The sequence below is a fragment of the Grampus griseus genome, assembly GCF_964374135.1.
Source record: "Grampus griseus genome assembly, chromosome: 1".
Lineage (NCBI taxonomy): Eukaryota > Metazoa > Chordata > Mammalia > Artiodactyla > Delphinidae > Grampus > Grampus griseus.
The window spans coordinates 144,470,702-144,536,631 of NC_139017.1; the positions used below are offsets into that span (position 1 = coordinate 144,470,702).

Sequence of the window (65,930 nt, forward strand, 5' to 3'; positions counted from 1 at the left end):
CTATTGCTTACAATATATGATAATTATATCAAGTTGTTCTGAATAAAAACAAACATCTCCAAGGGTATATATAGTTCAGAGCGTGCTCAGAAACCAGTGCAACTGATGCAATAATTCCACTCTCCCAAAATTAAAACAGGATCTCAGAAAAAGTAGAGGATAGATGAAGCAAAATCTTGATAATTATTGAAACTAAATGATGGGTATATATAAGAGGTTCATTGTACTGTTCTCTCTGAAAATGTTCATAAAAAATTTTTTTAACAAGTATTCTCAAAAATTCAGAGGCCTGTGACTACTACTGCTCCTACCTTTTAAACACTGTTGAAGTCTTTGTGGTTTAGGTGACTGTTGATTCTTAGAACTACCCTCTTTTGTAGTACATGCAAAATAAAGATTCTTATGTAATTGCAGAAAAAAAAGAAGGAAGAGAGGGAGGGGAAAGGGGGGAGAAGGGAGGAGGGATGGGAAGGGCAGGACAAAGCAGGGGAGGGCATGGCAGAAAGAGTGTGAGCTTTGCACAGGAGCTGGACCCAGTTCCCATCGCACCTTTAGCTGTGTGACCATGGGTAGGTTTGTGATACTCTCTATGCGTCTATTTCTTCTTCCCGAAAATTAGGATATTGTCCTCCACAGGAGGAGGCTATATTTAAGTAATAGATGTTGAGGCTATAATTAATAGGTGTTGAGTATTCAGCACATAGTAGGCACTCAAGAAATCCTGACTACTGCTACTTTATAACTCTCTGTGCTTTACAAAATAGGTACATTCAGGAGATGCTATGCTTTACAAAAGAATTCACCCCAGGGTCCCTTTAAGCTCTCAGCCCTGCTAGCGCATTTTAAACGGGATTGAGTTTGCAGAAAACCATTTACACGGGACTTTTCAAGAACGCGGCAGCCAAGGCACTAATAAAGGCAGGCAGATCTACAGAGAGAGCTCCCTGGGCAGACTCTCTCAGATCCTGTCCAGCAGGATTCTCTGAAAGACTGGAAACTAAAAAACATCTTCTGAAAACCCACAAAGACCCATGGGCTGCCCTCTGAGAAGCCTTTTTTCCATGCATATTTGGAAGGGCTGTGGTACCTCCAGTTATGGGTCCAGGCTTATGAAGACGATAGTACTAGGCTAACAGCATTGGCTAATGTTTATTGAGAGTTTCCTATGGGAGGGGCACTGTGTTCATTCCCATGCATTATCCTGCACAAGGCAGTAAAAGCTAATGTCTGTATAGCTTCAAGTGCTTTCAGATGAAAGAAGTTCCTATAATTCCTCACAAAGATCTCTATTGGTTGGTTTTTTTTTTTCAGGTAGAGAAACCGAGGCACAGAGTAGGTAAGTCATTTGCCCAAGGTTACTCGGCTGTAAATGACAGATTATCAGAACCAGTCTAGCTCTGAAGTCCACCCCGTTACAGACCCACTGCTCTGTGCCCCGAACCCCCTCCCCACCAGCACTCGATCCAGCAGAGGCAGGACTGTAAGGCAGAGGATCCCTGCAGGAGGCACTGTCCCTCCCTCGGTCCCCTCTCTATCTCCCTTAGCCCTCCACAAGCTGTTGTCAATTGCACTGAAGTATTTACAGCAACCAGCGACCGCTGACACCTCTGTCCACGTGGGCTATAATTTGACGCTCAAGCTCTTAGACAGCCGCTTTTGAGCGCCGAGCTCTTCACACACGAGTGTCTCTCCCAAGAGCCAGGATGGCTGCCTCTCAGCTTCTCCTGATGCTTGCACAACTCTCCTGCTGGCCCCAGGCGTACACACACGTGCACGCATACCAAATAAGCCATCACACACAGACACCCCTCACACACACAATTACCATCACAAACTGATCCGAGCTCGCTGTTCAGGACACACCCACCAACACATGATATGTATCGCAGATCCCCAGCCCAACCAGTTCACACCCCTCTGGTCATCAACACGCAAGACACTACGTGGATAATGGCTGAGGGTATGCTGTGACTGCTAGTAATGTCCATCTCATACCCAATTCCATGAAATATGCCCTCCCCGTGTAATTATTCATGGGAAAATTATCCACACACCCAACTCTGCATTAATGTGACCAGAAAAATCCTGAATAGATTTTTTTTCACTTACTTGTGCTAAATACAGCTGTCACTTGGACGTACCCGTACCTGATCGTTGTTTTATCTGAGTGGTGGCTGCACAGGGGGTTCATTGTACTGTTCTCTCTGCTCCTGCGTGTATTTGAAAACGTTCCTCCTGGTGTGTATACCTAAACCCCTGACTACGTCTGTGTGTCGGTGCCTGCATGTGTTGTGGGACGGGGTGGGGCTGAGGGGTGTGCATGTGCTCTCACACTAGCACGGCTGCCTCTCTCTGTGTGTTTGCACAGAGCAGACCCAGCGCTGTGGCTCTGTTGCCAGCCCTCTCCCCAGGGAGTCTTTGCAGAGTAGGGTTGCCCTCTGCATAACTATCCAAGAGCAAACACATCAGAAACCAGATCCCCTCGCCGCCCCCGTTAATGTAGCAGTTGGGGGAGGGGCATTCTGAAAGAGGCGAGGGAGCAGGGGATACAGGAGAACAGAGGAAGGAACTGGGACCAGTCAGTCCAGAGGAGAATAGATTCAGGAACACGTGCTCCTCTGTAATCACCAAGAAGATGGTCCAGAGCCGTGGACACTGACCGGTTGAGGGTCTGAGGAGGACATGGGCTTCCAGCCCCTTGGGAGCCCTCCGGGGTCACCAGATCTGTGAGGACAGGGGTCAGCCCCCTGTCCTCAGCCCCCTTCCTGGAGCTGCTGAGGTAGGGTGTCTAGGAGGCACCAGGGGATGGAGGCGACAGAGTGAGCCTGAGCTGAGAAGCCCTGCAGAGCTGCCTTCTGACAAAGGAGATTCAGACTGGGGGCAGAGATCCCGGAAAGATGAATGGGGAGAGAAAGAGAGGGAAGAACAAAGGAGGGGGTAGGGGAGAAGGAATGTCTGAGTGGTACGGATGAGAAGACTGAGGCCCAAAGAGGACCCAGGGCTGCACTGAGAGATAAGGGACAGGAACTCTCGCAGCAGGAGCAGATGAAAGGACCAGGGTCTCTCCAGCAGCCTTAGCAAGCCACTGATGAAAAGCAGGTCCTGCCCTACCTGCCCAAGCTGCTAGAGTCCTCAAGGAAACCTCCCTGGGGCCTGGACCATGCAGAGGAGGGGGAGGGGTGAACATACTTCCCTCCGCAGACCCCGCCTGGAGGCCCAGGAAGGAGCAGGAAGCCAGCGAGAGGGAAGAAAATAAAGACCTGCCAGTAGGGGAGAGGGAGCAAAGGGACCGGTGGAGTCAGAAGATCAGAGTTCAAGTCCTGATGCTGCTATTTCCGGTGCAACCTTGCAGCAGCCCTGCAACTTCTCCAAGTCTCATCTGGAAAATACAGATGCCGATCCCAAGGCCCCATGTGGACCAAATGAGACAATGGTGATAGAAACGCTTTCTGGCGAGGTCTGTGCGCCTCCTCATTGATGGAGGTGCCAGCAGGGGAGAAGCCATGAGACAGACAGAGAGCAATTATCTGCCAACATGGAGATTTTATTCTTAATACTTATGTGTGCTGATGTGTCCTGCCTCCTCCCACAAAGGATCTGAGTTGTCTGAGAGGGAAAAAAAATCACTGACAGACTGACTGAAGGACAGATGGGTGGACAGAGGAATAAAGACAGAGGCAATAAGAGGGCAAGAGACTTCCAGGGGGAAAAGGTCATTCCTTCAGACATTCAACCTTTCCTTCCCAAGCATCTTCTATGTTTGGTTTCAGATGACCTTCCCCAGATAGAAGTGTGACAAGGTCAGTCTACTCCTCTCCCTATTCGTTCTCCTGCGTACAAGACCAGACACTGTTTCCCAGCCTGCCTGCAGTTGGCTGGAGCCGTGTGACTACGTTCTGGCCAAGGAAAGTGGTCAGAGTCATATTTGCCGCCTGCAGAACTGGCCCTTTTAAAAATTCCCCCCAGAATTCTCTACTCTCTCTCCTCCTCTGCTGAGTTTAGAAGGTCCAGTGGAGGATGCCAAGCACCTAGAACTGGGGTCCCACAATCCCAGGGGGTCAATTATAGAATCCGTTATGTGGGAGCTCCATAAATTTGGATGAGAACATTTTTACCTTTATTTTTACAAACCTCCAAACTGAGATTCAGTATTTTATTCGATTACAAAGAGAGGCAACAAACCACAGTGGTATTCCCCATACCTGTAACTGTGCCATCCATAGAAATCACAGATATTTTTCTATATCATGTTAAGTGGCTGCAGAAATATCAAAAGGTCATTTATGCTGAAATTGTACTATTAATCCCTTTGCTGTTTTCTATTTAACTTGTTATATTATTATTATATCAAAATTTTATTGTATTATCACATCCTATTATGTCAAAAAAAATTTTAATATTTTGATACTTGAATTTCAGTATAATCGGTTGCTTTTGGACTCCTGTGAATTGGATTTTATGCGTTGAAAAATCTTTATTCTTTTTGTCTGCGCCGTGCAGCATGTGGGATCATAGTTCCAGGGATCAAACCCGTGCCCCCTGCAGTGGAAGCGCCGAGTCTGAACCACTGGACCACCAGGGAAGTCCCAAAAAATCTTTATTCTTAAGGGTCCATTGGCTTCACCAGCCTGCCCAAGGGGATCTAGGACACGAAAAAGATAAGAGCTCCTCCCCTAGATAATGATGGAGCCCTTAGAGGGAAGTCCCTGGGTCTCTGAATGACTCCCCGCCCACTACCACCACCACTGATCTGACATTTGGATTGTGAGATGACTGAAAAATAATCTTTATTTGTTAAACTACTAAGACTTTGAGGACCTTTTATAATACAGAGGGGATTCCTTGTGACTCCAATAGGAGTCCAGGGTGGACCTGTCCACTTAAGTTAACTCTGGACTCACTCTTAGCTCTCCTAAATGCCCTTGCTCATAAAGGATGGAATGCCCTGGATGCCTTCCCCTCATACCCAAACTTCTACTGTCCAAATGCTCCCAGACTTTCAAAGCCCAGCTCAAACGCCACCTCCTGCAGGAAGTCTCCCGGGCCTTCTCCCCCTCCCAAAAGTCCCTTGCCCCTGAGCTGAAGCACCAAGGGCTAGCAACATCAGACTGTGAGCTTGCCCAGGGGTAGGACGTTGGATAAATTCCCTTCCTGTCCCCCAACCTACACCCACCCCTACAGTGGGCCCAGGCCAGGGATGCCAGCCATGGTAGGGCTGGTAAATGTTTGCTGCGTGGGAGGCAGATGAGTGGTCAAGGAACTGTCTGTTTGATTCAGTCCTACTCCGTTATAACCCGGTCCAGGTCCACACTGTGTGCTTGCTTAAGGAAAATGGGGGGAGGGGGAGGAAGGCACTAGTGCTTTCCCACACTGGGGCCCCAAGTTCCCTTCTCTTGAGATTATTTCTGCTCAGTCTGGATTTCCAACCAATACATTTTGTCCTCTAGGTCTCTGTAGTTTGGGTAGCAAGATGAGACTAGAAGTCATGAAGGAGTTAAAAACAAGATGAGTTGGATGAAAGATACCTCCTGTGGGTCCCAGCTGAGTCATCCTCTTTGTTCCACACCCTTGAAATCCACTTCCTCTTGCCCACTCCCTTCTCTTCCACCCCACCCTCACCCTCAACAGGCACTTGAAGCCTCTGGCATTGGACAGGGAACACTCATCTTCTCCGTGCAATTCTGGGAGCCCAGACCTGCTCCCTGGACAGCTGCTGCACCATGGGAGAGTGGGGATGGTGGGGAGTGACTCTCTGGTCCCCTCTTTCAGAGGGTGCCTACCAGCCCAAGCTCCTTTCAGCATGGAGAAGAACTGAGCTAGAGTCCAGGCCACCTTTCTCCCTTCAGGTTCTCTTGCTACACTGGCGCTCAGGGGCCCCCAGGCCCTGCCCTAGATACTGCTGTGCCCACTTCTCCCCCACCACACAGGGCACCAGAGACCATTACTGCTCTACTAAGGGTCAAACTTCTGAATAACATTAACTCCACTTGGCTTTGAGCAATGTGACGCGTTTTTGGAGCACTTCCATGCACACGTGGTCGATCCATTCACTCGTGTGCCAGGGCTTGTGTCACGTGCTAAGAACAGTGATGCACGGGATTCAACTCCTGCCCTCAAGGAGCTCCCAGTCTGGTGAAGGAGGTGGAGCAGTGAGCAGAAAACACTCCACAATAAGTTCTTTAAAAGCACCAGGCGTTGTAGAAGCACCGGGGACAGGATCTCACACCAGGCTTGGGGGATAGGGGTCAGAGAGGACGGAAGGCTTCCTGGAGGAAGAGACACCTGAGCTGGGAGTGAACCAGGTAGAAAGGGGGAGAAGGGACAATCAGATGCATGAACCATAGAATCACTGGCTCTTGGGCTCATCAAAGGGTAGACTCAGACTCCTAGAATCATTTTTCTAATGAACAACCATTTATTGTGCTGGATGCCATGCTGGGTAAAGAGATCTCAGAATCAAAGGGATCTCATATCCCAAAGCCAGCCTGGCTTCCATACCATGCTCTTGAGGGGCAGACTGTCTCTTCCAACTCCAAGGACCTGAGGAGAGGAAAAGGGGTCTGAAGATGCCCTAGGTGTCGAATGAAGGGTGAATCCCCCCTGATGGTATTAAAGGATCTCTCGGGGATGGACAATGGCACACCAGGAAGGGACCCTGACTCCCTGCAGATGCAGTGACTGGTAGCCCAATGGTCAGAGCTCTGTTGACTGGAGGCAAAGTCAAACAGGATGGAGTTTTGGGTGATGGCCACTCTTGCCAATAGGTTCCAGCCTGGCAGAGTGGGGAAGTGATTCACCTCCTAAATTACATCCTCCAGCTAGTCTCTCGCAAAGTCCCAGGTGTCTTCCTTCAGAGTCCGTATTACAGTTTTAATTAGATATGCACTTGTCTGTTTCTTCCTCTCCTCCGCTAGATCATCACCACCTTAAGGCCAGGAACAACATCTGTTTTGTTCACCACTGTATCCTCAAGCACCAAGCAGGTAATAAGAGACTTGTTGAAATGAATTGAGACTGATGAGTGGATATGGAAGGACATTCCAGCAGATGAGGGGCAGCCTGGTGATAAGCTCATTTCATTTCACAGAGAGCGGCACTGGGTCCAGAAGAGGATGGAGTTGCCCCAAGATAGAGCTGCCAATGTATACGGAGGGGTGGGAGGGCAGGGAGGACTGTTGCAGAGGTGGGAGCACAGACACAGAAAGGCGCTCATAGCCCTGGCCCCCGAGATGCCCCAGCCTCCACGGAATCAGTTCCCTTTAGGAAGCCCCCTCCGCACACTCAGCCACCGTCACGGCAAGCCCAGCCTTCTCTTCAAACGGATGTCCCAGAATCGGCCTATAGAGCCAGAGGGGGAAAGGATGGAGCAGCGACCGGTGTGGAGGCGGGGGTGGGTATGAGGAGCCCAGTTTTGGTGCTAGAGCTAGGGGACAGCTTCAGCACCTAATCTGTGCGGGAAAGCCTTGCGAGCGAGAGCAGAGAGCCACCCCGGTTAGCCCAAGATCATCCCGTTAGCATTTTAGCACGGATCGGCCCGGGTCAGTGCAGGGTCACGCCTGTTAGCGCAGGGTCAGGCTCGCTCAGAGCTGGGTCGTCCCCGTCAGCGCAGGGTCATCCCTTTTAGCGCTGGGTCGGCCCGCTTTAAAGCAAGAGCTTCCAGGTTTGCAGAGTCAGCCTCTAACGGAGGGTCAGAGCGGGTGGGGCGGGGTCACCTCGGTAAGCGGTGGAAAAGCTCCGGGTACTTTGGGGCCAGCGGCGCCCCCAGGTGGCAGGGCCCCGCCGGCGCTCGGATCCGGCTCGGGGAGGGTTTCAGGAACCTCTCATCCTTCACACTCAGGTGGGGAGCCTTGTCGACCCAGGCCCCCGGCCTCGCCCTGCAGGAAGTGCTTTGCTTCCCAATGTTCCTTACACGCATCTTTGGGGCTCTTTCTGCTCACAGCATGCAACTGCGTGCCCGAGCGTATCTGAGAGCAAGAATCCTAGATGCTGGCGGCGAGCAGACAAGTCACCGGGAAACTCCAACCCCAGCTCCTGAGGAAGCGACCACGGAGCCCGGCCCTTCCCCTCCCGCCTCTCCCCACTGCCTTGGGTCTCAGTCTGCAGGCACACATTCTGCGGACTTGTCTCTGAGACAGCGGTCCACCCCCCACCCCCAGGCTTTGGGTACTTCCCGCTACGACCCCACACACTCTGAAGTTCTCAAGTTTGGCCTGGGACGGGACACTGGGGAAGAGGCAGAGCACAGCCTGGTTCCCAGCCCGGCTTTGGAACTGTTCTTCCCACATCGCGGGCCACCTACACTGGTTCCAGTCCATCCAGCCCCTCTCCCACCTCCTGCTAAACACACGAACTCACCCAGCGCTTCCCAGAAAGGGGGGCGGGGTCTCTGGGTGAACAGAGACTGGAGTAAAGGGAGCTGGGGGAGAGGCTCCCGGTCACTTTTTGGGCCAGCCTCCTACCCCCTGCCACCCTATCCCGATGCCATAATGGGTGGGGCTGGGAGCTCAGCAGGCTGCCAGGTAGGCTGCCAGATGGTGACTCACCTTCACACTCCTCCACGTGGTCCACAAAGGAGATAGGATTATGCAGAATCCAGGGACAAAGACACACCTGGAGACTCGGCCACCGGCTATGGCCCTGGCAGGGGAGGAGAAATCACAGGGTCTAGGTTGGAAGTTTCTTGGGTCCAGAAAGGAGGGAGCCAAGCCCCTCACTCTCCTGCCCCTCTGTCTGTGCAATGGAAGCCCTGAGGTGGCCACCTGGACTGTGTCTCTGGAGTCCCAGCACAACCTGTGGCAGGCCAGCTCTGTACCCTCCTGCACCCTCGCTGCAGAGTGATAGCTGAGGGAGGAGCAAGCACTCCTCGGCAGACTAGAGGGAGGAGCTGGGCAAAGCCACTGACCCCAGACGGGGAAGGCGAATCCAGGCTGACATAATCCAGCTCATTTCTCACACAAAGAAACTGAGGCTCAGTGAGGGCAGGAAGGACTGGCCCAAGGTCACAGAGAGCACCGTGGCCAGAATCAGGAATCCTCTCCCCTCCGCCCCCTCTCCGCCCTCAGTATTAATCATCTTCAGGGTAGGTGCTAAAGTGAAGACTGCAGAGGAGGCGAAAGAGCCATCAAAGCCTGGTATCTTTTAGGGGTCAGTGTAACTCAACTCCTATGTGCCCCTGTGGGCGCGTGCACGTGCCCCAGCCACACACGCACGCGCGCGCGCGCACACACACACACACTGGCCTACAGCCAACCAACACCCTTCAAAGCCCTGAAGCTGGGCCAGCACATCCATCCCGATCCAGGAAGGAATGGCTCCAGCCAAGGCAGCCTCAGGCCTAGATGATCCAGATTTTCTTCAGTTATTCTCCAGTGTGTGAAAGGTCTAGATTCTGACGGGGCATGGGAAGCAAGGCTTGGAGTAGCCAGATGGATGGACTAACTGACAGATTTGCCAACAGACTCACAGAAGCAAGGAGGGAGGGATGCTACTGCCTAGGAAAACTGAAGGGAAAGAGGCAATTTACTGGCAAACTCTGACCATTCCCACCCCCCTTCCTCACAGCCAAGCTGCTGCCCGAAATTAGCCTCAGTCTAGGGCCGGGGGAAGGACTCGGCTGCCTGCCCAGACCAGGGACCCAGCGTAAAGCTAAGCACAAGATGCTCCTGCTCACCCACACTCCTCCCGGCGGCCCCCTCGTTCACCTAAGGGCAACCTATCTCATGCCCTGATTTATCCGGATAATTGTTTGCTCTCCCACACCTTGATCTCAACGTTCCTCCGGTCCTGCCTCTGGGAAGAAAGGAGAATTCAGAGACATCCATAGTGCAGACAACACTTAAGATTTCCCTCGAGTACCAGGGGAGATGCTGGGATTTTCGTTCCCTCAAAAGATCTAGGTGAATACTTTAATTATTGATGCTGGTGCATAGAGGCTGCAGGCTCCAACTTTACACCTGGCATCCTGCTGAGCGACTCCGGGCAAACCCCATCCTCACCCCTCCTCTAGACCTGTTTCCCCATCCGTCCAATGTTAGCCTTGGAAACCTTGCAAGCTCCGGTGTTACCGGCTCTACACACTGCACTTGCCCCCTTGCTGCAGGAGATCAGTTTCCTAGGAATGGAAGGGAAGACTCCAAAGCACCTGGCGACTGCTGACCAAGTCCCTCTGCGCAGGCTGGAGCCGGGCGGGGGCATCTCACAGCACCAGGCAGGAGAGCAGGTCAGAGGCCAGACAATGGAGCCTCTTAGCTACTCTGGAACAACCTGGATCTACCCATCTAAGGCAGGCTAAAGGGACTGGACACCAGCGGGTTAGGGATGAAGCGGGCGCTTTGGGCGGAGGCTAGCCTGATCCACTGCTGGTCCGGTCACTGTGCCCCTCAGCACCTTCACTGGCTGCTCCGCAATCCCGGCTTTGTCTGCAGTGGAGAAGGAAGTAGGGAGAAGGTGGGCAGGTCTCAGCCTTAGCTAGAAGAATAAGGGAAGAGGCTCAAAACTGAGGCCTCCTCCCCACCATCACAGAGACCCCTTCCTAACCCTTCCACTCCAGTCCTCTGCAGCCACATCCCCCCAGCCTCTGCCTCTGCCCAAGGAGGAGGGACCACACTCTCACACTCACAGTGATACAGTCACAAATATACGTGCTAGCACACAAGTATTCAGCCCCAAGCAGTCACCCACACAGACATGTTTCCTCTCACACACAAATATATACACAAACACAGACCCCAAATACCCAAAAATCACATACACATGGACTGTGATACCTGGATACCATCATCACAAAGTGGAAAGCTACCATCCTTAACCCCTAAAATACTAAGCTTTTTTTTTAACCTCAAATATGGTGATAATCACTTCTTTTGCCTTTTCTTCAGTTCTCAACTATCGGAATTAGACTGCATCTAATGACACTAGGCACATGTTTGCTGCTTATACCTCCAGTACAATCCCCAGCACACAGTAGGTGCTCAATAAATATTTGTGGAACGAAGGAGCCAGAGAGTTAAGAGATGTCCAGGGTTGGAGGCAAATTAACTCGCTGGTGTTTGATCCTTACCAGGTACCTCCTCAGACAGGAAAACTGTTCTTCACACAAACTGAGCCCTGACGCTGGCCTTACACTCTTCAGCTGGTCAACAGAGGGAGGAGGGACAGGGTAAGTAGATCAGAGGCCAGAGCTGCTGCCTGGGGCATCAGAACCCAGAAGCCGCGCCTCACAGTCCGTCTGCCCTTTTGTTGCTATATCGAAGACTCATGGGTTTGCAAAAGGACCCTACGAACAGTCCTCTGATCCTCCAGCCTGCCTGGGGCTCCACAAAGCATGGCTGTCTGGGGCGTTGGGTTGTCCAGCCCGCAAGGCCGTCCTACCAGCATCTCCAGCCCTGGAATCCTACTCCTTGTACTGGGAGCCCCGGTTCTTGGATCTACTCGCCGGCTCCGCAGCTGTTCCGCTATGTAATCTTGGTCTGGTCCCTCCCAGCTCCAAAGCAGTAAGTGGAGCCACGCGGTGCTCAGGACCCTCTAGGCTCCTGCCATCTGGGTCCGAGGCTAGTTTAAGTGATAACCTCACTAGCTGCCCTCTCTGACTGGAGTGACACGTGGGGAAGGGAGAACTAGCTCAAAAAGATTGGATATTTACAAGGAATTCAGTTGAGACGTGAGCCCACAGGGCCATGAAGACGCAACCCCGAGGGAAGGCGTGGACTAGGGTATGTGGGGGGTGGGAGAGGTGATTTCCCCCCACCCAGCCGGGACCCGCACATCTGCATCTGAATGGGATGGGGGAACTTGTCAAGGAGTCCTAACAGCACCGACACCTGCTGGGGAAGAGGACACAAAGCAAGGGCCCTCTGTAAGGGGCGACGAATTAATTTGGACAATAAGCCCCGCTCCGGCACCCTCAGAGGCCCCCACCGCGCCGCACACACACACACTGTTTGGCGGTATCCACACATCGTTTGAAATACGCTTTTCAGGGCTGCCGTGATTTTTAGGAATCGAAGGGACTGATTTAAATGTCTTGTTCCCCCAATAATTCGCCTTTTCCAGTCCTAAGATCCATGTAACCGCAATTCCCAAGATACTTCTGCCTGCGTAGGCAGAAATGCCCCGGAGGTAAGACCATCCTAAGGCGTTTTTCCAACATCGGGGGAAACGAACACAGACCTCCAAGGCCCCGGCTTCCCAGGGCGAAACGCTCAGGACCCCTGTAGCAGCTGCTGTGAGCATCTCCCCAGCCGCCCGGGCGTGCGGGATCTGACGCGTACCCCTCGGGAGCCGAGCATATCTCCGAATAGCTGGGCGGGAAGGAGGCGGGTACGGGCTGAAGACCGGGGCCCTGTCAAGCCCCTTCAGGAGGACGAAATTGCGGCGAGGAGGCTGGCGTGGCCGGGAGGAGGGCACCAGCTCAGACCCCTGACGCGTGGAGAAAAGCAAAGGCGCAGACAACGAGCGACTTCCGCTCTGAGTCCGTGTGGATCGAAAAGAGAGAGCTCCGCAGACACCCAGGACTCGGAGCTGAGAGCCGAGCGAGGGTCAGAAACAACCCCAGGGGTGTCGGCGCCCAGTCCATCCCGGGGACGCAGGCACCAGAGGAAAGCGCCTTCCTTCCGCCACGGTCCGAAGCCTCCGGGGCTCCGGAGCGGCCCCAGCCTCGGGCCGCCCTGCTTCTCCGCTACGAAAGGAGGCGGTGCCAGCTCCGCCCTGCGCCGCACCCACTAGCTCGCGGAAAAATTCGTTCCCTAAACCAGAGCTGGGAATCTCAATCCTCCCTGCATCTTTCTATATTGGTACGTCTATGCCGACCTTAAAGAACAGAATAATTCCGCTCCAAAACTCCAATTAGCATTTGTTTTGCTCTCAGATGCCCTGATAGACGAAGAGCTTAGGACGCTGAATTATCCTGTACGACCTCTGCCCACCTTTAGTTCTCTTTCACCGTTTCTCCGGAAATCTCAGAGCTCCAGCCCCAAGGTCAAATGTGAGCTGAGTCTCAGCATCCCAGTTGGTCCTCCTGGATGCATCACCAGGCCCCAACCCAGACAACCTTTTGAACCACGTATCGGAATAGTTTAGGCGCAAACCCAAACTCGCCTCGCTTCTCTTGGCGGCATGCGCAGCGTTTGAGTTAAACTCCGACTCCGGTCCATAAAGACCCTAGCCGATCTGCCTCCTCACACCGCCCCCCTAAGCTTGAAATCCTACGAGGCACGCTCCACACGCAAATCTTTTCTCCCTTTTTCTTGCCGGGTCCCTCGTTTAAATAGCGTCGGCGCCTTTATTCGCCTGACCCTAAGCAGAGGAAAACCCGCCTGATCATCATTGTCTGGTCCGCGACCGGCCCCACCCCCGCCCCAATCAGTGTCACAAAACGCCCCTTTCAACAGATTCCAAACCCTCTTCACCCGGGCTCACCGAGCCTTCAACTTCATTAAGTGCGCGCTACGGCGGCGCTGGAGGAGGCGAAGTTTAAATAAACCGGAGCGGAGAGGGAGGAGGGGTGGGTTGCTAGTTGAACCGGAGAGGGAGAGAAGAGTTTTTGAAAAGGGGAAAAAAGTCATCAGGGGAAAAGCGCTTTGTAACCACGAAGACGCGCCCGCTGTGGCGAGAACAAATTGGATATGGAGGGGAAGTGTCCGCCCCCACCTCAGCTCCCGCTCCTGGGTGGTCCGGGGAGCCCCAGGAGAAAGAAAGATGGGGAGGAATCGGCGGTGAAAAGAATTAACCACTTTAATTGGGCTGCAAGAGAGAAATGGGGAGAGGCTCACCGATGTGCCCCGATCACCCAAACAAAATACCCTTCAGTAAAATAAAATAAAATAAAAATGAAATAAAATGTCTGCCTTTAGCCTTGGCTAAAAGATGTATGTCAAAGTTTGAGAATCAAGGCTGTTCTCAGCCATAGAAAGCAAATCTGCAAGATGGGGAAATTCTGCCCGGAAAAACCCCCTCCCTCTTCTGTGGCCTCAGGCCTCCCGGCGCCGGATGAAAAGGAATGAAATTGAACGAAATTGAACGAAATGAAGTGAAATTGACCAGTGAAATTCGCCAATTTTCTTCCCCTTTAAACTGCCCGCTCTCAGCAGCACTCTCTGAACCCCAAGCCGATTTCTTAGCACTTTTTTTCTCACCTGGAGACATGAAGGTGTGCCCTGGATATTTTCTTATTATTGTCACCGATCGTTGTAGCTTGCGGGGGCAGAGGCTCAGCTGTATCCACCCAAACAGCCAGGGAACCCACAAGAGCCGCTCCAGATGGAACGGCCTATTTCTCCTCCCAGGAGGCTGGGCTCCCTCCTAGGTAAGCCGACTTACACTGAACACCCATCCTTATGCACCCAGAGGGTGGGAGGGAGCCCACAGAACCTCTTACAGAACCTCTCTGGTCTGGGGGAGAAAAAAAAAGTCCCAGGACTCTACCATACAAACGTGCAATTCCCTCAGTCTTCTCCTTGCCCCTCCCTACAGTCCAGGCCCCAGGTGGGTCCTTGCCAGCTCTTAATTAACAGGTTCCCAGCCCACACAACCTGAAAAAGTTCTGAATTCAAAACACCCTGCCTTCTCCCCTGCCTTCAACAGTGCACATATCTCAACAATTCTTTTCTAGTATTTTTCAAGGCCAGTAATTATATCTGGCCCAGATCTGGCCTTCTTGACCCACGGGGAAACCAGGGTCTGAATCATTGGTCGGGGACCCTAAAGCTCCCTAGAAGCCCCTGCCTGTAAGGATGCATCTCACTCTTCCCCAATCCTCTTATTTCTCGCTCTTCCTGACGCAGACCCTCTGCCACATACATCTACACCAAGCAGTAAGCATAGATAAATTCACACACACACACACCCTTCACAAAGACACACTGAAGAATCCAGAAGGATCCACTGCTTCTCCTGGAAGTAGCAGGTGTGGAAATATCTATCTACATCATCAGATATGAATTCTGGCTGACTTAATTTTCTCTCTTCTAGAGGAGAAACAAATTGGTGTCTTTTACTTGAAGCTCCAACCTACTATCTGGAAGTACATATTCATGGAAAATGAGACCATGTAAGCTATAAAGTGTTTTACTAAGGGCAAACACATGGTCATGTTCAAATGTTCAACCTTCCTCAAGTGAAAAGAAATGAAATCAAATTCAGCAACAGAAGTCAATGAAGCAGGCAGCCAGAGGCCATTATCCCAGTATCAGCAGACATTCCCTTTTTCCCATTGAATGTAACCTTACTTCTCCTGGACTATTCGATAAAATCATGGGAAGGTGGCTCCCTGCATTCAATCTCCCTCCACTCCTGCAGTCTCTCATCAAGATGGAGGAAAGGGCACCCTCACCTCCGGCAGAGAGGCTGCATTTAACATATGCGCCTCGAACCTTGTCTCCATTGGGCAAGCGGTTAAGAGACTTAGAAGTCCCAACCCCTCTTCCTCAGCCCTGGTGTGTTCTTCTCACCCTGATCCTGATTCTGACCCTCTTCGTACAGGGTACTCTGTCCTCTACCTCTTCTTTCTTTCCTACTGCTCCTAATGCCTGAGAATCTGGCTAAAGCAGCCTGTATGGCTTCTCCCTGTCTGCCCCTCTCAAGTTCTCTACATCTGGTTCTCTGACCCTTTCTTCTTCCTTCTCTCTGTCACTTGTTTCCCAACACTCACCCCCAGCATGTGTCTATTTTCTGTGAAGGCTGAACTGCCTCTCACTGCACCTCCATATTTCTCTTTTTCTTCTATGACCGCAGTTGAATGTTCAGAGAAAAGAGCTAAGTAACCATCTTTGTTTCACCCCAAGCATCACCTCTCACCCAACACACTTGCAAGTCTGGCCACTGGGAGTTCCAGGCACAGGGCTTATGGAAGGCTCCAGCCAGCCCAATGGCTTTGCACTCAACTCTGGCAACAGGTTCCAGTTCTGAGCGTGGCTCAAGGGTTGGGGAGGTTTACCTTAACAGAGCAGGGCCTCATGGACTCTCTCCCCTAGTTCATAGTGCCCCTCTAAGCTTCTCGGGCTGGAGGAGAGGGGTTTCACAGTCTCCAATTCAGGCCTTTCACTCTAACTGTTCCATGTGCCAGGAGTGGGAGGGGGTGGCAGGGGGGAATGCAAAGAAGGCCCTACAATGGCCAGAGAGAGACCTCTCTCCTCTTAGGGACACAGAAAGAGATGGTGACAGAGAACAGAAAACACAGAGACACGTTCACAGACACACACAGAAATAAAAACACAGATATGCTGAAATACGACCAACGCCCCGCCCCTGCAAAAAAAGGACAAAAAGCAAGGCTACGTGACAACCCAGACGAACACAAACACAAGCTCCATAAAACCCCCCAACCATAGTAGCACAGAAAGACTTACAGAATATGCATCAGTAAACACTTTCACTCAAATTGTACTTAATGGGTATAGATAGTGTCCATGAGCACGAGGCACCCAGATCAGCCCAGGCCATGCTAAAGTCTAAACTGGAAGATGAGAATCCCCAGGTGCATTCGAAACAAAGCCTCTCTGCGGAACCCCAGGCAGAAACCTTCCTGTGACCAGAGCGAAAATGAAAGCGCTGGAGGGGTCACAGTCTTCCCGGAATCCTGGCCCCATTAACAGCCAAAGGCCAAGGCCACACTGTCCCCTGTATCTGATAAGCCCAAGCCCTCCTCTGCCTGCCTGGGCTGCCCAGGGCCCTTCCTCACTCCACTCTGCCTAGGAGTCCGGGAGGCCCCGGACTGGGAAAGGGGAGTGCAGACAAGCAGACAGAGCTGGTGACTGCTAGAGTTCACGTACATTTATTCAATTGACACCAATGGGGAGTGGGGTGAGGGGAGACAGGTTTTTCTTTTCTTCCACACAAACCTTCAGACAGTTTCACAGAGTCTCCCCAAGTGGAGAAGTCTAAATCAATGCACACCCAGTGGACAGAGAATGCAGATAGCAGCCCGCTGTACAGATATTTACACATAATTACAGGACCCCTGCCACAGGATGTGCCCTGGCCGCCCCCCGCCTCTCCAGTCCCTGACCCAGACCCTCCTCTCCCACCCCAACCTCATTGCCTTCAGCTACAATAAATATCCCAGGGCCTGGGACGTAGCAGACCGCTGAGAGGGCTGCTGGCCCTGGATGGCTGGACCCAGCCGGCCACGGGAAAGGGGTAAAGTTTATTCAAAAGCGCCCCAACACAAAAGAGGGAGGATTTTCCTCAATGGAGTGGGATTCCGGGATTGCGCACGGATTGTGGAGACCCCTCGCTTCACCTGTCCGTTCAACTTCGCCTGTGTAGACATTGCTGTAGGCTTCCAAGAGAACGAAGTTCCTTGGAGAACAGCAAGGAAAAAAAAAAGTTGAATTTTTCTTTTAAGCACAAAGCAGAGAATAGGTGTCTTTAAATTATAATATTGGACAATCAGGGCCTCAAAGTTGGGGAAGGAGTGTGGGAGAGGCAGAAATGGAGACCTCTCTGCGAAGTTGGTGTTTCTGGCGGGATCTGCCGGGCCTGGGCGGGCACCTCTCCGGGAGAGCATTCTTCCGGGGCTGCCGAGAGGCGCAAAGACTGGGGAAAAGCGAAGACTTCCCCCTCACCCTTTTACTGCTCAAACTGGAACGGGATCATGGCCAGCGACCTCGTCGCATAGACCCGGGCCTCCCCCTGAGCGACGGAGCCCGCTTCGTCCCAACTATCGGAGAGATTCTGAGCGTGGAGCCTGAAGTGCTAAGTCACGCGCGCCGGCCCCAGGTCTGGAGACTCTTCATAAATAGACTCCCTGAGTTCCGCTGCGACCGCAGGAGCTCCCGGGAGAGGCTGAGGAGTGCGGGCTTCAGTGGCCCAGATCCCGACACGGTCAGAAGTGGCAGCCACTGAGGCCTGCTACTTTGCCAGCAAACGGGGGCCCTGAGGACAGGAGCGCGTCCCCGTGGTGCGAGAGGCGGATGTGGCCGGCCACTGGAGCTAGGGCTGGGGTAGTCAGCATGGCCAAGACCTGGGCCTGACCCCCAGGACCTGCCGCCGCCGAGAACGGCGATCCCGGGGAGCCCTCGCCCCCGCCCGGGGGTACTGCCCCGCCGCCACCGTGGCCCATGATGTGGTCTATAGAGAAGGAAGGCCTCTGCCCGGCCCCGGCGCCCCCGCCGCCCGCGTCCGTCTTGAGGCCCTGGCGCAGGAGCGCGGTGCCTGCTGCGGGAGGGCTCAGGGACGCGGGGTAGAAGGCTTTGGCGCAGCCAAGCTCCGCGCCTAGGAAGGCTGGCAGGCCTGAGGGGCCCGGGCCCGATCCTGTGCCCGGCGCAGGGGCCGGAGCCGAGGCTGCGCCCGCGAACACCGAAGCCGTCGGAGGTCCGGGTGGAGGCGCCGCGGCACGGCCTGGGGGTACCGACAGCTGGCAAGGTGCAGCGGCGGCGGCGAAAGCGAAGGCGTGCGGGTGTGGATGCGGGTGCGGAGCCGGGCCCGGCGGGGGTGCGCCGTAGGCCGGGAGCGCTAGCCCGTAGCCGTAGCCGTAGGCGCCATAAGCCGCGAAGCCCGGCAGGAAGGCGCCGGCGTCCCCCGCCGCCGCAGCCCCGCCGCGCAACAGCAGCTCAGGGTGAGGGTGCGTGTGTGGATGCGGCGGCGGTAGCGGCTGCCGCTTAAAGCGCTTGCGGCGCCGCAGGAAGCTGCCGTTGTCGAACATGTCGGCCGACTCCGGGTCGAGCGTCCAGTAGTTGCCCTTGCCCGGGTTGCCCGGCTCGCGGGGAATCTTGACGAAGCAGTCGTTGAGCGATAGGTTGTGGCGGATGCTGTTCTGCCAGGCGGGGAATTTCTCCCGGTAGTAGGGGAAGCGGCCGCTGATGAACTCGCAGATCTCGCTCAGCGTCAAGCGCTTCTTGGGGCTCTGCAGGATGGCCATGGTGATGAGCGCGATGTACGAGTAGGGCGGCTTCACCAGCGGGCTCCGAGTCGCCGCGCCCCCCGACGGCGGTCCGGGCCCGGGCCCCGCCGCGCCCCGGGCGGCCGCAGTGCCTGGCCCTGGGCTTCCCGCTGCGGCCGCCGCCCCTCGGGGCGCTAGAGCGCGGGGCTCGCCGTCCGAGCAGCCGCCGGATTCCTCCTCGTCGTCAGCGGCGTCCCCCTCGGCTTCCTCTGGAGGAGGCTCGGGGCCGTGGGGGAGTGGGTCCCGGGGGGCGCGGGGTCCGGAACGGGCAGGGGGCTCCCCCCCACCGCTGCCGCCGCCGCCGCCGCCCACCACGTCTATATCTGCGTCGGCCTCGGACAGCGCGGCCGGGGAGCTCTCGGAGGACATGATCTCGCAGCAGCAGCTGCCCAGGGTCATGGTGCCGCCGCCGCCACCGCCGCTCTCCGGCTCCGCTCCGGCCGCGGCTCGGGCTCCGCCGCGCTGCCTCTGGGGCGAGTGTGTTTTGCGCGCGGGCGGGGAGGGGGCGGGGGACTGAGGCTGGCAGGGAGGGGTGTCCCCCAGCTCCGCAGCGCCCCCTCGTGGCCCACTCGGCCGCTCTCACCTCTCGATGAGCACCCGACTGGGGGCGGCTCTCTCCGCTGCCCTGGGAAACCGTGCGGGGGCCTGCGCCCCGGGCGCGGGCGGAAGGAGTTGAGGCCTTCCCTTACACAGCCGATCTCGGCCCCCAGCCGCCCCCCTACCCCGGGAGGGGAGGTCGGTAAATTAGTTCTTCCCGCCTGGCGACAGCCTAAGGCGGAAGAACGCGAGCCCGGGGCGGAGCTCCCTGAGCTGGGTGGGGCGGGGGCGGGCGGAGTGCCTCCGCGGAGGGGCCCGGCGGGAACAAACAGCCGCCGCGGCGGGAGCGCGGATCGGGTGGCTCGAGGCGGGTCCTCCTTTCACCGCAGATCCCGCAAACCCTCCGCTCCCTGGGGCCGCTGCCTTCAGTGCGCTTAGCCCTGGATGTTAAGGTTCACGCGGGCTCCAGCCGGAGGTGGGAGTAGTAGCGACAGTCCCCACCCATCATCTCCCCAAGGCAGCGCCCGGGCCACCAAGGCCGAAGCGCAGTTGGCGCGCCAGCGGAGCCTGAGACGCCCGGACCAACGCCGCCGGAGGGGGGCCCGAAGGAGCCCGAGCGGCTTCCGGCCCAAGGGCAGTCGCACTTGAGTGATCGCGAGGAGCACACTTGGCGTTCTCAGCCTCGGGCCTCGGAGAGGTGAGAGATTCCGGCTGCGCCCCTCTCCTCCCCTCCAAGGCCGGGACCCCGTCACCCATCCCGTCGCCGCGCCGCGTGGCTCCAGACGCGGCAGTGTGTGCGGGGAGACCCGGGTAGCGCTCCGCCTGCCCGCCGCCCGCTTCCTAGAACTTTTCCGGGGCGCTTCGGTTGTATTTTGGGAGCGCGGACCGGTCCATCGCCGAGTTTGCCTGTATCCGACCTTTTTCTGTCTTGGTATCCGTTTGTCTCACTCAAGCCCTGTAACTCTGTGTTTCTCTCGCCCTCGGTGAATCTCTGCCTCTGTTTCCTGTGGAAACTCTGCATTTATCTGGATGTCTGTTCATGGGTCCGAGAATCCCTCGCTCGATTTCGTCGTTTCTCCCACCCCCAGTCGCACTGCAGGGCCACTAGTCCTCCTCCCCACTCCCCTCTTTTCTGGCCGGTCTTGCAGGCTCTACAGACAGGCAGCAGGACCCCCACCGAGACGTCCGTCAATGAACCCTGACCTCAACCGCAAGCCAATGTTGCCTTCATCTCTCAGGATCCTGTGCACACAGTGTTGGTCCTGTGCCCTTTTTCTCGCCAGCTGGGGTCCTGCCCATAGTCCTCCTGCTCCCCTGGCCTCCCCCCAGGAACCCAGCAACCAGTAGCTCCAGCTCAGACTGGGCCCATCTCAACCTCTGGGGGTGACAGGGTAGATGGGCGCTGGACGTGGTCAAGTACTGAGCCGATGGACGGGCTGCTGCCCCGACAGCGCCCCGCCGTGGTCAAAGCTCGGGCATGCGAGGCGCGAGACCCGGCTGCGCTCAGCTGTCACAGGCTGTAGGACAGTCAGCAACCTACTTCCCCCTCCCAGCCTCAGTTTCCTGCTCTGAATAGAAGTTAAGAGCCCCTGGCGCCAGGCTGCTGGGATCCCAGTCCTGGTTTCACTACTTACCTGTTCTGTAATATGTTGCTATAAGTCTTTGTGTCTTTGTTTCTTCCTCTGTAAAAATGAGGTTGAAAACAGCTACCCTCTGACTAATGTGTAAATGTAGCCATATCATTCTAGGCTACTTACAAAGAAGGGTATTGAAGGCACTTTGCAGACTCTTGGGGAGAGAGAAACGGGTTAGGGGTGGTATCGCCTCCCACCTGGGTCTCAAACCAGGGTCTAGCCCTGGACTGGGTTACTGCTGCTATCTAATCCTCTCCGGTGCTGAATTAGGTCCTCTGTAGATAAGTGCTGGGAGTGGGGTGGGAGGGGATTTGCAGCCCCTGCAGGCTGTATCTCAGCAGGGTCATGTGAGGGTGGATGAAATCTCCCTTTCACCCAACAGTAGTCTCCAATGTAGTGTATTCCACAGGTGGGGCAACAGAAGCCCGCGGTGGGCGGGTGGGCGGGTGAGGACTCAGTCTCTTACAACATGATAGAGCATGGCCAGGTGCACCCTTGTCGTGGAATCCTCATGATAGGGTTCTCCATCCTCTCCAGCCATCCGGCTAGGAGCAGAAGAGAGTGGAAGGCAGGTCTGGCTGCTCATATCCCGTGAGAGCACGTCCACTGGGCACCCCCTTCTGGGACCTCAGACCAAGGGGATCCACCCAGTATGCTGGGTCTGCATAAAAAGACTGTCCTTGGGAAAAAGAAGAGATCCGGTCCTCAAACCATTGTCAGGAAATTGGACAGGGACTAGTGGCCCTGGAATCAGAATTTCCTAGGTGATAGGTCCCTCCGGGGGCGGGGGGAAGGCCTTGGAGAGAAGTATTGGTATTTGGCATGAGTCCAGATAAACTCAGATACCCAGCGTTGCTAGGTTTAGCAGATTTATTTTATCTGGCAAACTTACACACACCCCAAGCTTGCTCATTACTACGTGGAGCTCTCTCTGACACTCACCATTCACCACATACACACCAGCTCCAACCCAGCCCAGCTCTGCTAATGTCTAAGTAAGTGGAGGGAAATCAGCATTGACATCACGCTTCTCCGTCTCACTTTCTAAATGTCTTCATTTCTAAAACGGCAAACGTGAACCAGTAGCTTCTTTCTTTGCCAGCACTCTCTCCTGGCTCCCCACGCTCCAGCGCCCTGCCCAAGTTCAGGGTAAGACTAGCGGAGGCATTTGTTGCCCAGATATCCTGGTTCTTGCTCCAGTCAGGACTCTACTTCTCTATAGAGCGGCTGCAGCCACCAGCCCCCACCTCTGCCTGGCCCTGCTGCACACTCCATGCTGCTGAGACCCAAGTTAAGGAAAGGGGACATGGACCCCCAACCCATTCTGCAAGGTGATTCTTAAGAAATTCTCCAGATTCTTAAAAACACACACAGTTTTATAGGAGTGGAAACTGAGGGCCAGGAGATCCAGTGACTTGCAAGGCTTTCGAAGGGCCCCCGAGTTGAGTTGGGCCCAGATGTCCAGGCTCCCAGTCTAGAGCTCCTCTATTTATCCAAGTAACTCTGCTTAACCCCTGGACGAGCTCGACTCTTGCCTGGGGAGGGGTGTTTCTGGGAGCCTCTCATTCTTCCCAAGGCTCTGGGCAAATTTGTTTTGAACACTGCCAGAAGTACATGCACTGGGGAAGGGAGAAGGGCGACCCGGTATTCGGGATTCGTTTAGCTTCCTGCCCGTCTCCCGTGGCTCCAGGCTTTCCCATCTGCAGGCTCAGCCTCTCTGACGTCTTCGGGTCGTGTGTGCGTCCCCGGGTGAGTCTGTCACTGCGCTCCGCGAAAAACTGGGTGCTCTCCCAGAAGCCCGGGCACCAGCACCCATGCCTGCAGCCTCCAAGAAGCAGGAGGCGACAGATTTTAGCAGGTCTTGGTTACAATGTCACTGGTAGTTCCCAGTCCCCCTCCTTCCTCTATCTCACTGTTTAGCCACCTCCCCTGAGCAGCTCAGAAACGATTGGGAGGATGCGTTTGGGGGGCGCCTGTTCAGGGGTTTTCCACTCCAAAATGTTCGGAGCACCGGGGAGAGGTTGTTGCGTGTTTATTGCGATGTGTTGCTGTCAATGGCGTCCCTCCCCTTAGGCTCCTCCCTTCCCTTCTTTTGCTCCCTGTAGACGTGCTGTTCTCCTCGCCTCGCGGGAAAGGAGAACTCTCGGATGGTTATGAGAATGTAATTAAGTCAATCGCAAAACCGGCCGAGAGCGGCGCTGAGCTTGCTGGAGGCGGGGGCGCAGCGCGGAGATTTCCCTCTGCCTTCCCAGGATTCGAGGGCTCAAGTGCAGCGAGCGCAGAGGTCCGCCCTCGGTGCAGCCGGGCTGCAAAGCTCCGCCTGAACCGGGCAGGGGACCCCACGCCTGCACACTTCTCTAATTTTATTCACAAACGTGGCCAGGCTCAGAGAAAGCGACGAGACCCGCGCAGCCACCCCCTTTTCCCGTCCCTCCCTGTGGCCGCAGCGGGTTCATCTCCCGACCCCTTTCTCCTCCACATCTTCGCCTGCTCAAAGGCGATCGGCTCTCTTGGCCCTGAGTGGGAGGCGGGAGACTCCAGATTGTGTGACCTGCAGGGGCGAACTGCAGGCGGCGGGGCTCCCCACACACGGGAGTTCAGGGAGACGCCGGCCCCTCTTCCAGCACAGAAACGGCAGGGCCTCCGCGTGCGCTCTTTCACCCCCAGGCGCGGGCTCAGCGGTCGGCGCCTCTGCGGCCCCTCACAGCTCGGGTACCCTCCACCTCCTGGAGGAAAAGTCTTTCTCTTCTTCCAAGTGTGCACGGCCACCGCCCCCTGGCTACGTGGTCGGGGCCCCCGCGAGCACCCTCCGGCCGCAGCACTGCGCGGTCGCTGCTGTACCAGGGCGCCTCGGAGCCTGTGCACTCCCGTTCGTTCGCGGGAAGAGGGTTGCGGGCTTAGGAGAGGGTGAAAACAGCGCGGCTCCCAAACCGCCCGACTTGGGGCGCCGGCTTCGCAGTGACCAGGGCAGGCCCCACACGCGTGGGAGATGTGCCGCCGGGCCAGGGGAGTAGGGAACGCTTCCAGGTGTGGCAGAGCGTGGGCCTCAGGTCAAAGTGCCCTGCTGTCTAAGTGCGTCCTGTGTTGCCGGGTCCGCGCGCGTGTGACTGCCCCTCCGGGCGACGGTGGCTTTGTGTGCCCAAGTACGTCCGTGAGCGACTGGCGCCGGTGCCGAGTTCTCCCTTCACGACCGCACATCTGTGACGGGGACAGCCCTGGAAGGCTCGCCAGCCAGGCCCACAGCTCCACCTCGGGTCCTGAAGGGGTGCGACCTGGTCGGGGGCTGCAGACCCACTTCGGGCCACAGCGTGACCCCGGCAGGGAAGGAGGATGTGAGAATGCGAGCCTGGGCAGGGGGCTGCGACAGTGGCGAGGAGAGGGAGGAGAGGGTACAGGGGCTTCGAGCGGAGAGCCAGGAAAACTGCAGCGGCCGCCTCCTTACTACCCATTCCTCGCCGCCTGCGAGGGCAGCAGTGCCTCGGGAACCGGACGGCCTTTCGCAGACCGGAATTGGGGCGGCGGGGGGGGGGGGCGTGCAGAGCCGTCCGAATTCGGTCCCCTACCCTATACACACGAACGCACACACACGCAGTCACGTTTAGCCTTTCGGAGCCCCCGGCAGGGTAACTGGTGAAGCGGTAAGCCCCCGCGCGGGCGGGGAAACATTGCCGGGCCTGAGCCTTCCGAAGCTGCTGCGGAGTCACATAAGCCCCGCAGAAGCCGAGCGAGGGGACCAGCGGGAGTTCTGGCCCTGCGGCGCGGACGCTGGTGACGGATTCCTGGGAAACAGCGACCTCTGGAGGAACCGCGCATTCACGCAGAGAGGCAGGAACTGAACGACCGTGTCTGGGACCAAAGCGCCCCTTCCCCACCCCACTCCTTTGGCAAAGTCACCCAGAGACTCAACCTCCAGACTCCTCTTTGCGCATGCTTGCTTCCTTTCCCAGCGTGTACCCAGGCTTCAAATCCTGGCTCAAATCCCGCCTTCTCCAGAAAGAAGCCTTTTTGAGAACCCAACTCATCTTCCCCTCTTCCTGCTCTGAGCTCCTCAGAACCTAAAGCCTGAAACCTCTACTCCAGCAGTACACTGCACTACACGACCCACCTGCTTCCTGCCTTCCCTTCTTCAAAGAAACCATTAGTCCATCCACTCCACCCACCCTTTGCATTCCTCGCTGGATGTGCTGTTTTTCTTCCCCACCCCACCCCACCAGTAAATAAAGAATGAAGTCATTTATCCCAAAATTGGACTGTAGATTTTCAAAGTTCCTTTCCCAGATGGGGAAATAGAGACCGAGAGAGTGGCTTACTTGCCCAAGGTCACACAGCAAATCGATTGCAGAGGTGGAACCAGATCCCTAGTCTCCCATTCCTCAGCCCAGAGCCCTCTCCATTTCACCGGAATGGGGAGGGAAAATGCAAGAAGGAACGTGTGTGTGTGTGTGTGTGTGTGTGTGTGTGTGTGTGTGTGTGTGTGTGTGTGTGTGTGTGTGTGTGTGTGTGTGTGTGTGTGTGGTGAGGCAGGGGGCGGGTTCCTGTTCCAGGACCGGGTAGTAAGGAAGGAAGGGAGGGCAAAGTTGCCCTGGAAGGTCAGACTCTTCCTTCCCCCAGCTCCCAAACCACTTTGAAGGACTGCATATTTCAGGGGTTGGCTGAGGGTCTTACATCAGCAGTCACGTCTGCTGGAGGCTGCAGACAGCTTCAATTCAGGCAAATACCACCCTCCCCTCTGCCAGGGAAAAGGAGAGAGTGGGCATTAATAAATAACCAGAGGATGTTTCTGAGATCCCAGGTCAGCAGGAGGAGGCCTTCTGGTGCTTGCAGTTAGAAAGTTAAAGGAGAAGCTGTGGGGGGAGGGTGGTGATTTGCATGTAATTTGTATGAGGCTCCAGTGATACCTGCCTGGCAGCCTGAGGCCTCCTCAGAGATGCTTTCCTTCTGGGTATCATGTGCTTCTCTGCACAGGCTACCAGGCAGCCTGGCCCCTGCCTGCTTGTCCAGCCTCATTGCCAACCCCTGCACTACACTACCTCTGATTTGCTTTTTCTCACCTCTTCAGCTTTGCATGCAGCTCATTCCTTCCTGGCTCATTCCTCCTAATCCTCTGTCCATTTCAAATGTCAAGTTTTATAAGCTGCTTCCCCCGATAACACCCCACACTGGCCAGGCTGTGAGGGGCTCCTGCCTCTGTGCTCACAAAATGCTAATTCCCCTCTCTTGTCATGATTTGTTTTCTAGTCCGTCACCCTCTGTAGACTGTGAGCTCCTTGAGAACAGGCATTATATTGTCTTCATCCTCATCTTTCCTTCTATATAAAATGGGGACAATAATGTACCTACCTCATTTGTTGTTGTGAAGATTAAATGAGATAATGCATAGAAGGCACTTAGCCCAGTGCCTGAAACTTTGAAAGAAGCTCAATAAATGTTTCTTATCACTATCTTCATCATCATTAAACATTCTGCCTCCTGCCAGGCACAAAATCCAACACATAATAGGTACTCAATTAATGTTAGATATGTGGAAACTGAATGAATGAGTGAATCATACAACATTTTCTCACTCTGCGACTCTAGATAAGGTTGTATCTAGCTTATGTCATCAACAGAGATATGTGTTCTCTAAGGTCAGACATTGTTTCTCCCCCATCAGTCCCCATCCCTGAAGGGAGGAGAATGTGTGCCCCCCATCAGAGAGAGTTATTCCCTGGTCCCTGACCCCAGCAGTCACTGGATTTCTCTCTCATGCTCTCTACCTCAGTTTCCTTCTTTTAAAATGGTTCTGACCAATCAAACCAGCCAAACCCTGCCAAAGTCTCCCAGGAGCTCTCCATTGCTTATGAGACAAAACTCAATCTCCTTAGCATAGTGAGCCGAACATGTTCAGTTTTGAGATGTCCCACCTCTCTGTTGGGTAACACCTCCCCTCCTGTATTCCATGTGGTCCTGATGGGACTGTCCAATCTCTGTACCCCTCACACTTACCTCCAGGAGCAGACAGGCAACCTGTCTGGATCAAACATAGCATTGCCCGTCCAAGGCCTGGTGATAGGTCTAGGCAGGAGTAAGTGACCTAAGCTGACCCAATCACTCCTTCTACAAGATTCGATATATAGACTCTGAGACGCCAGGATATAAGGACTCTGGGGCTCTGGGAGGGGCGCTTCTCCTTTTGGATCAGAAGATTAGCACGTAGGCCTAGCTGCCAGCAACCATCCTTCCTGTTCTGTGGAGAGAGCTGTTTGACAGCCCATCCACAGAAGAAAACACCCTAAAGGGACACAGCTTAGTAACAATGTTCAGTCCTCTGGCTCTGCCTGAAACTAGAACCCTTAGACTTCCCACATATTCTAAAGATATTCCCCTTTTTTGCTTAAGGTCGGTTGCATCAAATTTCTGCTTGGTTGAGTTTAACTTCACAAACAGCGGAGCCACGGGAAAGAAGGATCCTGGGTTCCTGAGACCATTGAGGTGCCACGCCATCCTGAACTGCCTGCACAGACTTTTATGTGAAAAGGAAACAAACTTCAATCTTGGTTAAGCCACTGTTGTGGAATTTTCTTTGGTTGGCGAGGTTCCGGGGGAGGGGTGTCTGTTACTCACAGCTGAACTTAACCCTAATTAATACAGGGAGGGGTGGGGGAACGTCCCATAGACATAAAGGCCTGGTCTGGGGTGTTAGCCTGGAGAATAAAGGGCTCGGGGCTGACACAGCTGCCATCTCCAAACCTCTGCAGGGTTGACCTGGAACACAAAGGCCAGGGCAAAAGGGAGCCTGAAGGTTGTAAAGAGACTCAATTTCTGTGACTCCATGGAAGGAAAGAATTCCAACAGGGCTGTCCCTCAGAGATTCGATCTGCTGCTTTGATGGTAGTGAGCTCTGCATCGCTGGAAATGCATGAGTAGAGGCTGGATAATCACTGGGCAGGAATCTTAGAGGCATCCAGGTGTAGCAGAAGGAGTACAGGTCTTAGAGCTGGGTCTTAATTGTGCTCTCACCACTTCTTAGTCTCAAATAATCTCCGCCTCAGTTTTCTCATTTGTAAAGTATCCAGATAGCTGGGTTGGAGACAGAGACCAAGGGAATTTCCTAGCGCTACCTCGCAGGGATTCCTGAGACCCAGTCAGTACTCTAGTTGGAGCGAACTATGAGTCAGGAGGCCTTCGTGAGGTTCCTCGCTCTCTTCAACCTTGACATTTTTGAGCATGCCTGCTCCAAGCTGCCGAGAGAATGCACCTCCCCCTGGTTTGTCCGTGAGACTGGAGAAGAGCAGTTGTACTTGAGTCCCGAGGCCTGGGATCTTCTCCCAGTCCTGCCCCTTTCTTCCTGTGTAACCTCTGTCCCTCCCAGGTCCTCAGTATCCTCATCTGACATGTGAGAAGTGCATCTTCTGTTCTGGACAGTCTGGATCCAGAATCAGGGCTCTTTTTTTTTCTTTGACTGCGTTGGGTCTTCGTTGCTGTGTGCAGGCTTTCTCTGGTTGCGGTGAGCGGGGGCTACTCTTTGTTGCAGTGTGCGGGCTTCTCATTGCAGTAGCTTCTCTTGTTGCAGAGCACGGGCTCTAGGCGTATGGGCTTCAGTAGTTGTGGCACACGGGCTCAGTAGTTGTGGCACACAAACTCTAGAGTGCAGGCTCAGTAGTGGTGCACGGGCTTAGTTGCTCCGCGGCATGTGGGATCTTCACAGGCCAGGGCTCGAACCCGTGTCCCCTGCATTGCCAGGTGGATTCTTAACCACTGCACCACGAGGGAAGCCCCACAATCAGGGCTCTTAACTACTGTGCCCTACCTATAATTCCAAGTGTGAGCAATTACCATTCACAGCAATACTAATTATCATGTTTCTGCACAGCCTGGCTTTACCCAGGTTCTTTCTCATTCTGGCCCAGGTCAGCCCCGAATGGCACGCTCTCAGCCACATGAGCTGGGGTCACAGGTCTGGGTTGACCCCCAAGGTTCCCAGGCTATGGAGGGATTTGCTTTCAGCCAGGAGTTTGTCTCCCCTTAGTCACATGCTTGCCTCGCAAGGGGCTCTGTTTGATCTTCCCTTGTCCACTCTGTCTCACAAAGCAGGGGCTACTTAGATTTGGGGCATTAGAAGCAATGAAATGGGAAATCCGAGGCCAGAGAGGAGCAGATCTTAGAATGTGATTCTATGATCAGGAAAAGGGAGTCATGACTGGAGCCCGGACGGGGAGGGCCAGGAGGGGAGACGGCAGCATCTGGCAGGAGGCCTGGAGGCTGGAACAGTAGAGGTCCAAAGAGCTAGCTCCCTGCACCTGTCAGTAATGCCCAGGGCTTGGGGGCTAGAAGGGAGAAGGGGCCATCACCCTGCACAGGTTGACGGCCAGAGCACAGACCCCACCCAGGTGGAGGTGGCAAGTGCCTGGCCTTCCCAAATCCAGAGGCCAAAGCATCTGCGGGAAGGCCACTGGGGAGGAGGGCAGTGAGGGTTGAGAGGTGAAATTCTGACCCCGTCACTAAGGGTCCCTTTGATAAATAAAAGAGGACAGTTGCCAAAAGAGCCATTGTGACCACACAGGGAGGTTGGTGTCTTGATAAGGGCTGTGTGGAAATGCACCTCTAGGAAGTTTTCCTGCAAATATATCTGCACACATGATACATGTACGAGATCTCATTGTGGCTGGTTTGGGAATGTCAAAAGGTTGGAAACAATGCAAATACCCATCAATAGTGGCTTTATTAGCAAATAATGGCACGTCTACATAAGGGAATAGTATGCTGTGTAAAACAGAATAAGGAGTTTCTTTATGTATTGATTTGGAAAGAGTTCTAAGATATATTTGGGGGGGGGGGTTACTGTTGTTTGTTTTTTTGGCCGTGCCATGCAGCCTGCGGTGACCTTAGTTCCCCAGCCAGGGATGGAACCGTGTCCCCTGCAGTGGAAGTGCAGAGTCTTAAGCACTGGACCACCAGAGAAGTCCCCTAAGATATATTGTTGAGTGAAAAAAGTCAAGATACATGACAGTGTAAATATTATGCTTCCAATTGTTTTTTTAAGGAGAAAATAATGTGTGTTTGTTTTGTTTTGTATATGCAACAAAAATATCTAGAAGGATGAAGTAAAAACTAATAACTGATTACCCGTTGGGGCAAATATGGAACACAAATGGAAGAAAGACTTTTCATTGAATACTTTTTTATACTTTCAAAGCCAAGTAAATGTATTGCCTATTTAACAATTAAATAAATACTTTAAAAGAAACAGTGGAATCATTCCAATAATTAAGGCTGAGTGTGCAGCACATAAGAGTAATAAAAACCATTACTGTGCACTGAACAGTTTCTCTGGGCTCCATCCTGAGGAAGTGGGTGGTGGCTGCAGTGTGGAAAGCAGGGACGTCAGAGCCCCACCTAGTGGGTACCTGTGAGCGTTGGCCTGCCACCCTCAGGCAGAGCAGTAGGGAGTCTGGAAGCTAGGACCCCAGACTTCCTTCCTTCCTTGCCTTCCTTCTCTTCTGTTCCCAGCCCTCTGTCCTTGGGACCTCTTGGTCCCACCTAAATGGCTTTGGAAGTAGTCAGACTTTTTCAGTTTGCCAGTCTGGACAAGGATTAGGATTGAGGAAAGGGGATTTCATAGGAACTGGAGCAGCAGACTCTCCCCTCCCTTCCTTTAAAACCCAAACCAAGCTCACCTCCTCCAGGAAGAATTCCTTGTGAAACTCACCAAGCCCCAGCCCCTCCTCAACTCAGGGAGGTGGTCTGATGCCCAAGATGGGGCCTGTGTCTCCCCGAAGCAGGGTTCAGGCCTCTTGTCTCTAATTCTCTTCATCCTCTAAACCCCAAGTCCAGCCTCTAGACAAGGGATATCTCAGGCCAAAGCCAGGTGTGCCCAGCCCTGGCCAGGCTGCCCAGTGAGGGAGATAGTGGACAGAAAAGACACAGACCCTGTCCTGGTAAGCCCCCAGCCAGGCGGGTCAGAATATCCTTACCCACGGTCGCAGTGGCTTGATTGGTTACAAAGGCCATCCCACCCAGGCAGAGAGGCCAGGGCACATTCCCCCTGTTTCAAAGGAGCCTGAGGCTGGGCTCAGGGCAGAGACCCAAACTGGTGAGTGACCAAAGTGACCTAATAGCTCCCTCATCTTGTCAGCACTCTGCACACTCTGTTGTCACCCGCTGATACTTGACTCTTCTGAACAGGGCAGTGTCTGATTCAGCTCTGAGTCCTCAGCTGGGGAGGGGCACACCATCAGGGACCCTGGAGAGAGTTGTGAATTGCTGTGAAGGACAGAGAAAGGAAATGCCTTGTCTAAGTGTGTGACCTGGGACTAGACCCCAGGTTTCTGACCCCAGCCCAGCACGCTTTCTTCTCTTTCCCTCTTACCGAGTGGCTCAATCCTCTGCACCTAGGACTGCCCACCCCACCCACTTTCCAAGCCTTCTACCATGGGTCAGCATCAAGGGCTGCCAAGAAGAATGGGGGAGGAAAGGAGATCTGGGAGGGCTTCCCAGGGAAGGTGGGAACTACAGCCAGTTTTCCTCTTCTAAAACAAATCACTGGGCTCCCCATGAGCAAGTGCCTTTCAGCCACCAGAAGCCACCCCCAGCCCAAAATAGCATCCAAATGGATCCTGGCTTCCTTCCACTGATTTCCTGCTCAAATCAGGTGCATACAAGGTGGCCAATAGGTGGCGCTTTTGTCTCCACAAAATTAATGAGGGGAGAAGGGGGGGAGAGAGAGGAGTTCAGGGAAAGGGGAGAGAGAGGGGAAGTGTCCAAGAGGGAGGAAGTGGAAAACTGGAAGAAAAAGGAAACCAGAACTTGTCATTTGGCTTGGAAAAGTAGCTTTCAAGATCAGGACTGTGGGTGTGAGTTGGGGGGACATGGATATTGGGGTGAGCTGAGGAATTTTATTGGTGTCTGGGGCTTTCCATCTAAGTTTCCACCTCCACTGGCCTCTTTCTCAGAGGAAGAGAATGACTTTGGAGCCAGGGGAAACTGGAGTCCAGTTCTGAGTCAGTTACTTTGCAGCTTGACCTGGGTAAGTCACTTAACCTTTGTGAGCCCCAATTTCATCATCTATTAAGTGGAGCTAAGAATTCTAATAATGCCATCCTGCATTCCAGGAATAAACTGTACTTGCTTGATTGTGCATTTTTGTAATACACTACTGGCTTCAATTTGCTGATATTTCATTGAGGAGCTCTGCATCTTCTTTCATATGTGAGAATGACTATTTTGCATGTTCACCCCTTCTTTATCAGTTGTTTTTTTAAATATAAATTTATTTACTTATTTATTTTTGGCTGCACTGGGTCTTCGCTGCTGCACGCGGGCTTTCTCTAGTTGCGGTGAGCAGGGGCTACTCTTCGTTGCGGTGCATGGGCTTCTCATTGCGGTGGCTTCTCTTGCTGCGGAGCACAGGCTCTAGGCGCACAGGCTTCAGTAGTTGTGGCATGCGGGCTCAGTAGTTGTGGTTCACAGGCTCTAGAGCACAGGCTCAGTAGTTGTGACGCATGGGCATAGTTGCTCCGCGGCATGTGGGATCTTCCCGGACCAGGGCTCGAACCCATGTCCCCTGCATTGGCAGGCGGATTCTTAACCACTGCGCCACCAGGGAAGTCCCACTTGGTGATTTTTTAAAGACATAATTGAATTAGGGTTTTGTTTTGTTTTTTCAACACCTCCCAAGGTGTCAAAATTCTTAAGACACTCTATGACATGTAGCTTTCCAGACAATGAACTCTGTAAGGGCATAAACACTCTCGTATTTGTATCTGTATTGGCCTCAGAGCCCAGCACAGGGCCTGGCACACAGTAAGCCCTCAATGCTGTTGAATAAAGGAAAATTAAAGAGGCATTTTTGAAATAAAATCTTTCTGATTTTCCAGTTCAGTAGTGACCTTTCTAGTATTTCTGTGCAGACATTTCCTGTCTTGTCCTATTTCAAGATCCCAGGGACAGAGACCTATGTGGCAGAGGCAGGAATTGAATTCAGAACTCAAGAAGCACTTCCTGGCTTCAGTAGAGTAAGAAGGGTCCTCACCTTCCCTTCCGTGGAAATTTTTTGGATTTAGAAGGAATTTTTCAAGAAGTGCTGTGAGGCAGGAGGAAGGGCTGTAACACCATTTGGAGCAGAAGAAAGTTTGCATTTTCATCTCTGTGGAGCTCTACTCCTTAGAGAACTGAGGGCAGGATCTTCGATAACCTGTTGGGCCCTGGGGAGGGACAATTTTCTTATTGGACCAGTGGGGACCTAGTCTCCACCTCCACCTCTTTCACCTCTTTCAGCTCTTTTGCAGATCACCACAAGGACTAAAAGTGAGAATGGGTAAGAAGGTGCCAAAGTACTGTCAACCCAATCATTATTCAGTACGTCAGGCACAATACTAGACACTAGGGATTCATTCACTCAGTCAGTCAGTCATCAAATATTAAGTGAAGGGCCACTATGCATCAGGCAAATTAGATCTGACTCTTGCCCACAGGGGTTAATAGCTGAGGGAGCAGGGTCTATCCAGGGTATTTCATACCAAGACTGTGCATACCTACTGCCCTACCTCCAAAGAGGGCCTTCCCTGCCTTCTCAGATTTCCTGAACCGGTCTTCTCTATGAGCTGCCTATGCTCCATGTTCACCCTCAATCACTGCCCTGGAGCCTTAAACTCTTGCATCTAAGAGAGGAGCACCAGGCACGTCCAACATGCAAATCACGTTCACCCGGGGCTCAGACACACTGATCCCCTCCCCCGCCCTTCCCCACACCTCATCCAGGCCCTACTAGACTGAAAACCCTGGGGCAAAGAAGCTTGGAAAAGCCTGACGCTTAGCATTTGGGTCAGCACCAGAGAGCAGGATAGGGTCAAAGGCCAACTCCCTCCCTCATGCTGCAACCTCCTAGTGTCTGCTCAGTGCTGCCCTGTCCTTGGTGCTGGGGACAGTCATGAGTCAGCTCAGGTCCCTGCTGCCCCAGCTCCCAATCCAGCAGGGGAGGTAAAACAGGGGACATAGCTGTTGGTGCAGACTCAGGCTTCATCCAGCGGGGCATGTATGGTTCTGCAGCCTGGTCCCACTCCTTAAAGTAGGGAGTAGACTTTTAAACTGAGCCCCAGCCTTGGCACGGTGCCTTTCCTCCAGAATACTGTGCATATACTAATCACCCGGGAATTTTGTTAAAATGTGGAATCTGATGATTCAGTAGATCTGAGTTAGAGCTTGAGATTATGCATTTCTAACAAGCTCCCAGGTCTCTGGGACCTGGACCACAGTTTGAGTGGAAGGCTCTAGACCTCTTGTCTCATTTCTCTGAGAACTGATTGGTAATGTCTCTTCCCCACGGATCCGTAAGCTCCTTAAGGCAGGGATCTTGCCCATTTGTTTAGTGATATATTCCCAGTGCTCGGCACATTCAGTAAGTCCTTGTTGGAGGAGTAGCCAACGCTCCCTTATCCATGGGAGCTGGGAATAATCCCACACAGCAGACAAACCCACTGGCCAAATACACTCATTTGCACGCCCCATCTCACCTCTACCAACCTCCGCGGCAGGTGATGGCATTTTACCAGGCCTACTACGTGCACAGCTATGGCTTAATCACATCCTAATCCTACTTCATGAACCTCTGCCTAATAACTCACAAGGGGCTCACCCCATGTGGTGACCCAAGATCCTGAGCAAAGCTCCCCCACTGCCTCCCCAGACCACTCCCCCAAGTCACCAGCCGACACACCGGGCCCAGAGGAAGGTTTCTTCTTTCTTTTTAATTAAACTAGTTTTAATTAAAAAAAATAATAACCTAACAAGTCCCAAGTTTTCCATACGGTGGGGCAGCCCACTAACTCCCCTTGCAGTTAAGGAACCCCTGGTGCTGCTTGTCTCAGAGATGAAGAACTGTCCTCAGGGTCTGCAAGAGCTCAGCTAGGTGCGTCTGTATGGAAGGGGAGCGCTCTCCCAGTAAGAAACCGAGAACGTACAGGTAACTGGGGGGATGCGGGGACAAACTTGTGGGGGGATGAAGGGACAACAGCAAGGGAGTCATAAACCTGGGAGTCTGACCTGGGTTTGACTCCTTGTCTTATAAAAACACCAGGGAAGGTTAAAGAAGTGAGGAGCCAGTCGGGAAGTGGCTTGAGATCGAAGGTCTGGCTTCAGAAGGCTTGGACTTCACCAGAAACCCGAGGTGAGGGCTCACAGGTGGTGATCCAGGGTCTCCAGACGTGGGACCCAAAAGGGCGCTGGCGGGTGGGGGGCGTGAACAGTGGAGGGCGAAGAAACGGGGGCCTTACAGTTCGCGGTGGGGAGGGGGACTCAGTCCGGTGGAGAGACAGCGGGAGGCTCCCCAGAGATGGGGGTTAGAGACAGATGCAACAGGTGTGCTCAGTCCACCAAGCAGAACTGGGAGCTCCGAGGTGCGCTCCAAGCCAACGGGGCACAGATGGGGGCTCCCAGGCAGCGCCCCGTCCTGGGGGAGAGGGGCCCGAGCCACTCCGCCGGGCTGGAAGGGCTCACAGGTAGCGCTCCAGCCCCGGCGCGTAGCCCGGCGGCCGCAGGTAGGCCTCCCCCGGGCCGAGCGGGCCGAGCGCGGCCGCCGGCCCTGCCAGGGCCAGCAGCGGCTCTGCGGGCAACGGTCCGGGGCCAGGACGCGTCGGGGGCAGCCCCAGGCGGTCGGGCGGCGGCGAGTAGAGAGGCGGGGAGGCGGCTGCCGCGCAGGGCGGGAAGGCGGCGTCGGGCGCAGCGCAGCAGGGCGGCTCGGGGGCGCCCAGCCCCGCCAGCTCGGGCGGCAGGCTCACCAGGCTGTCGACGCTGAAGAGGCGCGCGGGCGGCGTGGAGCCCGGAGCGGCGGGAGGAGGCGGCGCGAGCAGCGCGGGGCCGGGCGCGTAGGGCGCGTAGGGGAAGGGCGGCGGGCCGGCGGCGGGGGCGGGCGGCGCGGCAGGGAGCGCGGGCATCTCGGCGCGCTTGAACCGCTTGCGGCGCCGCAGGAAGCTGCCGTTGTCGAACATGTCGGCAGCCGCCGGGTCGAGCGTCCAGTAGTTGCCCTTGCCCGGGTTGCCCGGCTCGCGGGGCACCTTGACGAAGCAGTCGTTGAGCGTGAGGTTGTGGCGGATGCTGTTCTGCCACTTGCGCGGGCTGTCGCGGTAGAAGGCGAAGCGCTCGGTGATGAAACGGTAGATGGCGGCCAGCGTGAGGCGGCGGCCCGGGGCGTGAGCCAGCGCCATGGCGATAAGCGCGATGTACGAGTAGGGCGGCTTCCCTCGCTGCAAGGGCCGGCGGCGGCGGCGGCCCGGGCCCGGCGCTGGCGCAGGTTCCGGCTCCCCGCGGCCCGCGGCCGCCTCCTCGGGCTCCGGCCCGGGCTCGGCTCCGGCAAGCGGCGACGGCGGCGGCCCCGACGGCGCGACCGAGGGCGGGGCCGGGAAGCCCGAGAAAGCAGCGGGCGGCTCCATGTCGCTGCGCCCAGGCATGAGAATGCGGCGGCCTGCCCGAGCTCTCGGAGAGAGCTGGGGCCGCTGACCCTCCTTATATGGACACGGCCCCCTCCCCCTGTGCCCCAAACCAGGGGCGAGGGCTCGGACCTTCTCTGCTGGCCAGCGCCTCCCCTCTAATTTGCCTTCCCAATCCTCTTACGATGCTGACAATTCTCCCCCATTCCCATCCCCACCCCCCAACATTTCACCCCTCCCTTGGTCTCGTCCCTTTGGGTCAGTCAGCCCCAGACCCAGCCTCATCCCTTCCTCATCTCCGTGGGGTCAGTCCCTGGCCCTGGCCCCGGCCCCGGCCCCGGCCCCATCCCACCAGATTCCGTCAGCCCCCTTTCCTTTCTGCTCCTCCCTCAACCTCCACCCCTTTGGCTCAATGCCAATCACAAATCCACCCATTCAGCGCACTCTCTGGGCCCCCTCCCCATTATGCTTCTCCCAGCCAACTCCTGTCCCCTCCATCCTTCTTCTCTCCTAGTCCCCTCTCGGTCCCTCCAACCCCAGCTGGGGCAGAGATGAGAGCCACCCAGGGCCTGCCGCCTTGCTAGCCCTCAGCATCCTGCTACTGTGCTGGTCGGGGAGATGCCAGGCCCACCCTGGGACATTAGGCAATGGAGAAAGGTAGGGTGAGGGAAGGGGAGAGCAGGAGGCCGGCTTGTCTCAGGGGAGGATGTTTCCTGGCTCCAGGGTCAGCATCTCCGATCTCTGCTATCTCCCCCACAATCTTGTCCCATGCAGGCCAGCATCCTTTGAAAAACAAAATTGTGAAAATTGGTCCAGCTAGCAGATTTGGGAACTGGAGGACTGACGGCTTTAAATCAAGAGCCCCCTGGAAAATCTATAACTTGGAGTTGCCTTCTGGCTGCCTCTTCTCCATGCACCTTCTCTTCTAGAAAGAGGGCTCCCTTTCTCACACACTCATGTCATGCACACTGGGAAGATGCACAAAACACAGCCTGCACAGCCCAGAGTTCCAAGGAGCAGTTACTGGGTCAGAGAGTGACCCCCAAGTGCTTCCACAGACTGGAGGTCTGAGAGAGCTGCTTACTGGCCCAGAAATGCCAGACTCGCATCTCATTGGGGAAGGCGGGGTGGTCTTAGTCTTTATTAAAACCTGGCTCTAGGAAATACCAGCACACACCACACGGTTCAGAAGAGATGCAACCCTGAGCCTATTTCAGGAAACTTTTCCAAAGTGACAGGAAAGCCAGACCTGGCTTGGAGGGAACTAAAGGATGAAAGAGTCTTGTCTTAAAGAGACTTGTCTGTCTTAGAGGTAGGCAAGTTCAAGGGAACAGGGCTGGGAGTAGGTAAGGCAACTGAAGTGGCCCAGATTTAAGGAGCCTCTCACTCTTGGGATGGTGCAAGTGCAGGGTCGGCATTTGAGAGCCAGTGCCTCCTTAAATTTGGGGCCCTAGGTGCCTCACCCCAGTTCTGGCCCTGATGTGGAGTGCCCCTGGGTACAGATGATCAAAACTAGCTATAGCAGCCAGAGGGCCTAGGACTTCAAATTCCAAACTTGAAGCTCCAGGACTCCGCTCTCCCAGCTCCAGTCTCAGCTGATAATACACCAGCCACCATCACAGAGCACTGTGTATGTGGTAAACACTTACGCACATTAGCTCACTTAAACGTGAACACCTTGAGAGGCAGGTACTATTAATAGCCCTGGTTTGCAGATAAGGAAACTAAGGCTTTGAGAGGTTAAGAGACTTGTCTAACCTCACACAGCTAGTAGGTGGCAAATGGGAATAAACCCAGAGTTCAGTGCCCTGGCACCAAGACTAGGAACACCGTAGCTTAAAGCCGAGACTGTAGAAATAATTTACTCTGGAGGCCTTCCAGCTCTCACGACTTCAGCTGCAAAGTTGATGCCTAGCCGCTCTGCTGACCTCCAGGTCAGCATGTCCAAGTGTGCATTGGGCATGACGCTCAACCTCGTGCACCCCCGACCCCATCCTCCTCCCCGTCCTGCGTTTCAAATCTCAGCCAGTGGACCCCTTGCCCCTCACCACCCAGATCAGAAATATGGACACCATCTCGGGCTCCTACCTCCCCCATCACTCCCCGCGTCCAAGCGATCTGCAAGTGTTGTCAGTTCCACATGAATCCAAATCCGTCCTTCCTTCAGTTCTCTTGGCCTCATTAGCCCACATCATTCATTGAGCACTTCTGTGCCAGGCCCTTTGCCAGTGCTCAGGGGAGACAGAGGTGAAGTGACTCACAATCTGATGGAGAGATGGACACACAAACAATTACAACTCGGAGAGAGGTAGGCAGAGGGGGCTGTAGAAGCAGAGAGGAAGGAGAAGATGACACTCGGAGATCTAGAGACGACCCCTCCCCCCGCCCCGCCACACTCACAACAGTGAAGAGTCAGCCTGGCTTATACACAAACAGACCTGACCTCAGTACCCTCTCCACCTTGCATGCTACTGCCTGACACAGGCCTTAGGAGCATAAGATGGTACAGTCGCAATGAACAGCTCACCAAAGAGGAAGGCAAGACAAGCAGCGGCAGCAGCAGGGAACCTGGCTCCAAGAGCCGAGTGACCTGGGCTGCCGATTGCTCATTTGAGCCTCACCTGCCAAAGAGGAACAATAATGGACACTCGCAGCATTGTTATGAGGTTCGAATGAGATCGTGTATGAAAGGGCCTGGCCCACATTGGCAACTGGTAATAGGAGATTTCCTTTCTACTACTCATCTGGCACGTCTGGTATTAAACCAGGAAGGGAAGGAGAGAGGCAGAGCCAGAGAAGTGCTTTCAGAGCCTGCATATTTTCAACCAGGTGCAGCAGAACCCTGCAGCTAGACTCAGGCACAGAACCAGAGCCACCATCTTTCTCACCTTCCCTTAGGGCTGAAGCTCCCCTCCAGATGCCTCTCCCACAGCCTCCTGGGGTACGGGGCGGGTTGTGGAGAATGGCTCTTATTACCTCCCCTGGCAGACTGCAATTTTCTTACACTTTCAATTTTCCAGTCCATGTGTAGAGACTGGGACATAGTATATGTTCAATAAATGATACTGAATGTGTGGTTGGCTGTCCTACTCTTGGGAAGGGTGGGGGCAGGGAGCTGGGCCAAAGGGGTGAGAACCCAGACTTTTCCAGTTCTCTGTGTCTGCCTGGCCCCCTCCATTGGGCCTGCTTCCCGGAGCCAAGCAGGCCGGTGTCAGGGAGTGGCCCAAGGGCTAATCCTTGTTTTCAGCGTGGCTGGGCCCTCTTTTCACAGGCCCTGGGCCGGACGGGATGCGGCTGAGCATCCGGGCATAAGATGGCCAGTGAAGGCGGCCCCTTTCTCATGGGCCTGGATTCCAGGCGGCCCAGCGTCTGAGTGGAGCCCCTGGGGCGGGAGGAACACAGTGGCTGGGCTGGGCAGGCCTTTGTCTGACCACGTTGGGTGGATATTCAGGCTGGCAGGAGGGATTAATGGCCAGGGATTGGCCCTGGGGCCGGCCTTCCCACTGCCCTTTGGAGGCCAAAGGCCCAGGTCAGGGCACACAGTGTTGATGGCTCCCTAGATAGGAGTGGAAATTCCCACCCTGTCCAAAGCTGTTAGCATCAGCCCCCAAGGCTCCCTGCCCCCAGCCCCACCTCTACAGAGGCACCATGAGCCAAGATGGGCTTCGAGGCAAGGAGCAGAGGGTGGGGGACCGAGCTTCCAGCCACTCCGCCTGGGAGAGAGGGCTGAGGCTGAAAGGCATTTCAGGTCCTTGCTCCAAGATTCACAGCCACTGTAGGAGGGCCCCCGACTGCCCCTCCAGAGCTCTGGAGAGAAAGAACTATGTTAACCCAATGAGGGTTCAAGGGACCGGCCTGAGCTGTCACCAGACCCCGTAAGGCTTCCTAGAAAGTTTCCCCCAGTTTGAGACCACTCAAGAGCCATTTATTTCTAAAGCAGCCCCTCGTAGCAGCCACAGAACCCACAGCCCAGAGGCTTCAGGAGGGGCTCAGGAGCTCAAGGAACTCTCAGAGATACCCTCACCTCAACCCCCGCCACCCAGGGATCCCAAGGGCTGCTGCAGGACCTCCTCTCTCTTCCAAGTCCAGAGCTGTCCAAGATGGTGCTCCTTCCTCAGAAGCCTGGGGCAGGGACTTCCCTGGTGGTCCAGTGGTTAAGAACCTGCCTTTCAATGCACGGGACGCAGGTTCGACCCCTCGTCAGGGAACTAAGATCCCACATGCTGTGGGGCAGCTAAGCCCGTGCGCTCTAGAGCCCGCGTGCTGTAACTACTGAGTCCGCGCACCACAACTAGAGAGAAGCCCGCGTGCCCCAACGAAGAGCCCTTGCACCACAACGAAACATCCTGCGAGCAGCAGCTAAGACCTGACGCAGCTAAAGAAATAAATAAATATTAAATTAAAAAAAAAAGAGGAGGAAGCCTGGGGCAGACAGTTGCAGCCTGGCGAGGGGGCATATTGGGTGCCCATTTTGGTGTGGTCTTTTCTAACCAGGCTTCTCCTGAACTAGGGATGAAAGCACCAGCCCCAGCCTTACCCGCAGAGCCTGACCCCTGCAGTGCTCTCTGGGCTGAGGGGCCTGCGCCAGCCTCGGGAAAGAGAGCAAGGGCAGGCCTGACTCTGGAGACAGCATCAGAGAAGAACCCAGGAGGGGGATGCTCCTCCTGGTGCCTCTTCAGACCTCAAGCACTTCCATTCAGCAAATCCCGAGGATCTGTGTCCAGGCTGCCCTGGGTCCTGAGTCAGTGATGAATCAGACTGTCCTCTCCCTTCACTGTGTGGTCAGTGTGTGATGCGGGCAGAGCAGGGACTGCAGGGACACAGAAAAGGGAGCCCACCCAGCCTGGCAAATCCAGAAGGCTTCCTGGAGGGGGTAGAACTCCAGTTGCGGGGGGGGGGGGGCGAGCAGGCCCAAGCTGGATGAAGGCTCATTCTCTGTGCCCCATCTCATCTCATCACTGCACTTACCTTACTGACTCTCCATGTGTCTGTCTCCCACACTAGACTCTGTATACTTTGAGGGAAGGTACCATGTCTCACTCATATTTGGATCCCTAGCACTTAGTATAGTGCCTGGCACAAGTTGATGGCGGATAAATGTGAATCAGATGGCTGGCAGGACGGCTGGCTACCAGGACAAGAAAACGTCAGGTGCAAAGGTCTAAAGGCAAGGGGATATATTCCATTCCGGGAAGCGCAAGACTTTCAGTATTTTTCTACTAAAAATTAGATGAGCTAATATGTGTAAAGTTCTTAGGACACTGCCTGGAACATAGCAATACTGTGTGGAGCTATTGTAGCTGTTGTTGTTTTTCTTGTTAGTATCATAGTTCACTGTGGCTAGCGTAGAGTGTCAGGGGACTGCGACAAAGAAGGTAGATGGAATCAGATTGTAGATGACTTATTTGCCAGGCTAAGAAGATTACTTCTTTCTAGAGACAACAGGAAGCCTTTGAAAAGTTTTCAGCAGGGGAGTGACAAGATCAGATTCCTTGTTTAGATCAGTGTGACAGCAGAGAGACTGGAGAGCAAAGAGGCTGGAGGCTAAGAGACCAGATGGGAGGCTGAGCATCCGATGAACCGAGGCTCTGCTTCTGCGAAAGCATCAGACCCTTCACACCCATTCACTTCAGACCAGGGCAGAGGGAGGGCCTCCAGCATCCATCTCAGATGGTACCTTAAACCTCAACTCTGTCACACATCCAGGAACTGGCCATCACCCTCTACTCCTTTCTCTCCCTCTCTGACTACCTCCACTCACCAAGACCTGTTGGTTCTCAGAAGTTTCTCTCAGTTGTCTCTTCTCTCATCCCTCTGTCTCAGTTCTTGTTCAGGCCAGTGTCAGTTCTCACACTGCCGACTGCGGTAGCCTCCTGGCTGGGACCCCTACCTCCCACTCCGGTTCCTTCTCTCCTCAGCAGCTGGAGCAATGTCTCATCGGTTAAACACGTGCAGTGGCTCCCCATCAGCTCAGAAGTCAGCTGAATCCTTAACACGGCTGGCAGGGGCCGCACGACCTGACCCACCCGAGGCCCCACCGCCTCCTTTCTCCCCCGTCCCCCTGCACCCTGTTTCCCCCTCAGCACACACACGTTCTCTACAGAGCCATTTTCAGCAGAGTGCGAGGTCCTGTCCCACTCGGAGCCTTTGCTAATTGAAGTGAGCAAACCCGCTTTGCCAGCTTTGGGTACAAAGGCAGTCTCATTTACTTTTCCAGCCAGCCCCTCGATCTCCTAAGACTTTAATTAACGGGAAGGCCCATCTTTCCCTCTGAAGGATTCCACCTAACCTGCCTGATGGACTCCTCCTTGTCCTTTGAGAACCACTCACAGAAGATAATCATTTTATCTTCTGGAAAACATTTCCCCATTTCTCCTTTGGCAGGCAAAAGGCCCACCCGCGCCTCCGGCCTGACTGAGCCTTAAGCACGTGCTCTGCGTTTGCTCCTCTGTGCCCAGTTCATCCCTGGACCCTGTGCCAGGCTGCAGAGCTGTACAGCTCGGTAAGCATTGTTGAGTGACTGACTGACTACCTTGCTGAATGAATGAATGAACGAACGAATGAACGAACAAACAAACAAATGACCACAAGTGTCTGGAAAGGGAAAAGATCCCTGTGCCTGATTTCCAGCTAGGAATCTGCCTCCTGCCCTTGCTGCCTCTCTGCTCAGCTCCGTGGCCCTGGGCTGAGACCCCCAACGCAGTCATTGCCTCTGCAAGGTCCAGACTCGGTTCAGGCTCAGACGCAGACAATGTTGGTGCAGCCCTGAGCGTGTAATTCCAGCTGCTCCTAAACCACACACCTGGCATCTGAAGCATGTTCCATGTCATTTGGGACTGTCAGCGTTCTGCCATCCACCTCACCTGTACCCTAGGCAATCTCAGGGCTCTCGGGCCTCCCTGCTTCTCATTTCCAGGGTAGCTGAGAGAGAGCGGTGCTGTCAGCCAGGCCGGCTGAGCCAAGGGAGTCGGGCTGGAGAAGAGTGAGTTAGAATCCACCACTCATTCGCTGTGTGATCCTGAGCAAGTTGCACAGCTCCTGTGGTCCATGTTAGACACATAAACCCAGGGCCTGGAGAACTCTGAGAGGACCTGGGCCACTGATTCCCAACCTACAGGCCCTTTAGCTAAAGCACGTCATCTGGAAACCACGTGGCACCCTGTGCTGTCTGTAAAGAGGACGCACAATGTATCTCACACACAGGTATGAATGCTTTGCAAATGGTTGTCGAAGCTGCTGTGACTGAGAAATACCCTCAGTGAAAAGCTTTGTGGTCATTTTAATTTTTCATCCATTGGTGGATATTAGAAGCACAACTACTATCATATGGAGTAGCTGAGAGGTATTTTTTAATCCCCATTCTTTTTTTTTTTTTTAAGCTCTTTTTGATGTGGACTATTTTTAAAGTCTTTTTTTTTTTTTGGCTGCACTGGTTCTTTGTTGCTGCACGAGGACTTTTCTCCAGCTGCGGCGAGCAGGGACTGCTCTTCGTTGCAGTGCGCGGGCTTCTTGTTGCAGTGGCTTCTCTTGTTGCGGAGCGCGGGATCTAGGCGCACCAGCTTCAGTACTTGTGGTGCACGGGCTTAGTTGCTCCTTGGCATCTGGGATCTTCTGGGACCAGGGCTCGAACCCGTGTCCCCTGCATTGGCAGGCGGATTCTTAACCACTGCGCCACCAGGGAAGTCCCTTAATCCCCATTCTTAAACTACCACTTTAGTCCAATATACCTTCTTCACAGTTTTGGATATTGAGGTCCAGGAAGGGGAGAGACTTGCCTAAAGTCTCAAAGCAAGTCAGTGCAAAGCCAGAAATGGAGGCTAGGACTCTGTCCCCCAACTCCTCCTTCTCTGCACTTATTCAACGGTATTTACTAGTACCTGCCCGTGGCTGACTCTATGCTGGGCACCAGGGAGCCATTGATGGAGAACCACAGTCCTATCCTGAGGGGCTGACATTATCTGTCAGGGAGAGAAGACACTGAACAAAGACTTTATCCTAACTCCTCAGAGAAGCCATGGGAGGACTGGAATCAGGAAATGATATGATAAGATTGCTGTTGTCTAGTAATCACTGCATTTGCAATGTGGATGATAGACCAGAAGGGTTTTATCATTTAGGATGTTTTGGGCTTCAAGTACAGAAAATCTCAACTCAAAGTGATTTAGGCTGTAGGGAAATATGTTTTCTCCCTAACAAGAAGGTCAGAGGCAGGATACAGTTAGGGCTCTGGCTCCCCTTTTCTGTGATTCTCTTGGCTCTGTGGTCCCTCATGGGTTGGCTTCATCTTCAGGCTGGCAACAGATAATTACAGCACCCAGAACTACAACACTGAGTTCCAAGTATCCAGAAGAAGAGAGGTTGTCTCCTTCTCTGCCTATTTCTTAGGAGAAAAAAGCTCCCCTCCCCCTCCCCCAATGTCTCCTCAGCTCTCATTGGCCAGAGTTGGATCACTTCCCCACTCCTAAACCAATCACTGGCAAGGAGGAATGAATTACAGTTTTGACTAGGACAAATCAGAACCTACCTACTCCCAGGAATGGGTCACTTTCACATGAAGTGGGTTGCTGTGTGTTAGAGAGTGGATACTGAAACAAAACAGGTTCCCTTAAGAAGGAGGAAGGGACAAAGTCTGCTATAAAGAGAGAAGCGAGGAGTCTGGAAGCCCAGCCTGGAGTCCACTGAACAGGGCAGCTTCTATAGAGCACTCGCCTCTCTGCCTCGGGTGTCTGCCTCCCTACGTGGCTCTCAGCTCCTTGAAGGCAAGGCCTGGGACCCAACCTCTTGTGGATCCAAGCACTGGAGTCACCAGAGAGGAAGAGGAGTGGTTAGAAAAGCCAGCGTATTCCCACAGTAGCAGGCACAGGTTAACATTGAGAAGTACCGCCGAGCAGGGGCCAGAGAAGAACACCCTGTGAAGGATCCCCTGGCTGGGTGAGCCGGGGCAATCATCTTGACCTCCCTGAGCCTCAGTTTTACCTTTAGAGACCTGGGAGAGGATGTTCTCGCTCTCTAGCCACATTCACATCCCACAGAGTCTTCCTTCTCTATCACCTTGGATGAGCCTCAGGGTGGGGGATGAATGGGAGGGGTTAAGAAGAGGGAGAAGTGGGAGACGGGCAGGTAGAAAGACTAGAACTGGAGTGCTGGAGCTGGCTCCCACCCGCTGGTGAGAGTAGCATCTCCTCCCAGCCCTGCTTTCAGTGACATGTTGGTAGTTTGAAATCAGTCACGGTGGGAGGTTTTACACCAGAAATTGACAAATGCTATAAATCAGAAGCTACTCCTCTCTACTCCGTGCCCCTCCCCCCCAATCCAGCTGTTAAACATTCACCAGCCCACCACTTGGCAAAGCACCAGTGATTAAAATAATAAAGCTCAGACAAGACCGAGACGCTCCTTTGTGGCTGTCAGAGGGCTCCAGGGAGGGAGGCCCTAGAGGGCAGGGCCCCGGGGGAGGGGGAGGAGCAGGCATTGACCTGTCCTCGCTCTGGGACCCCTTAGCTCACACTCCTGGAACCCTGTGTCTGTGTCCAGCACTAGGCCAGAGCCTTACAGAACATCCGTAACACAGCAGCTCTGCGAGCCAGACCTGACCGTTCCCCGCCCCCCTCCATTTTATTCTGAGTTCTAATACTTAGTTCATATTATTTGATTCAGTAATTCCCCTGCTAGGAATTCACCTTGAGGGATGTGCTCAACGATGCATGTTCATTCAGGGGTGGTCATCACTGTGTTATTTATAATAGGGGAAAAATTGAACCTAATGTCCTGCAGTAGGTTTGCTCTGTTCCTTGAAACATTGGGCAAACGTTGAAAGTAGAACATTTTTGAGGACTTTTTAATGACATGAGGAAATATTTTTGATATAATGTTAGATATAAAAAACAGCATACAAAAGTCACACAGTAGGGCTTCCCTGGTGGCGCAGTGGTTGAGAGTCCGCCTGCCGATGCAGGGGACACGGGTTCGTGCCCCGGTCCGGGAGGATCCCACATGCCGCGGAGCGGCTGGGCCCGTGAGCCATGGTCGCTGAGCCTGCGCGTCCGGAGCCTGTGCTCCCCAACGGGAGAGGCCGCGACAGTGAGAGGCCCGCGTACCGCAAAAAAACCCCCCAAAACAGTCACACAGTATGGTATCAATGTTTATGTATGTATACATACATAGAAAAAGAATGGGAAGAAAGTACACCACAATATCAACAGTTTTATCTCTAGGTGATAGATTGGGGTCATTTTTCTTTCTTTTTTTTTTTAGGAATTAAAACTATAAACGTTATTCACCAAGTTTTGCTCTTGAGATATATGCACTTTGCTGTGTTTATATGTGCTAATACCTCATTTAAAAGTTTTTAAAATGTATACATTTGATACACCAGAAACCAAGAGCAGCTGGCAAAGTAGAAGAGAAATGGTGCGGTTATAAAACAGGAGTGAGAGGAAGACACCACCAGGGATTGAACCCGGGCCCTCAGCAGTGAAAGCGCAGAGTCCTAACCACGGGGCCGCCGCGGAATTCCTCCGTTTGCATCTCTTGAATTGAAATCATAGGAGTGTATCACAAAGACGGGTTGATTACATATTTAAAAAATAGATACTAAGCATACATGAGTTCTTTAACAAGAGAAAAAAATGTTAATTTCCAAAACCATCCCCAGTTTACAGATGAGGGTATGGAGGTTCACAGAGGTGGGGCAACTGCCTAGAGTCACCCAGCCGGGAGATAGTTCCAAGCCCAGGGCTCGTCCAGTGGCAGCCACTGCTGAGTGTGTCTGGGGCTTCAAGTGTGCAAATTACTGCTTCCCTATAGACTCATTACTCATTATAGATGCAGAAGCTGAAAATGCTCAAGTTTAGAGCTCACCTCCCTCAGCCCAGCGTCATCTAGAGCGCTGGCTCCCAGCTTCGCGCCTGGCACCCTTCTTCCCCCACCACGCCAGGCAGGCAGGAAGGCACAGCCTCCACAGCAGTCTGTAAGGCAGAGATCCCCTAGGCTGCCCCTATGAGGCCCAGGAGGGCAATCACTTTCCCCACCCCAGCCCACCATATGTCTCCCTAAGGACTAGAATCCAAGGAAAATTCCGGAACCTCAGGCAGGAAGAAGGAAGGGCTCTTCCAGAGACAAGCGGCAGCATCTGGAACAGCTTCTGCTTCGGAGCAGGCGTGCAGTCATTAGCAGGGCTTTGGCATGTTTGGGGGCAATAACTGCATATTTTCTCCAGGGTGCATCATTAACCGCTTTTGCTCAGAATGTAATGAGTGTGTTTCCTATGAGGTGGGGATGTTTACACTCCTCCCAGCCCTTCCTGGGCTGCTCTTCTGTCATCTGCTTGGCCTTAGGCTCCAGGCCTTCCTATTTTTAGATGGATCCAACAGCCTTAGGACCAGCCGCTGAATGCAACTGTGAGCGTGGATTTCGTGATGGGACCAAGGACCAATGGGGCAGCCTACTAGGGGAAGCATCATTCATTCCAGGGCTTTACTGTGGTCAGAAGTCACTTCTTTTCATCCCTGTTTAAAGACTCCACCCTGGGGATTTTCCAAGCTTTAAAAAAATGATGTTTTTTCTTGTTTTCCCAGAAGTTACATGGGTAGAAAATACAAAGAAGGTCATCTCCTGTGTCCCCTCCCCTCCGGCCCCAGGCAGCTACTTTCTCTCATTCTCTTTTGGGCCCTTACAAAGGCAGGTTCTTCTGCCTGGAATACTCTTCCTCCTCTCTCCGCACCCACCCCCGTCTGAAAAACTCAGCTCCTGCCACCTCCTCCAGGAAGACTTACAAATGAGGATATGTCTCCTTCTCTGACATCCCCACAGTTTTTGTGCTTCCCTCTGTCACAGCCGTTACCACACTCAGTCCTGAATGGTTGCTTAACTCCCTCCCCTGCCTAACTCTGAGTCTTGAGAACCGGGGATGGGAATTATTCCTTTACCAAGAGTCTCAGTGTCCACCATAGGGCCAGAGACAGAACAGATGCACAAGGGATACTGACTGACTAATTGATGGAAATAATAAATTAATGAACATAGTAATAGAGCATCAGAGATAAAGGGGGAAGGATGCAGCCCCATTATTTTATAGATAAGGATACTGAGGCTTAGAAAGGGAAGGGAGAAGGTATTATCAGGAGCCGTTGGTTCATGGCAAGGATGTAACTGGATTTAGTGAGGTCTGGAACCAAGTACTCAAACATCCTCTTCATGTCAGCATCACTTTTCCAGACCACTTTCTCCACAAGGTTGGGGACCTGGCTGTTGGCAAGCTTCCTGCTCTCACAGTTCTGCAAACAGAGACAAAAGGGCAGCAGTTGGAAAAAAGCCCCCGAGAAGCACTTTGAATGATCCAATTTGGGACCCATGCTCACTCCTTGCAAATCACTATCAGAGGATGGCAGCCCCCAACTAAAGGAGGAGCAATTCTCCCAAACACATGAGGGCATCACAGCCATGACCCTTGGGGGAAATCACTGTGAGCAGGGCAGCCACCCCAATTTAACTCTATGAGAGTCACTAGCATTTCTTGAGCATTTCTGTACCCGACGCTTGTTAGATATGTTCATGCTCACTCTTACAATAACTCTGTGAGGTAGATATCATTATCCCATTTCATAAATGAGAAAACTGAGATTCAAAAAGGGTAATTGGCCCAAAGTCCAAGAGGGTTAGGGAGCCCAAAAGAACACGTAGACCCACCATCCTCTGTGTACAAATGAAGAAACTGCAACCCCAAGAGAAGGGTAGGGACTTGCCTGAAGTCGCAGAGTAGGTCAGTAGGATAGTCTGGAACTGAAATTCATGAGCACATAGTCACATTACATCAGTAGATATGTAACAGGCACCTTTGGGGTACCTGCTCTGCTCATGACAATTCCTTTCTCTTAGAACAGACCACTCACCAACCCCCAGGACTGTGAGGAATGACTCCCAGAGGGGTAGCCTGGCAGCCGTGTTAGCACCATGTGACCCCATTCCCCTCCCAAAGCTGATTGGGCTAGAGTGGGACACCTGCTCCAATTGGTCCAATCACCCTCTCTTGAAAATGTGGAGATTCTTTCCACATGGCTGGATATGATGGGTGCTGTGAACTGTCATGTTTTCCCCCATCTGATCAGAAGGGCAGAGAAGGCCAGTCTAGGAAAAGAAAAGAGCAAAGGGGCAGAGATAGAGGTGGGGAGAACCATCCCCCTGGGGTCTTGAGCTAGGTCAAGTCCTTTCCTGCGTTAGGTCACTTGAGACTCTTAAGTCCCTTGTAATCAACCTCCCTTTCTTTGTTTAGACAGACTCTAGTGGATTTCTTTTTTTAATTAATTTTTTTTGGAGTGTAGTTGCTTTACAATGTTGTGTTAGTTTCTGCTGTACAGCAAAGTGGATCAGTTATACGTATGCATATATTAAAGACTCTAGTGGATTTCTTGTTGTGAAAGTAGCATCATTCTACAGCATATGACAAAGCATCTTTACTGAAAAGGGGTCATTGAGTGAACCCCATGGTTACTTCAGGCATTTCAGGTGATCTGATGAGGAGGCCAGAGTGAGCTGGAGTGGTTAGGAGGGCTTCCCTGGAGGAAGCAGGACTCCTCTGTCCTTGAGGGATGAGATGCATGTAAGCAGGGAGAGAAGAGGCAGGAGCACCTCCAAGGGACACTTGAGATGATGCAAGAGAGGCTAATTTGAAGGAGTCGAATGTAGGGCCAAGCAGGGCAGTGAAGTAGCAAACAAGAAAGACAGTGGTCTTCTGGTCCCCTAGGAGCCATCCAAAGCCATCCGAGGTGTCCGGCGGACGCAGGGAAGGATTGGGAGGCATTAGCGCCTGGGAGGGTTCTTCAGGGCTGGTTACAAACCGAATCGCTGTGGTGAAAGCAATTACATCCCACCTGTGCTCTAGGCTGACATCAGGCATTTTGCCATTTCCTGCCGGCCCCTCACTCTCCCGCCTCTGTGACTTTGCGCAGTTCTACCAACCTAGGAGCCCTTCCATCCAACCTCAGCCCAGCTTAAAGGCTACCTTATCCCAAAGCCTTTCCTGTCACCACCCTCAACCCCCAAAGTGTAATCCAGGTTTTCTTTCTGCAGGTTCCCTCTTGGATCCTCTACTGTGTAGTTTATATAGTAATTATCTGTGCAAGTGTCTGTTGTCCCCAGTAGAATGTGATCCCTGAGGCCAAGACTCCGATCTGATTCATTGCTTCTCCGTTGCTTAACACTGGAGCCGGCCCACAGTACGGGAGAGTTTGCCACACGCCTGAGTGTAGCCACTGTCCACGCTAACCATGGGAAGAAGTGATGTGTTTGCTGCCTCCTACCAACCTCCCTCCCCCACTTACCAATCAGGAGAGAGAGCAGGATGTGAGGGAGCAGGGAGTTCGTCCTCCCATGGGGGTTGGGGGGGGGGCTGTGGAGCCAGGAGCTGTGTGTGGATATGCGTGTGCGTGTGTGTGCGCACGCGAACACGTGTATATGCGTGCATGGGTCTGTGCTGGGAGCTCTCTCTAGGTTGTCAGTCAAGGAGGGCTCCTCCCAGAGCCTGGCAGTTGGCAACACTAGTTGTGTCACTAGCTTTGTCAGGCATCCCCCACCCCAAGCTTCATTCTAGTCACATGGTCCCATGATGGGTCAGCAGGCATCGGCCCGGAGGCTGATGGGAGATGTAGTCAATAGCTCCAAAGCCAACCCTGTTTGGCCCGGAGCCCAGGAGGGGCTGGGGCTCAGCAGAAATCAGTCTAATCCTCTGTCACATGCTGCCCCCAAAGGTCCTGTTCATTTCTGTTAACCTGCAGTTGACATTCAGGTTGATTAGATGCTTCCCTTCCTCATACTGCTCCCAAAGGCTGTGAGGGGCCAGGAGAGAAGGCGGAGCAGCCGTTTGAAAAGAGATTGGGTGTTGAAAAGTTCAACAAAGAAGAAAGGGGCCAGAAAGGCGCTGGCACTCACCAAGCACCTACAGTCTCCGGCTCTACCTGATATTTCATGCCTTCCTCCCGGCAGGCCTAGTTATCCCTTCTCCAGCCCACAGACAAGGAACCTAGTGCTCTGGCCCTGAGGTGGCTTGCCCCAGGGTGAGTGGCTGGGAAGAAGCAGAGGAGCGGGGACTTGAACCCCGTTTGCGGACGGCCACCCTCTCGTCACAGAGTCCCGTTGCCTTTAGAGGGTCTAGAGGTGGCACCCCAAACTTCTCCAGCACCTTTTCCTCCCGAAGCTTCGCGGCCCAAACTCTCATCACCCTACATGTCCAATCCTCTCGCGAACAGAGGATTTTTGTGCCAAATTTCCGCCAACTGGCCTGTCTGACCTGTGGTCAGATCATCCTCATTCCACCTGCCGCGTTCCCACCAGCGTTTACCACAGTTGAGTCACTTAGTCCTACAGGTGACTATTTGCCTAACGTCTGCCTCTGCCACCAGACTCTAAGCTCCACAAGGGCGGGCGGTTTATCTTTTTCTCTGCTCTCTCCACATGGTTCATTCACTCAACAGATATTTGTTGAGCACCTACCATGTGACAGCTGCTGTGCTAAGTGTTTTAATATAATCGTGAAAAAAAAAAAATAAAGACAAAAATCCCTGCCCTTTGGAGCCTACCTTCTAGTGTAGAAAGAGAGACAATCAGCAAATCTTAGCGTGGACTGTGTCTCATAAGGTAATGAGCACGATGGACAGAAATAAAGTTGGGGAGGATAATAGAGAGAGTAGGGGTGCAATTTTATGTAGGGAGGTCAGGAAAGGCCTGGAAGGAAGTGAGGGAGGGAGGCATTTGGATATACGGGGGAAGGGCCGTCCTGGCAGTGGGAACAGCAAGGGCAAAAGCGCTGAGGTGGGAGGATCCCTGGTGTTTTCCAGGAACAGCAAGGAGGGCCAGCGTGGCTGGAGCAGAGTGGGCGAAGGGCGGGGCATGAGAGCCGTGCAGAAGCCGCCTTCCCTTTGATTTGGAGAGTGATCTGATTCAGGTTTTAAAAGCACCACTCTGGCTACTGTGGTAAGAATCGGTAGTTTCTGATGCACGTCAGGGATTTAATAGATATTTTTGAATGCATGAGTAGAGGAGAGTGAGAGGGAAGAAAGAAAGGAATATTGCTGTCGAGGGGAGAAGCTGGAGATGCAAACCCAGAGGACAGTTCTAACCTTGACACTCAGTGATTCTGAGTCCAGTTATGAGGCAGTGAAAGGCAAGAGACTTCTGCTGAGCTGAGTGTGAAGCTTCTCCCTGCCAGGCTGCCTTAGTAGATGTCCTGGGAGATCAGAACACCTTGTCGTGGGAGGTGTGCAAATCAAGGTGGATGGCCTCAGGAGAACCTGAGAGCTGCGGCTTTCCAGTGACTAGGGACAGCCTGGGCTCCCACCTCCGCATCTCCCCTCCCCTCTCGTCCTTTAGCTCAGATGTCGCTAGCGGGTGCAGCAAGATTCCTCTCTCTCCTCCTTGAGGACCTCCATCTGACCCTCAGGGATGTCAGGCCCTCTGGCATTTGGTCCACCTTCCTTAGGCAGTACCAATGACAGAGATCCAGGGAGCAGACCTGTGAGGAAACACTGCTGCGGAGCATTTGGAGCCGTATTTGCTGGGGCCAGGAAGCTGTCCAGGGTGGCAGGCTCTCTGTGGGCAGAGTCCTGGATTCCAGGGAGCCAAGGCCAAGGCAGGCCAGGAATTCTTTGCCTTAATTTTTGCCTCTAATTCCTCCCAGAAATGAGGCATGTCAGTCCTCAAGTTCTTGGGTTTTTACGAGGCGATTATGGTGATCACTGTAAATCTCCCGTGTGTTGTTTTCAAAGGGGCAATTAAGTGGAGGAACCAGGCACCATTTTCATTTCTCATTAAGAGATTAGAGTGTGTTTGGCAAATCCCAACATCTGTGGCCAGAGCAGGCTCTGCCGAGCTTGACTTGGGCAGTGCATGGCCTCCACACACTGTAAGCGTCCAGCACTTCCCTCCTGCCCCAGCTTCTCCTAACGTGAAGGAGTTGGAAGGAATCCTTTCAGTGTGCAGATAAGGAACCTGAGGCACAGAACGGAAGCTCTAGAGCCAGGTTCTGCCTCCCAGCGGGGGACTCCAGGCAGTACACCATGCTTCCTACCTAAAGAAGGAGTTTTCAATAAACTTGTTCCCACTGAGGCAGCTTCGCTTCTGGAAGGAGCAGTGAAGGTTCCGTCTTTAGCATGGGGTCATTTTCCCACCTGATTGTTCTTTCCCCTAGAACCACCACCACATCAACAAAGTAGAGCCGACGCTGTTGGTTGACCAAACGACAGTGATTCCCAGCCTCCTATTCCTTTGCCTACCTCCCACTAAAGAGGCTGTACCCAGCCTGTCTAGTGGTTAGGAGAGGCTGTGTGACCCAGTTCTGGCCAATGAGAATACGGGGGATTCTGCCGGGTGACTTCTGGGTAAGATATTCCTCCCCCTGAAAGTCACTCAAGCAGAAAGACTTTGGTCTATACCTACTTCCTTACTTCTGTTTTTAGATGTGGTTGTTTGTAATGATGCTCGTGGCTGAGGAGGCCATCTTGTAACTTGAGGCGAGAGGAAGAAAGCCAACTGTTCCAGTCATCTTTTACTATGTAACAAATTACCTCCCCAAATTCAGTATCTTAAAACAACAATTAAGTGTTATCTTTCACCATTCTGTAGGTTGCCTGGGCTCAACTAGATGGTTCTCACTTGAGGTCTCTTGTGAGGTTACAATCTGGTGGAGGCTCGGGCAGGAGTCATCTGCAGGCTCACCTGGTCTGGATGTCCTAGACGGCTCACTCACATAGCTGACGGTTGATGCTGGATGTCCAGTGAGAGCTCAGCCAGGGCTCTTGACCAGGACACCTGCACATGGCCCCTTCATGTGGCTTGGGTGACCCCAGCATGGCTGCTGGTTTCCTAGGGCAAGTGTTTCAAACAGTAAGCATTTTAAGAGGCCCAGACAGATGCTGCAAGACTTATGACCTAACCTTGAAAGTTCAAAATGTCATTTCTACCACATTATATTGGTTAAGCTAGTCACTATGGCCAGCCCAGATCCAAGGGGAAGAGAATTAGATTCTACCTTTTTTTTTTAAAATTTTATTGAAGTATAGTTGATTGGCAATGTTTTGTTAATTTCTGCTGTACAGCAAAGTGACGCAGTTATATATATATACATTCTCTTTCATATTCTTTTCCATTATGGTTTATCACAGGATATGAATATAGTTCCCCGTGCTATACAGTAGAACCTTGTTTATCCATCCTATACACGCTAGTTTGCATCTGCTAATCCCAAACTCCCAATCCTTCCCTCCCCCACTCCCCCTTCCCTTTGGCAACCACAAGTCTGTTCTCTGTAAGTCTGTTTCTGTTTTGTAGATACGTTCATTTGTGTCATAGTTTAGATTCCACATATAAATGATATCATATGGCATTTGTCTTTCTCTGCTTGACTTACTTCGCTTAGTACGATAATCTCTAGGTCCATCCATGTTGCTGCAAATGGCATTATTTCACTCTTCTTTGGCTGACTAATACTCCATTGTATATATATATACCACATCTTCTTTATCCATGACTCCACCTCTTAATGAAGGCATGGCAAGGTCACATTGCAGAAGAGCAAGTGGCATGGGAGATATTGCTGCCTCCAACTTTGGAAAATGTAATCTACCATACCTACACCCTGAGGACGATGATGTGGAAGATGGAAAGGGTCATGGTCCTTGTTACCTATGAGCCACCACACAGTCTCTGGACTTAAGTAAGCAAATAATGTTCTAAAGGCTTAAGCCAGAGTGAGTTGGATTTTCTGTCAAAGTCCAGGCGCGGGGGCAGGGGCTGTAGTGCAGAGAAGCAGCAGCCGATCTCCAGCCACAGTTGGGCCGTCTCAGTCCTCTGGTGGAGTCACATTTGTACTATTATCACCAGTGAGTAACATGGGAGCATTTTAGGGCCTCGAGGCATAGAAGACCCGCACTCACACTTGAGGCAGAACTTCCCTAAACTAAGCCCTAGAACTGAGATCCCACCATTCACTCTTCATTTGTTAGGTCTGAACCAATGGGGACTGTGTTCTCTGAAGTTCTCACCCTCTGACAGGCACCCTCAGAGTAAAGGAGTTTACGGTCCTTTCCTGAGGAGGAGAGAGCCTTGACAGGTGAGGAAGAGGTGCCTGGGGCCAGGAGAGGAGAGAGTGTGCACAGGAGACACACTTGGAGGACCTCACAACTGGGCCAGTGCTGTAATTAGAGGGATAATAAGGAAGAGCTTGGGTTGACATGTCCTTGAGGATGATAAATTGACTCTTGTTTTATGCCCCTTTGGCTTGAGAGACTTCTATTGATAAAATGACTATTAAGGAATACAAAGGATGCAAACCACAACAATAAAGATAATGGGTGAGGTAACTTCAGTAGACAAGCTATTACAACAGAACAATAGAAAGCAGGTGGAGGAGTGGTAACTGATGCAGGAGGGCAGAGAAAGTCTTAGGACAGAGTGTGCGGAGAGGAAGATACAGCCAAGGAAGAAGGCAGCCTGTCTTGGCAGAACCAGCAAGACACAGAGCTTAAAACAGGGGATTAATTAAAAATCGACATTGGACAGTCTCTCCCCAACGCCAGGCACAGAGCACCAAGAGGTCAGGGTCTACTCTCCAGGGGGAGATCAGGGGGGCTTCTGGAGCAACCTATTGTCCCCAGATGAAAGACCTTCATGTTCTGGTATCGGGGTGGGAGTAGGGGAAGCAAGTCCTCTACTATAGATTGACTGACTGCCCAGTCAACCTGAGGCATGCACACTAGTTAATCAGCAAGCTCTTTGGTTCTTCGTTTGTAAATATGAATGGACATCCAAGGATTGCCAAACATCTGAGGAAAGCCACCAAACTGAAAGAGTAAGACAAACAAATAAAATGACCCCAAAGGAAATGGAAATGATGCAAGGACCAGAAAAGAACTTAAAAAAAAATGAAAAAAGTTTTACACTCAATAGAATCCTTATAGAGATTCAAGGAGACAGTGTATCCATAAAATAAAAACTAGCTGGTATGAAGAAAAAAGAAACAACCAGAGAACTAGAGAGAGGTCTTGAAAATTTAAATATATATTTCAAATTTTAGTAGGTTTCAATGTTTTCAAGTTCAAGAAATTTCTCAGAGAGTGAAATAAAAAGATAAGAAGGTAGAAAATATGAGACATAAAGGATCAATACACGAAGTTAAAAATCTAAATGGGAATTCTAGCAAAAACAGATAAAAATGGAGAAATTTATATTTAAAAGTTACCTAAGAAAATTTCCCTTGAACAAAGTTCACAAAGTCTCCATATTAAAAGAGCTCAATATGTGCACCCAAAAATGAATGAAAAAATGACCTGCCCTTGGGTACCATATCCTGACTTTTTAAATACAGGGAGATAAAGAGAAGATCTAAAAGCTTTCAGATGGGAGAAAGATAAAAATAAAGAAAAAAAGGTCATAAAGGAATGGTAATCAGAGTGACTTCAGAATTCTCAGCAGCAACACAGGATGCTATAAGTTAGTAGAGAAATGCTTCAAAGTGCTGAGGGAACACAGTCGTATGAACCATCAACTATACAGATATAGTAAAGACATAGGAAGACACGCCAGGAGTGAGAATATTTACATCCTATGCATTCTTCCTCAGGTGGTTACTTGGAGGGTGTGGGTGTGCTCTAGACAAACATGGACATAAACCATGAAAGTGGGAAACATGTTTCAATAAAGGGTGGACCCCACACAGAAAGCTGTGAAAGGAAGTTAAAGTGATGGATTTCCAGCAGGCTTGGACACTAGCTGATCACATTACAGCATGAGAATAGAGGAACTTGGAAGGAAGTCTCTGGTGAGAGAGGAAGACTGGATAAAAGCGAGACTGGATAAATATGAGGGAGAGATAAAGGCAGTTAGGAATTTGAGGAAAAGAAAAAGTGGTGCAAGTAAGAATATGCAACCTAGGAATCCCCAGATCTGCAATGAACAATGATAACACAATTACATGAGAAACAGTTTACTAGTTTCTAAGTTTTCAGATGCATCTATAAACAAAGCATAAAAGATTCGCTTGACCAGCTGGTGACAGAAGTCAGGGGTTTGAAGCATGGGAAAGATTCTGTCTGCCTTTCTTGACTGGAAAATGGAGGGGGCACATGGAAAGGATGCGAGCACAGCCTCTAGTGCCAAGAGTACCCCATGACCAACAGTCACCAAGGAAACAGGAATCTCAGTCCTACAACCGCAAGGAATTGACTTCAGCCAACAGTATGGAAGCTTGGAAGTGGATTCTTTCCTGAGCCTCCAGATACCACCTTGATTTCAGCTTTGTGATACTGTGAGCAGAGAACCCAGACTTCTGACCTACAAAACTGAGGTAACAAGTGGGTGTTGTTCAAAGTCACCAAGTTTGTGATGATCTGTTAGGCAGCAATAGAAAACTAAAACACCTGGCATGCCCTTCCCCTCCCTGCTACCCCCAAACTCTTACTTGATTTATGTCATATGAGGTGTTTTAGACTAGTGGCTAAGCTCTCAGGCTGCAGATAGGCAGACACGGGTTAGAATTAGAATTTCACCTCTGAGGATGAGCAGTCACACACACAGTGAACATTCAGTATACAGAACTATAATGATTGTTCTTATTCGTTTTGAGTCTCAGTTCAGCTCTCACTCCCTCTGTAAATGTCTCCCTGACTCCCCACCTCACTCCTCTGGAAAGTTCATCACACTCTCCCCTGCACTTTGTACTTACTGTACTATTGCATGCTTCATGCTGTACTGGTTAAACGCCCTCACTAGACTAATTTGTTGAAGGGCAGAGATCTTGTCTGTTCGGAGCCTGCCACAGCCCCTGTCATGAAGGAGCTCTGAGAATGTTTATGGAGAAGGAACACAGAGGAACTTTCTAGATCCAGTGAGGAGGGCTGTTCAGGAAGGGGTGATTTCTCTGTTACTAGGGTAGCTACCTGTCAGGGATGCTGAAAGGGGTTGACTTCTGCTTTGCTATGTATAAAAGCTTGGATTTGTTTCATAAAAGCACATAAAAAGCCGGGAGGCAGGTACTAGAGGGTGAGAGACCTCTCCGGCTGGGGTCAGTGGACAAGGCAGAGTCAGGTGTTGAGCTGGACATTAACTCATCTATTCAATTATTTTAACACACATTGTTAACTTTGGCAGTCCTGCACAGGGAGATGCTGAAGCAGACTTTGAAAAACAGGTGGGATTTTCACAGCTGCTCCTGGGAGAGAAGCTTTGGTGGAGGCTACGTTATGATCAAGACCTGACAGATCCCACTTCTCCAAAGAGCAGTCTGAGGACTGAGCAGGGGGCTCTGAAGTGTATGTTCAGCTGGGAGGGAGGAGGGGTGGAGACCTGTGCTTGTTTCAGCGGTTTGAGACAGGGACAAGGTGAGAATGAATACGGTGGGTCCTAGAAGGTTGGAGCTGGGAGCAAGGAGCCTCTCAGCTCTGTTCAGGGATCCGGAACAGGAAGACGCAAGCTTGTGGGTACAAAAACAATTGACGGGCTGACAGAACCAGCAAAAAAGTGGATGCAGTATGGATCCTGGGTGCCCCTTGGTGGCCACACCGAATAACTACACCCGATACCACCCAGGCACAGCCAGTGCCCAGCTGAGTACGTTACTTACCTCTGGACTGGGAAGACCCACTCACCCACCTAGGAGGCCCACTTGTTGCACTGGTGTCTGGGGTTGTATGTCTGTGTGCTTTTGTGTCTGCGCGCTTGTGCTGCCCAACTGTGTAGGGGTATACATGTACGTGAGTGCATGCATGTGCATCTGTCTTCGTGTGTGAGTATGTGCACTGCTGCCTGTGACCGGGCACATGTGTTCGAGTTGTACGTCCACGTATGTACTAGGTGCTAGTACCCAAGCACGCATTTGTGTGCACTGGTACCAGGATGTGAATCTGTATATTTGTATGTATGTGTATCTGTCGTTCCTTTGCTTGTGTCTGAGTGCATGTGTATTAATGCAACTTTTGGGGCCTTGGCTTTCTTTTCTGTCACACATTGAAATAGTTAAGCTCCATAATCTTATTGTTTGTTTAAAGTTTGCTCTTGGATGCAGGCCTGTTCCAGAATAACTAGCAGATGCGAAAAGCATCCATTATGTATTTTTGCAATTAGCCGAAAACCCAGAAACTTTTTCATAAATAACAGACACAATTCTGTGGGTTGCTTATTGCTGGGAGCCGCCTCCTCTCCCCGGCTCTCCTGAGCCGGCCCCGGGCCCAGCCCCAACCAGGCCAAGCCAAGGAGGGTTTGCACACTGTCCCTAGTGAGATGGAAAAACCATTAAGAGTTCAGAATAGAACTCAAGGGACAGCTTACAGTGAGGAGGAGAAAGAGAAGAATAAAGAGGAGGGGTGAGAGGAGGAAAAGTGCAGCTTCCAAAATCTGAGAAGACTCTGTCACACTGGCTCATCCAGCCTAGCAGTTACCCAGCGTTCTGGTCTAGACCCAGCTAAACAGACACAGGACAAATCCACATTCTTTTACTTGTCTTTAAGGTCCGTCCATTGTATTTCTCCACCTTATCTTTGCATACTCCCATCTCCCATTGTTTGGAACATGGTCTCCCCTATGCCTCACGCATTCTCACTGCCATCCTTTTGCTAGCGCTGTTTCCCTCTCCTGGAATACACTTCTCCTCTTCTCCAATGCCACCCAGGCACCTCTTGACCACCAACAGCATTACCATCAGCAAACTTCTTTGAGTACCTATCCCAGGCACTGGGGAGAGGACCTGGGGAGCAGAAAGAAAAGCTTAGGGAAACTTCTCAGTATTTGAGTTACGTGAAGGCACAGACTCTCATCACGTTCCTCAGTCTCTCCTCCCTGCTACTATGGACAGAGAGCTGTTCTGTGTCCTGGGTTTCAGGAGGGACCAGAGAATGTGGCTGGGCTGCCAGGTGGACTTCAGACTGAGACTACAACTTGAACAGGATGGTCTGTGAAAGAAAGAATCGCTGGGCTAGAAGACACTAAAGCATCCCGCTGAGTAGAGTCCTAGGCTCTGCTTCCTCCAGTGATCGGGAGCTCATCAAGTCCTCAAGCAGATCAATTCACTGTTGGTCAGCTCTGACTTTCAGAGGTCTTCCTTATGTTGCTTCTGCTGCCCTTGCTCTGCCCTCAAGCCCACACTGAACACAGCTACTCCATCTTTCTTCAGAAGTCTAGAGAAAGTGACAGTGGCCCCCTGGGCTCGCCTTACCTTTCAAGACAGTGGCAGCTACTAAGAGAGATGAAGGCAGCTCTCCTATGTCAAGCTGGTGGCCATTTGACAACTTCCTTAGTGGGGGAACACTTGTGATCTTCTCGAAGTACTTCTCCTGCCTCAACCCATGAGCTTCAGGGATGGCTGACTAGGCAACTGCTTGAGCTGTGAGCTTCCATTAAGGTTGTTATCAATTTGTCAATTCATCATGCACTGAGTACCTACACTATGCTAGGCACCGTGGAAACAAAGACCAAGAACACATAGTCCCTTGCCCGTAAAGATGCAAGGCTGGGAGTTTCCAATACTGCCTCTGGCCACTCTGTTTAGTACAGTGGTTCTCAAAGTATCAATATCAGCATCACCTGGAACTTTAAAAGAAATGCAAATTCTTGGACCATACCCCAGATCTACTGAACCAGAAACTCTGGGTGTGGGCCCAGCAATCTGGGTCTAAGAAGCCCTGCAAATGATTCTCATACACTTGAAAGTCTGAGAACCACTGGTTTAGATTCACCTGGGGAACCTTTAAAATTAAATCAGAATTTCTGGGGTGGAGCCTGAGGCATTGGCTTTTAAAAAATGGCTTAAAAGACATTGACTAAAAGCTCAGCACACTGAATGAAATCCATTAAAAAGTACTGGTTCCGAAGCATCACAAGATATTACTTTGCCTTCCCAAATCCTTGTTAGTAACGACAGAGGCAAAAGCATATTGGTGTTAAGGAATGGGAGCTGGGTTCTAGGCCTAGTTCTGCTTCTATGTGGGTGGGTTTGCTAGTGCTGTTTCCCTCTCCTGGAATACACTTCTCCTCTTCTCCAATGCCAACCAGGCACCTCTTGACCACCGACAGCATTACCATCAGCAAACTTCTTTGAGTACCTATCCCAGGCACTGGGGAGGGGACCCAGGAAGCAGAAAGAAAGCTTAGGGAAACTTCTCAGTATTTGAGTTCTTATGTGAAGGCACAGACTCTCATCACGTTCCTCAGTCTCTCTTCCCTGCTACATCAATAGCCAATAAAATGTATTAATAATAAAACCTATTAAGAATATACTCTGTGCCAAGTCAGTAAGGGAATAAAAAAATACAACTACGACCTCTTAGAAACTTCTTTCCCAAAGACTCCATTGATCAAGAACTACAATGCATATTTGTTTTCTTGTTGTTGTTGTTGTTGTTGTTGTTTTTTGCGGTATGCGGGCCTCTCACTGTTGTGGCCTCTCCCGCTGCGGAGCACAGGCTCTGGATGCGCAGGCTCAGCGGCCATGGCTCACGGGCCCAGCCGCTCCGCGGCACGTCGGATCTTCCCGGACTGGGGCATGAACCCATGTCCCCTGCATCGGCAGGCGGACTCTCAACCACTGCGCCACCAGGGAAGCCCTACAATGCATATTTATTGAGTGACTACTATGTGCAGGTAATAGGAAACAGAGATGAACAAGACAGACAACATTTTTGCTCTCCTGGCACTTATAATCTAGCAGAGATCAACAGGAAGTAAACAAAGAAACTTCACAAATTATGCATATGTGCAATAGAGAAGATAAATGTGGGTAATGGGCTAGAGACAGAGGAAGTCTGGTGGGGTATTAGAGGTCACACTTCAAAACTGGGCTTAATTACAGGTAGGCATGGACTACCAGAAAGACAGGAGGCAGATGTGGTAAGGCCCAGAGGTCTGGGCTCTGCTTCCAGACGCACAACTACTAGCTGTACAGATTGTGGGGCAACTGACTTGGGCTCCTTGGACCTCAGTTTAATCACCCATGAAACAGGTCGGTAAGAGAATCATCGCAGCCTGCCTTGCTGGGAAAACAAAATGAGATCAGAGGTAAAAAAGTTTGCCAGCATTAAAAGCACTCTACAGAAACACAATATAGTTAAGAAACCAAAGGTTGTATACTGTTGTATTCCTCACAAACCTGCATCAAACATATTTTGAAGGAACGGCCAATTTTTTTGTAATGTCATCATTTTAGTGCTATTGTCATCTCCTGTAACTAACCCTCTGATCTCAGTCACAAGGGGTAGCATCTCTGAAATTTGGCTTGCTAATGTGACCAGTTAGCTCAATTAAGATGGCAGATCCTTGCATGAATGTGATTATAGACTGTACTAATGCCTCCTATATGCATCTATTATTTCAGCAACTGGCCATTCTGTGTATTGTCATATAAAACAATGATTTAGCTGATGACTGTAAATTAAATAGCTCCTTTCCTAAGTCAAATACACAACCTAAACTCAGAAATATCCATGAAATTACTCAAACCACAGGATAAAGATAGAAGGTGTTAAGGACATCACCTTAACACCTGAAATCCATTATGTATGAAGCAGAACTGGGCTCAACCAGCTCTTGCTTCTCTATACAAATGATTTTATTCTCCCTACCCTCATCCCATCCCATCCCCTAAATTTCTGAATCTTCCATTAGTACACACTACCAGCAGCAGCCTCAAGTCAGCAGTTACCTTCTTTCCCTAAATAGCACTTATCCAGACCTAAGTAAAGGCCCTAAATAGAGGAAGGAACACAGATACAGTCTCTGCTCAGTCACGTTTGATATTGGATATGACACAGACATTGTGACACAGAATTTGACACTAGGTGTCTGTTTTTTTGTTTTTACTTTTTGGCCCACCATGCAGCATGTGGAATCTTAAGTTCCAAGACCTGGGATTGAACTTGTACCCCCCGCAGTGGAAGCGCGGATTCTTAACCGCTGGACCGCTGGGGAAGTTCCAACACCAGAGGGGTTTTGATGCCTCTGTTTTAACTTGGTCATTTTGATGTGGGAATATTGACTCAATCGAAAAGTTAGCCATGAAACTTTAGCATTTTTTCCCCTTAAATAATGTAAATAACGTGTTCATCTTGACCACCATCCCAGTTGAGGATAGGATGACAGTTGTGCCTTTTGCGCACATTACCTGATAACTTAAAAGAGGTTGGGACTTTCCTGGTGGTCCAGTGGTAAAGAATCTTCCTTACAATGCAGGGGACATGGGTTTGATCCCTGGTCAGGGAACTAAGATCCCACATGCCAGAGGGCAACTAAGCCCATGTGCCACAACTACTGAGCTCACGCGCCTCAATTAGAGAGCCTGCGTGCCACAGACTACAGAGCCCACGCGCCCTGGAGCCTGCGCGCCACAACTAGGAGAAAACCCGCGTGCCACATCTAGAGAGAAGCCCGCACACTGCAACGAAGAGCCCATGAGCCGCAAGATCCCACGTGCCACAACTAAGACCTGACGCAGCCAAAACTAAATAGTAGAATAAAAAGAAAACAAAACAGAGGTTTACGTTTTGACAAAGCCACTTTGATGCAGCCTCGCAGTGCTCATAGGTACTCTGGCCAAGTTCTGGCAGCTGCTTTGGAGCCACTTATAAAAATGCTTCTTTATAAAACTAATAAACAATCTAGGGTGAGCCATGTACAAGAGCTTTGTGCTTTTCAGTACTAACTGCTGGACCGATTCAACATCTTTCCCCTCTGGCTCAGGAAGCCCTTGGAGCCAGGTGGCTGTGAGACAGCCAGTTCCACCCGCAGTCCTCAAAGGGCTGCAAGTATTTACCAACTAGCAGGGAAACTTATCCAATTCAGGAGTTTTCTTGGAAGTCCATCCTGAGTCCACTGTAGCAATTTTTTCCCCTTAATTTCATAGACACTGCCACCGAAAGTACATTTCTTCCAGGGAGCCTTCTGAAGGGAACTATACGTGTGTTCCCGAAGTTCACATACATGGCTTTTTAAAAATTTTATACTCTCTTTTTAAGTGTGGTTACTCAACCAAACAAGAATACATCTGCTGTTCTGCAGTACGCTGCCTAACTGCTTGATTTCACTGTGTGGAAGACAGCTCTTAATATTTCTTAGGGTTATCTACCATTAGGGTTGGGATGTAGTAACCCACCTCTGCAGATGCTTTTCCTCTGGTTGGTTAGGGCATCAAAGACCAGTGCTAAGAAGTTGCATAAAGTTACTTCAACATGTATCACAAAATAAAAAAAAAAACAATTTTCTGTGGCTGCAAGAACTTCACCACCTAGAGAAATGCTGATTTATTACCTCTGTCTCACTGAACAGTACAAAATAATTAAGCCCGCTTCTCTTATGCCTGAGTCTTAGAAGGACAAAGTCATGAAACAAAAGCCTCTTTGAAGAATGAATGGGATGGCAGAGATCCCACAGAAGTCTGAGCCCTGGTGATAGCCTGGAGCTGGTATGGCTGACATAGGGCCTAGGGTGGTAGCCAGAAATTCAACTTAGTCCTTCAGCTCTCCCCAGAACAGGAAAGATGATGACCTGCAGAATTTAGCTAAAGTCCAGAATTAACATCACAATCAAAATAACCACACCCCTTCAAAGGAAAGCAGACTTGAATCCAAGAGAGTACTTACACTGAAGTCAGAGATGAAGAAATAAAGGGGTAAGTGATTAGGACCATTTTTACCTTTTCCTTTGGTACACAATATATGAACTTCCTTCCTTTCATTTAAAAAAAATTGCTTAGAATAAAGGAGTACTTAATTAAGCTGAAGTATGCAAGAAGGCTAGGGAGAATTGCAATAAGCTATATAAAAATGACTGAAGTTAGCCAACAGAAGACATCTGAAGGTCTGTCCACGTCAGAGTGTTAGTTTTAGATAGAAAACTCTTGGAAGGCAGAGTATGTGTTTATAGCACTGTGGCTTGTGCAATTAGTATATGTCTGCAGATGAAGGACCACACCTCCAGGGAAAAGATGCTGACCTTGTCTGGCCAAAACTGTCAACCACTATTATCTCCAGGGACCACTGGAATGTCAGGCAACCACTTAAATTACATGGACAAAGCTACAAGGCCACAAAAAACCCCGCATCCTGATACACATTGCCTGCTGCCAATTTCCCCCTCAAAGAGACAAGCAATTAATGCTGCAGGCCAGTAATGAATTGGGCTACTTGTGCCTCAATCTGGATTACTTCTTGAAGGAACAGGATAAAGTCATGCCTTCTGCTTAATTCAAGACGCATCAACATCACACACAGAGCGGAAAATTCTCTTGGATCCTGAACTCTGCTTTTGCCCTGTGAGGACCCACATGTTAAATATGATACTTCTGGATCTTCGGTACGCTTGAGAGAACAGAAATCTGAACCAGCAAACAGCAAAGCCCACAGCACAGAATTTATTGGGATTACTCACTAAATATTGATAACTCATACACATCCAACATCATCGAATAAAAATACTGTTAGTCAATTTTTTAAAAACAGCAAGCCTTCCATTGGG

The 65,930-nt window shown here is 52.1% G+C and overlaps 2 protein-coding genes across 2 annotated transcripts; both read right to left on the reverse strand.

The window, feature by feature from the left end:
• Positions 1 to 17,821: 17,821 nt before the first annotated feature.
• FOXD2 (forkhead box D2) lies at positions 17,822 to 19,276 on the reverse strand (the record flags this gene model as incomplete). Its single annotated transcript, XM_082647735.1, has 1 exon — positions 17,822 to 19,276. The coding sequence occupies one exon, from the start codon at positions 19,274 to 19,276 to the stop codon at positions 17,822 to 17,824; it is 1,455 nt and encodes a 484-aa protein (XP_082503861.1).
• Positions 19,277 to 35,516: 16,240 nt separating this feature from the next.
• FOXE3 (forkhead box E3) lies at positions 35,517 to 36,470 on the reverse strand (the record flags this gene model as incomplete). The annotated part of the gene is made up of 1 exon (XM_082671376.1): positions 35,517 to 36,470. One exon carries the CDS (start codon positions 36,468 to 36,470, stop codon positions 35,517 to 35,519), a length of 954 nt encoding a protein of 317 aa, XP_082527502.1.
• Between the last annotated feature and the right edge of the window lie 29,460 nt (positions 36,471 to 65,930).